Here is a 72,089-nt window from a genome sequence, read left to right on the forward strand (position 1 = left end):
ATTTCTTGGTTTTTAATAGAAAATGATTCTGAACTTGAGATTTTTAACAATAACACCTCATTAATAAGGGTAAAGAGGAAAAACTTTACGCTTTAGCACGCACATTCAAAATAAAGTTTTCCCAATAAATATCATTTTTTTTCCATTATTTCGTCGAGCTAGGGTCACAAGGGATCATACAGCTCCAATACTATATACATATACATAGATAGTTACATAGTCACAAGGGATCACACGGCTCCAATACTATATACATATACATGGATAGTTACATAGATAGTTATATTAAAAATTGTGTCTGAGGGTTAGATATTTAGAAATTTTTTTAGTCCTAGTTTAAATGTGGGAAGGGTAGTCGAGGAAACTAGTTCATTAGGGAGTGAATTCCATATGGGAATTGACTTTCGAAAAAACGAGTGCTTCATCGGGTCCTTACGGGAGGGCGGAAGAAACAGCTTAAAGTCGTGGCCGCGGGTGGTATACAAAGTAGGGGCATTTCTAAAATAAGGCTGACCGGGTGTCTGGAGTATGCGAAACAAGCTGACGAGGTCTAGATATGTACGTCGCGATGACAAAGACCCCCACCCCAAGGAGGAAAGCCTAGAGGAGCGAGGGAGCTGCCGTAGATGAGAAGGGATTTTCGAAGCACGAGCTTGGACGTTGTTAACTAATTGGATATCACGGGCTTGATAAGGGTTCCATAGTTGACTACCGAATTCCAATATAGGAAGGACATAACAGTTAAATAGGCGTGTCATTAAGGGATTCGAGATTTTGGGGAAATTAGCTTTGATCGTTGCTAATAGGCCATTGGCACGACTACAAGCTTTCTTGATGTGGCTATGAAAAGTTAAATTGTGGGAGATGTGCACTCCTAGATCGCGACACTCATTGACCCGCTGTATGTTTTGATTGTTAAGGAAGTAAGGGGATGGAAAATTGACGTCAATTTTTGAACGCTGAATGGACAAGACTAAAGGTTTTTGGCCATTGAAGGCCAGACCATTTATTTTTGACCAAGCTTCAAGGCGAATAAGGTCAGACTGCAATAGGTGCACATCATTGTAACAACGGATCACTCGATAAATTTTTAAATCGTCCGCAAAGAGGCACAGCTGGGAGACGAGGTTAGTAGGGAGATCATTGATATATATTGGGAACAATAGGGGCCCAAGTACGCTTCCTTGGGGGACACCGCTAGTGACTGGAAGGGGATCACTAAGACAGGCACCAACACGTACCGATTGGGTTCGATGGAGAAGATACGATTGAATCCAACGATAAATATTATTACAGATGCCTAAGGCCTGAAGCTTGGCCAAAAGACGCTGATGGGGTACCGTATCAAAAGCCTTAGCAATATCCAGATAAATAATGTCCACACTGTGACCATCATCAAAAGCCTGATACCATGTGTGAAGGGCACATAGGAGATTGGACTCAACTGATCGATTGTTTACGAAACCGTGTTGAAACGAACTTAGGTGGGGGGTAACAAACTCTAACAGGGGTACGCGGAGACACTTCTCTAAAACTTTGCAAATAGTTGAAGTAAGGCTAATCGGTCGATAAGTTGTCGCGTCACTTCGACTGCCCTTGCCCTTATAAATAGGGGTTACATGAGCGGTGCACCAATCCAAGGGGAGAATGCCTTCGGAAAGGGAGAGGCTAGAAAGAGCGTGAAGGGGGTGAGATAGGGACGAAGCACATGTTTTTGGAAGGCGATTTGGTATGTTATCCGGGCCAGAGGCACTTTTTGCATCAAGTGCGTGGAGTATATGGTAAATATCACGGCTAGTGGGAAGGAAGTCAGGCATGGTAGATGAGAGCTGTGACGGTAGGTCGGTAAGATCTTGATGGTTAGAATTAAAGTTGCTGACGAGGGTCTCATTGAGAAAGTTTGCCATTTCGTAATCCGAGTCTGTTTTCTGGTCATTGCGTAAGTGGATATTGAGACGTGACGGAAGCGAATGAATTTGATTGCGCACAAACCGGTAAAAAGCACGAGGGTTAGTTTTAACAGATTTGAGTTTACGCTGAAACGATTTGGCTGTAGCGGAACGGACACAATTTTTGACTAGTTGGGTTTGGGTTTTGTACTGAAGTTGTAAGGCGGAGTGACGACGCTGGTCCCCGGTATTAGCGGTATGACGTAACTTCTTCCAAAGACGTTCTTTTTTTCGGATCGCACGCTTGGTGGACAGAGAAAGCCATGGCTTGGTATTGCGTTTTGCCGAATGGTTAAATAAAGGTATACTTCGAGAGACGTAGTCAAAGAGAGTGGTTTTGAAGTATTACCAAGCTTCCTCAGTTGGTAATTGATGTAAGGCGGACCAGTCATGACCAGCTAGTAATAAGTTAAGTCACGTGTAGTCACCCTGGCTGTAGTCATAATCGAGGACATAGTTTTTTCGGGTAGGTGTAGTTACTGAAGGAAGGGGATAGATCGCATGTATCGTAGCGTGGTCACTGCCCCAACTGGCGTAAGGGAAGTAACTGTCGGTTTAACGTGAGACTTTGTTATGAAAAGGTCGAGAGTACTTGCTTTCGTTGATGCGCTCTGACTGTAACGAGTTGGAAAAGTTATATGTTGACAGAGGGCTGAAGAGTGAAGTAAATTAATAAAGTCGGCTTGATAACAGATGAGCCAGATGTAGTTGTCACGGTATCCCAACAAATTGTCGGCATATTAAAATCGCCAGTGATAATAGTTTCGCTATTACGGGTAGAAAGATTTTTGATATCGTTGAGGAGTTTATAAGAATCTTCTTTAGACGATTTCGGAGGACGATAGACGCATGCAAGGGTAATCCAAGATGATGATGAGTGTGGTTTAAGTTCGAGCCGTAATGATTCGGGATGGGTCACCGGGACGTTAGTGAAGTTTGTGAAATACAATATCTTCATGTATAAAAATCAATACCCCACCACCAGTGCGATCCTGACGATCACGACGCACGACAGTATATCCTGGCAGATTATAAACTGCATCACTATGGGTTGGGGTAGCCCAGGTTTCAGTAACGCAAATGCAGTCAGCAGTCCAGGAAGGAGAAAGGGCTATGAGATCGAGGCGTTTACCGTAGAGATGTTGGGCGTTAAAGAGCATCACAACAAGATTGGAGGGTGGGGGTGGGGTTGTATTTAGTTTTTTAGAGCTTGGAAAGGCGGGAGAGAATGTTGTTGGTGAGTGAGTGGTACGCTGACAGAGGCAGATAGGGATGGAGACAATTGAGGGCCAGGATTGGCGTAGGATGGTGCAATTACTGTAGGGACGTAAGGGACATGATCATTGGTCGTTTTGGGACGGGAGTGATTTCGAACAATTTGGCCTTGGCGAATCACGAGTTTGTTCACCGTTTGCGCGACGTTCATGAAGTTCGGCGACCAGTCGTCTGCGGGTAATGCGTTGAGATGCAGTACGATGTGGGGCGACAGGGTACTCGAAGGCATAGTGGTATCTCCACTCAGTGAGACCCTGAACAAAATATTGGCGTTGATTTACTAATTGAAATTCGAAACGTAGAGGCCGATTTTTTCCAGGTTGGTAGTGGCCAATCCGCGTGACACGAATGGAGTTACGTTGGTAGTAGTCAAAGTATAGATCTTGAAGAATAGTGGTCGAAAAATGGGCATCTTCATCCGAGTTATCGGAATCAGGGACTTGGAACACAATGGCATTAAGTTTACGCCACGAGATTTCAAGAGTCTCATCAGAGTGATTGTTAGAAAATTCACGATGGGCGCTTGTGGTAGTTGATGAGTTCTGATGGTGGCGGGCAGAATTGTGGTAGGATAGGGTTTGATTGCGCCTATTGTTGATAGGAACTGTAGTAGAAGAATCGCTGGCAGTGATATTGCCGTCCGGATGAAGGTTCAGTACAGTGTTCGACTTACTGGCTACTTGAGACCGCGGCTGCTGAGCGGGAGTGCTGTTAGTATTTGAGTCTTTGGCGCTTGTAGTGGGGGGACGGGAACTGGGGCCGATGGCACGGTTAGGCTTGACAGGGAGGATTTCAGTGACAGTATTTCATCGCTTTGAGCCTCTAGTGGTTGCGTAAGGATCGTCTGAAAATACTTCAGAGACTCAATGTCACACGTGAGTTGGTCAGATGGTTGAAGAATAGGGGGAACTTCGACCGAACCCTGCTTGCTGGTAGGGAGGCCAGATTGTAGTTGTTGGGAACGTTCTTCTATGTCCTGAAGCTTGGCCAAGGATGGTATAGTATTGCGAAGGTCGAGTAATTCTTTTTTTAGGACAGTAATGTCAGCAGTTATCCCAGGGAACGAGGCAAGAAGGGGTCTACAACCATCTTAGTGGAGGCAGCTTCTTGGGAAAGAGTTGATACCGCTTTGAAAATCTTGGGACCCAATGTAATACAGTTTGGGCAGAAAAAAACCAGGCTATCACAGGGATGTGCATTATGAAAGTCAAATAAGTCATCGGAGATGTTGACACACGAAGTGTGACACCAAGCTAGACAAGCTTCACATTGGAAGGCTTTGTGATCATCACTCACTAGTTGCGAGCAGGTTGGGCAATTATTGGTAATCTTCTTGGTATTGCGTTTAACAGTTTGAGTGGTGGGCTTGGGAATGGTTACGGAGACTTTGTCTTGGGTTTGAGATTGTGTTTGGCCCAGAGAGTCATCGAAGAGATTGATTGCTAATGAGTTTGTACTTATGGAGACTGAAGATGGTAGAGTGGAATCACTAGAAGTATCACATGTGAGGATTGACTGGGAAGCAACATCTGAAGGACAATCCTGTTGTTTCTTTGGTTCATGAATATAACAGGGTTTATCACAGGATAACTCATAAGTTGTGGGACTAGACGGAGTTGTGGTTGTACAATTGGCAGGAACATCAGAACCAAAGACTTCAATATTTGGGTTATTACTCGTAGTATGCAGGAACTTCGATTGATCTTCACAAAGTTTTTCAACTGTCGGGGAGAGCAGCTGAACGCGGGCTTTGAGCGATTGGATTTTAGTTAGGTCAGCGGGTGAGAGCCGTACGGCAGGCGGCGTGCGAAAAAGTAAGTGGGGCATCGCTAAGCCTTGGCGGGCAACAGTAGTATAACAGTAGTATAAAGTTTAAACGCTTAAAGATCACAGTGGTGCAATTTGGTTATTCCTTTAGTTTTGGATCACACTCGCGACATTAAATCACCCGAAAAAAACCGGCTTAATAAATGTTAATACAGTTATCCTTGATATCAAAGACGACGAGATAGAGAAGTTTGAAGGCCCAGAGTTCCGAGTTTAATATTATTTGTCTTATGAATAACAATAACATCTCGTGGTGATTTCTTGGAGGTTGATAATTAATTATATTTAAGTCGCAGAAACTATTTTAATCGATATTTTCATGACCTAAAAAACCCCACCAGGTCCTTCTTCCTAGCCACCAAATACCATGATAAAATATCTAAAAATACATGTAACCCAACCCAACAAATTGGACTATAACATGCTCAAAGGACATTACCGTATTACTAGTAGAACATGAGTTACGAACCCCCAAAATTGGGTCTAAGGTTAATCCCAAGGAGGGGAACATTTTGCTCAATTACTCGGTCCCTGTTTATTCGATCCCCTAGTTTTTAGTATGGTTGGATGGGGGACAAATAGGACTATAACATACTCAAAAGACATCCCCCTATCTCTACTAGAACCAGAGTTATGGGCCTCCAAAATTTAGTGTAATGCTATTCCAATGGAGGGGGTTCTTTGTTTACGTTTTGCTTAATTACTTGGCCCCTGTTTGTCGTAACCCTTAGTTTTCAGTATGGTTAGATGGGGGACAAATTGGACTATAACATACTCAAAGGACATCCCCGTATCTCTACTAGAACCAGAGTTACGAGCCATAAAAACTAAGCCTAACGTAAACCATTTGGAGCCTTTACCTTTTGAGTTCATTTCATTTTAATGCTATAATAATTGGACACCATAATTAATTAAAGAGGTACTTACCAGGCATTAAGCGCAGTGTTTCTTTAGTTTCTTCAAACTGTATCTTCAAGTGATCTTTCAGCGGAGAAAGCTGTTCAGCTCCTTGCCACGAACGTCTTTTGAGTTTGACTGAAGATAACAGTTTGAAATTGGATAACACGACTGGTTTTAAACGCTACAAGTACTTCCGAGGGGTTGTTTTCATCCATTATAGCAGCGGGTTACCCCTAATATTAAAATAAAATGTGTTAATTACATTTGAATAGGCCTATCTTCCGTTCTTCTCATTAAACAAACATTGCATTTACTTAAGCCTTGGCCCTTTTCCATAAACATTGCTTTTTCGATTACCTTTGGCCTTTACAACTGTATAAAATACGAAAGTTTCTTGCACGGAATCATGGTTTGAACACTTCTTAACCATTTTTAATTGCAATTAACGAAAGAACTTGGTTAAATTGAACTAAATACAAACGCAAAGTCGCAAACACGTACAGTAGTAGTGGAATAAATAGACCCGGACTGCCAGGCAGAGTTGCCAGATCAGTTTTGAAGATCCTGCCCAACCCAAGCGGAAATCAGCCCAAATTACCGCCCAAACAAAAATTTTGTTTTTGCAGAAAAGCGCCCAATTTCCGCCCAATACAGAAAGTCTTTTTAACAATAAGCCAGGTTATTAAATTACAATATAAACATATTTAATAGATGGCAATATCATAAACTTGTTTAGTTACAGTAGTTTCCCTGATACACTGTCCAGAGACTACGGTATTACCTTCGTTTTTATTTAACAAAAATATCTTAGCTTAAAAGTGTGTTAATTTTGTATTAGATTTTCGACTTTCCGACGAGTAGAATCCCTAAATTAACTTTGTAAACCTTCCAATGCTAAAAAGCGGCCGGCCGAACCCCTCCTCCACCGCGCTTACCGCCGGCCTAGAGTGGGGTGGGATGCGGCAGTAACCTTACCAGCCCAAAAAACCGCCTTCCGCCCAACCATTTTTTCCCGCTACATAGATCGAAAAGAAGCCCAATTTGGGCGGTAAACCGCCCATCTGGCAACTGTGTACATTGGAACGGGAAACGGCTAAATATAGCGCTTTACCTTACGAACCTCGCATTCGTAGTAATAACGACGTTTAAGCATACATACTCCGTGGTTTAAGCTAAAGAAGTTCGGTACTTCGGTTACGGTTTATGATTTAGGCGGAGGCTCCGATTTAGGTGATTATAATTATTTTTATGTTTTATTTTTAAGGATTTTATTCCCCCAAGTTTTATCGATAGTTCATTTACTAAACGGTGTCGACACTGAGTGTATGTTAGGTATAATAGAGTGCTGTCAGTTGTGACGTCAGATCCAAGGTTAAACGTCACGAGTCTGCCTTTAGCAATGGGCGGCCATGACAGTTACCGTTTTTTCTTTATGGGAAAACAGCATGGGTGACGTCACACCGGCGCTTCTGACAGCACTCTATAGTGAACCGTGTAAATCGAAGCTTTAACCACAGCCCACTCGATCACGCAAGTTGAACGCGTTATAGAAGCCCGCTCAATCGACCCTAAAAATGAGAATAACATAGGTTCGGTCTAAAATTCAAACCCGTCTGGTTTTAACATGGGCGTCTATGGGAGGGGACCAGTTTTTTCAATGTTTTTGACAATATTAGTGCATCTACTGGTTCAAATCTCATGAATTTTTAATGAGACGTGTATTGAAAGGTTTGATATTATCCTGTAAAATTTAAAGTTTTCAGCTATAATAGTTTTTTATAAAAAATAAAAATCATCACATAGTAGAGAAATTGAAGGATTTCTCTACTATCAATTTCTCTACTATGTGATGATTTTTATTTTTTATAAAAAAAACTATTATAGCTGAAGTCTTTAAATTTTACAGGATAATATCAAACCTTTCAATACACGTCTCATTAAAAATTCAAGAGATTTGAACCAGTAGATGCACTAATATTGTCAAAAACGTTGAAAAAACTGGTCCCCTCCCATAGACGCCCATGTTAAAACCAGACGGGTTTGAAAGTTTAGACCGAACCTATGTGACGCGCCGCATTCGCGAGTTAGATGTAAAAAAAATCGTTTGGACGGGCTTCTAGAGCGCGTTCAGCCAGCGTGCGTGATCAAGTGGGCTATGCTTTAATCAAGCGTCATGTGCCAAGGCTTAAAGGGATAGAATCAATGTTTTCCGACTAGTACAAGATGAGGGCAGTTTTAGGTAAAAAAATGTGCCTAAAATTATGTGTGCTAAAAAAAATCGAATTAAAACGTTTAAAATTAAGAAAAGTACGTTAGATATTTTGAAATTCAAACTACCGCGAAATACCGCCCAACTTGTTTTTCACACAGTGACGTTGCTAATGTCTCTTGATTCATTGGTTGTTTCGAAATAGGAGAATGTAGGGAGCTCTAGACCAAGGGGTGCTTATTTGCGAAAAAAAACGTCTCGCTGAAAGAAAAATTCTCTCTCCTCTCCGGGCAGTCGCGAGTGACGTAGCTGGATCCCAACAGCCTTTGGGAAGTACATTTTTGGGGGTATTACGCGGATTTCAAAAATGTCTGTCTTAGCAAAATGCGTGAAGTGGAATATTTTTCAATTGCATATTATAACGTATACATTTGCAAATTCTTAACACAGTAGACCTAAATGAATATATAACTTCTTAATTTTTGATTCTATAAATTCAGCTCTCAATAGTCCATTTATTTTTAAAAAGGTTTTAATCCATACAAAAATGAGGTAGAAATTTAGGAAATTGTGAAAGTTTATCACATACTTTAGCTTTAACATGTGTTGTAATTAGGACACTTTGTTTACAAATAAATTTATTGACTAGCCTGAAAACGCTAGTGTAATACTGTATCAACTGTAGAACCAAATTTATCACAAATGTATCTGAGAATTATAAATATTCTGTTTCTAGTTTTCTACATAGTGAGCTTTTCCATTTTCTTCTCCCGATATACCTTTTGTCCTTATTAATGAATTATCACAGTCAAGCACGGAGCACCGCAGTCCAGGCATTTTATTTCAGCTGTAACTTAAAATGAGATGCAGTCTGAACTTAGGCAGATTACAATTGAATTGATGTTCAATCTTAATTCTTAAATGGAAAGTTGGAGCTAAGCCTTGGCCGCTATAATTTATGAAATTTAGAGTTTAATAGTAATACCACTCATGTATTGCTTGAAATTAGCATAAAAGGGGTTTATTCTTACCTTATTTAAAACTTGAAAAACTTTCAAAGCTCGATATTTTTAATTTTAATTTTTAACCAACCGCCGCAGGACGCGGCAAGTCCCCGGCCAAACTTCGCACTCGTGACTGGGTTCCCGGCTTCCCGCGCTTAACTTTCCTCCTATTCGAGAGGATGCTCAAACGCGAAGTCTTGTTTCCTTTGGTTCCTCGGGATCCAACCACGTCATCAGAAGGGAAAAAACCAAAGTATTGCCCCCCCGTTTTTCGAGCCAGATTTTTCGTTTTAAAAAACGGCTTTATAAGCCAACCTTATAATACGAAGTTTCTATAAGAACCTTGGCTCTAGACCACTGTATAGTAGCTTTTCACCTTCACTGGAGAAGCCGCGCATTATTGAGAAGACCCTTGTAAACATAATTCTGATTTTTAATGTTTATTATCCTTTGTTCTCTTAACTCTCGGTTACGTTGAAGAGTAAGGATGATAGAGATTTATCAAAATTGTTACAGGTAATGTCCAAAACACCACTTTTTTGTGCTATTTTGGTAAAGGCTTAGCTTCCATGTATAATAATAATGGTGTGACTTTATTTTAGCCTAATGGCCCTAATCTAGGCTTTAACATATTTTTAATTGTAATTAAACATAGTAAAACTATTACTTTGAACACCAAATTTACAGCAAAACTATTTACCTTCCTTTTTAACTTTCAATTAATTAATTAAATTAATTAAAAATAGTTAAGTTATTAAAACTATCAATATCTATATTTTTTTGAAAACGTAATTTTTGGTTCTATCTGATTTAAAAAATGAAAGCTTTTCATTATTAATAAAAACTGTCTTTGCAGACAAAGACTTGAAAAAGTAAGAGATAAGTTTATAAATTAATTGCCTGAAGTATCAGATATTAAAATTAAAGACATGATTATAAAACATTTAATATTTGAAAAAAGTTCTTATCTTAGTTTTTTTCACCAAAATACCTTTAGTAGAATATTTCATTATGAAATATCTGCATCGTTTTAAAAACACATGTGCATTTTACTTTCCATTAAAAATGTACAGTTAGGTTTGACTATTCGGCTCTAAAAGGAGAATAAAATGTACTAAAAATCTTTGATAGCTGATAAAATAAATTTAGTATTGAGACAAAACAAAACGTGTTCGTTAACTTTAAGTTTTCGAAATACCAAACATGAACGTGTTGTATAGCTCTCAAAAGATCACGATCAAGGTACAGATCTTTTCGAATTTAATAACTATATCACAGTCAAACGGCCTATGTTATATTCCGCTTCGCAATATTTTCAATATTAAAATATCAAAAATTAAATTCATCAAGTTAAATTTTTCAGATATCCGAGTAATTGAACTTCTTAAAAGCAGTTATTAATAAATAAAAAAAACACTGGTATAAAGCTAGTATCCATAATCCCTTAAAATATTCTTGGAAATGCCATTTTTTCTAGAATTATTATTAAGAGCAAAATACTTGTTTAAATAATGTTGAAAAATATTTTCACCAAATTAAATTTTGGTGAAAAAATCTAAGATAAGAATTTTTTCAAATATAAAATGTTTTATAATCATGTCTTCAAAAGTCAAAATTTTAATATCTGTTACTTCAGGCAATTAATTTATAAACTTATCTCTTACTTTTTCAAGTCTTTGTCTGCAAAGACAGTTTTTATTAATATCTGGAACTTCAGTCTTAATATTAATTAAAGTTGTTTAGAACTAACGTTTTAAACCTTAGGAGAGAAAAGCAGGAGCTCCTTTTAAGGGTTTTGCGTGTCCATTGTTTAAAATTTCATCCTGACTGGTTGACATGACAATCAACGCCCAGTCCAACTCAAATAGCTTTCCCTTCGTTTCCACAGTGAAAAGTTACCCTTGATCGCTAACCTAGTTCAATTACCCTTAATCGCTAACCTAGTTCAATTACCCTTGATCGCTAACCTAGTTCAATTACCCTTGATCGCTAACCTAGTTCAATTACCCTTGATCGCTAACCTAGTTCAATTACCCTTGATCGCTAACCTAGTTCAATTACCCTTGATCGCTAACCTAGTTCAATTACCCTTGATCGCTAACCTAGTTCAATTACCCTTGATCGCTAACCTAGTTCAATTACCCTTGATCGCTAACCTAGTTCAATCACCCTTGATCGCTAACCTAGTTCAATCACCCTTGATCGCTAACCTAGTTCAATCACCCTTGATCGCTACCCTAGTTCAATCACCCTTGATCGCTACCCTAGTTCAATCACCCTTGATCGCTAACCTAGTTCAATTAACCTTGATCGCTAACCTAGTTCAATCACCCTTGATCGCTAACCTAGTTCAATCACCCTTGATCGCTAACCTAGTTCAATCACCCTTGATCGCTAACCTAGCTCAATCACCCTTGATCGCTAGCCTAGTTCAATCACCCTTGATCGCAAACCTAGTACAATCACCCTTGATCGCTAACCTAGTACAATCACCCTTGATCGCTAACCTAGTTCAATCACCCTTGATCGCTACCCTAGTTCAATCACCCTTGATCGCTAACCTAGTTCAATTAACCTTGATCGCTAACCTAGTTCAATCACCCTTGATCGCTAACCTAGTTCAATCACCCTTGATCGCTAACCTAGTTCAATCACCCTTGATCGCTAACCTAGCTCAATCACCCTTGATCGCTAGCCTAGTTCAATCACCCTTGATCGCAAACCTAGTACAATCACCCTTGATCGCTAACCTAGTTCAATTAACCTTGATCGCAAACCTAGTTCAATCACCCTTGATCGCTAACCTAGTTCAATCACCCTTGATCGCTAACCTAGTTCAATCAACCTTGATCGCGAACCTAGTTCAATCAACCTTGATCGCGAACCTAGTTCAATTAACCTTGATCGCGAACCTAGTTCAATTAACCTTGATCGCGAACCTAGTTCAATTAACCTTGATCGCGAACCTAGTTCAATTAACCTTGATCGCGAACCTTGTTCAATTGACCTTGATCACGAACCTAGTTCAATCACCCTTGATCGCTAACCTAGTTCAATTAACCTTGATTGCTAACCTAGTTCAATTAACCTTGATCGCTAACCTAGTTCAATCACCCTTGACCGCTAACCTAGTTCAATCACCCTTGATCACTAACCTAGTTCAATCACCCTTGATCGCTAACCTAGCTCAATCACCCTTGATCGCTAGCCTAGTTCAATCACCCTTGATCGCAAACCTAGTTCAATCCTCCCTCAAACCCTCCTTATACATTAAAGTCAGTATGAAGTCTTATCTAAGAGAGCAACCGCTCTCATAGAATTAGTCAAAAGATTGATTCTATAATTTTGTTTATAGGCCTAGTGCAAAAGCGGCGAAACTGGAAATTTGAATTTAATTCTGGATTTTTGATAACGCTTATGGGGAAATCATAAGAGTACCTTTTACGTCACGCAGCTATTATTCGGTGCCGCACGTACACTGACAGTAAGTATTAAAATTTAATGAAGAAGCATTCTAATGCAAAAAGGTTCTCTGATTTAATGAAATGTTCCATCAGACTATCAATATAATAGATGTTACCCTGGTATGAATATTCTAATGGAGCATTTTTCAACAACATATTTTGATATCACTGTAGCACTCCTAGAGTCCCCTTTGTATTATATTTGTTAATTGATAAAATTAAGACTCGCTTGTTATGTTAATGTTCGGCTGTGATTTTGATTCCTTACTTTGGTGGTGGTGGTGGTGGGTGGTGGTGCTGGTGGCACTCTTACGCAATTAGCCTAATTATTTTGGCGTAATTAATTTAGCTCTCGTTTATTTTTAGGCATAATAATATGGCCAGCGCTGTTTCCACACCTATTGTTGGAAGAAACCGTAAAGATAGACTGAGCCATGTAAGAATACAATCCCTGATGGAAAGCCCCAACTTAGGAGACACGACGTTAGCTGATGTTTCTCTGCAAGAGAATGATGATGAGAGCGAGGAATCAAAGCAAGCAATTAAGACTTTTAGATGATCAAGAAAAAAACCTTAATAGCCCTTCAACCCCTTCAGGAAGGTAAGATAGGCAATTTTTGTAAGTTAAAATGGTAACAATGATAACCGCTGTTTTTATTGTAGGAGGATAGCTCTAGGGACAGCCTTATCAGGTTTGTCTAATGAGGAACTGTCTGAGCATTACGCAGAGTGTGTCAGACCTCCACTGAAAATGTAAGTTATAATATATTTTTAAGCAATTACAAACTGTATGCTAAGATTTTAAACCAATGGCTGCCCAGGCCGATACCAGCTTTAACGCTTTCAAAGTGAGACTGTTTAATAAGGAATTAATTTCTTTTCCAGAAAATAACCAAGAAAAACGCCTTCCAGTTGCAATTGATCGACTACATGGCATATTTAATCCAAAAAAGTGGCAATAATATGAATTTCCAGGTAATTAATTGTAATAGATAGAGTAGTGGCATTCAATTTTAACTACCCATATTCTGCCATAATGTAGTCAAAGGCAGGGAGGGAGGTGCTATTATCCAGTCCTATTATATCCTGAGAACACTTACATAAATGTTTCCTTAGGTTGTAAGCTGCGCTTTGGATGCAAGTACAAAAATATACGGTTACCGCGTTGATGCGTTAGAAGCAGACACTCTTAAATTGGCCAGTTATTTGTGGAGAGCTCATGAAACAACTGAAATTTTTAATTTTTTAATTTTTTAATTTTTAAATTTTAATTTTTTTTTAAATTTTTATTTTTTTTAAATTTTAAATTGATGCATTAGAAGCAGATGCCCTTAAATTGGCGAGTTATTTGTGGGTATCTCTTGAAACAACTGAAATTTAATTTTAAATTAATTTTTTAAATTTTAAATTATTTTTTTAAATTTTGAATTATTTTTTTAAATTTTAAATTAATTTTTTAAATTTTGAATTAATTTTTTAAATTTTAAATTAATTTTATAAATTTTGAATTAATTTTTTAAATTTTAAATTAATTTTATAAATTTTGAATTAATTTTTTAAATTTTAAATTAATTTTATAAATTTTGAATTAATTTTTTAAATTTTAAACTAATTACAATTAAATGATAATTTACTTTAGCAACTTTTGCAGACTTTTTTCTCCGGACTCGTATACTAAACTAACAAAAAAATTCCAGTTTTAAATATATCATTGTTGAGCGAATTTCATTATTTTTATAATTTAACATTTTAATTTTCATGGAACTTTTTTATAATTTAACATTTTAATTTTCATGGAACTTTTTTATAATTTAACATTGTAATTTTCATGGAACTTTTTTATAATTTAACATTTTAATTTTCATGGAACTTTTTAGAAATAAAATTGGTCTCATTTACAAATGTAAAAATAACAAATATTTCATGTTCAAATAAAAATTCACTGATATTGATTTTAGAAATGAGTTTCTATTTATTGAAATAGAAATCGAATTGATCCGTGGGTCTGCAAAATTAATTTGTAGACCAATCGCGGTGATTGCATGGTTATAGGGTAGAAGGATCGTCTGCTCGATAGCCTAAAAATTTTGAATCGAGCAGTTTAGAAGTAATGAGGAGTAAATAAGAGTTTCAAATTAATTTCGCGCTTTAATAATTGACTAGAATACTAGTATGAATATGGAGAGTGATTTGCAAATTATCTCAACCCAATAAAAATAAGTGAGACAAAAAATGAGTTGACGACGATATTGAGGTAGCCTCAAGTTTAAAGTATCCTTGCATGGGGGGCAAAGAGGACCATAACGTACTAAAAGGAGATCCCCGTAGCTCCAATAGAACAAGAGTTACGAGCCTTTAAAGTTCAGTGTTAAAATCATATGTACAGGGTTCATACAACTTTTGGAAAACAAATTTCCCTGAGATTTCCAGGTTTTTCCCCACATACTTCCCTGAATTTTCCAGAGTTACGAGCCTCCAAAGTTTAGGGTAACGCTATTCCTATGAAGGGGGTTGTTTGTTCACGTTTTGCTTAATTACTCGGCCCCTGTTTGTCGTAGCCCTAAGTTTTTAGTATGGTTGGATGGGGGACAAATTGGACTATAACATACTCAAAGGACATCCCCGTATCTCTAGTAAATTGTAGCTAATTAGGCTTAACTATTAACCAAAATTTTGATTTAAGTTCACTAGATCGAGTCGCGTACAAAAAACTAAATCCAATTTTATAACGAATAAATAAATAAATAAAATGTGGAGAAATCGGAATCCTCGAATTCTTCGCGTAATCAATCACGTACGTCGAGAATGGACAATTTTGCCTCGATACGAGAGAGGGAAAATAAGAGTCGGGGAAAATAAGTTTTCCTTCTTCTAAATCTAATTTCGCGCGACACTCAGCTCAGACAGAACTCCTTCATTCTCTATCTTACTTAGACCACCACTTCGATTTCCTGCGATTTCTACGCTCCCATATCAAAGAATATAATACGACATCAATCAAAATCAAAGTTTACAAGTCCAAAATATAATTGCCAACCCCCGTCCCTCCTCCCTCCCTCCTTCTCCCGCCAAATCAACCAACTGGTCAGGGAGTTTTAACTCGAGCATTTAACAACGTTATAAGAATGTGGGTGCTCAAGAAACGTAACCGTACGTTTCCCGAATTCGTAATTTCAATAGCTCCCCGTATAAACCGTACGACACGACGTGACCAAAATTCAAAAATACTATACCCCGCCGTCCTAGCTAGAGTTAAATTGATTTAGAAAAATATTTCTTTTTGGGGGGAGACCCGAAAGAATAACTACACAGAAACTGCTACCCGTTAGCCGTGTATTAGTGGAAAAGCCTTGACATATCCCTGGCCCGATATTTTACCCGATCCAACAATTAAACCGATATTAAACCGATACCGATATTTTACCCGATCCTTCGATTAAACCCATACTAAACCGATACCGATAAATTAACCGATATCAATATTCAATAATAACAATAAATAAGAGAATTGATGCTAAAATATACAAGCACAAGCACCAGTACAAGCACTTAAACAAGCACAAGCACCAGTACAAGCACTTATACAAGCACAAGCACCAGTACAAGCACTTATACAAGAACAAGCACCAGTACAAGCCCTTATGCAAGCACAAGCACCAGTACAACCCTAATAACGTTTCTCCCCAAAAAGGGACAGATATTATACAAAAACGAGTTTTGCTTCGCAGTCCTTAAAAAACTGAATTTATACACAATCCTTGGTGACACTTTTTCAAACCCAAAAAAGGGGGGCCAGAAACTAGAAATTATTATATGTATTGCAATTTGAAATGAACTTTAATCGTTATGAGAAGTTTTCTTTTAATTGCGTAGTTCAAACATTTGTTATGATTAGAAATTTTACAACAAAAACGGGTATAAATGCGGCGTTTCGGACCAAAGAGCTAAATTGAGGACGATTATGACTCGAGTTCGAATTGAAGTTTCAAACTTATACAAGATGTAACAACACACTGAATGTATGATAAATGTCAGAAATACGACACTGCTTTTAAAGCCACAAATCAGAATGAGGGACCTCATTTTAGGAGTAGTAAAGCGACATTTTACTCGAAATAAGTGTTCTTATCTCTTCCACCTTGAAAAATTAAAATGCTAAAAGCTCATTTTGTATTTTTTCGCCTTAATTATTTGACATGGATAAGTTTTTACGGGAACAGATTCTATATAATTTCGTACGTGAAAATCTAAGCTCCCTTTATCTCGAAACGCGGCATTTATACCCGTGTTTGTTGTAAAATTTCTAATCATAACAAATGTTTGATCTAAGCAATTAAAAGCAAGTTTCTCATATCGATTAAACTTCATTTCAAATTGCAGTACATATAATAATTTCTAGTTTCTGGCCCTTTGTGGGTTTGAAAAAGTGTCGCGGATTGTGTATAAATGCAGTTTTTTAAGGACTGCGAAGCAAAACTCGTTTTTGTATAATAAAGAACTTTGGCTAATCAAATTGGTAGGCCAATTAGCTAGCTTAGTTGCCATTTTAACTCTTTCTTGTCCAACTAATTTATAGTTACAGATTTTAATTTTAATTTAATTTAAGTACAGATTAAAGCTAATTAAATTGGATTACCATTGAAAGATAATTAAACTGAATTACCAATTAAGACAATTAAACAAAATTACCGATTAAAAATCATTAAACTAGATTACCAATTTAAGATCATTAAACTAGATTTCCAATAAAAGATCGTTAAACAAGATTACAAATTAAGGGTTTTTAAACTAGATTACCAATTATAGATAATTAGACTAGACGACAAATTAAAGATAATTAAACTAGAATACTAGATTACCAATTAATGATATTTAAACTAGAATACTAGATTACCAATTAATGATATTTAAACTAGAATACTAGATTACCAATTAAAGAAATTTAAACTAGATTACCAATCAGAGAAATTTAAACTTGATTATCAATTAAAGAAATTTAAACTAGATTATCAATTAAAGAAATTTAAACTAGATTATCAATTAAAGAAATTTAAACTAGATTACCAATTAGAGAAATTTAAACTAGATTACAATTAGAGAAAATTAAACTAGATTACCAATTAAAGGTACTTAACCTAGATTACCAATCAATGGTAACTAAATTAGATTACCAAAACCATGATTTTTTTTATTATAGGTATTTTCTAATTAAGTTTCTTGAACTATTTCTTGGAACCTTTGAAAATATTTTTTATAAATACTTTATTTTAATCAAATGATTTTTTTTAAAAAATCGCTTGATTTAAATCAAACAACCCTGGTAAATAAATCTATATAAAGATTTCTTTTTGTGACCAGGTCAACGACTTCTGTTTGTGCATAAGTCAATGAAATTTGTTTGTGCACAATTCTATAACATCCGTTTGTTCACAAGTTTAAGACTTCTCTTAGTGCAGATGTCTGTGTAATCTGTGCACAAGTCTACGTTATCTGTTTGTGCACTGGCCTACGGAATCTGTTAATGCGCAGGTCTACAAATTACTATTGTGCAATGGGTCTTAAAATCTGTTTATGCACTCTACTGAATATTTTTGTGCAAATAGGTAAGAAATTTATTTGTGCACTGGTCCATGGAATCTTTTTGTGACAGGTCTATGCAATAGTTATGTTCTCCGGTCTGGGGAATCTGTTTGTGCACAAGTCATCAGATTATTTTTGTGCAAAGAGGTTAAGGAAGTGATAGATATTAGATCCTCATTAGAATTATGAGGATACACAGGGAAATGTTAAACGAATAAACCTTCACAAATGACCTTCGCAATATCTTGACAATTTGAACTACGTATTTCCGGTTTTTCTTACTGGTTGGTGGACCTGTGTTTAGATTAGAAAGTAAATTCGTCTGGGCTCGGAGAGGTTTATTTTGGTTTTCCCAACTTGTTTCCACAGCGTGTGCGTACAAAGCGTTTGCAATGAACATTAGCAATCTTATATATTATACCATATTTTAGCGAGAATCATTTTTATTAAATCAGTGTTTCTGGATTTCGGCCACACGGTAAAAAATAAAATTTTTTTGCGGAAACCTTTTGTTTTAAATCGGTGTTTCTGGCTTTCGCCCATTCGGAAAATTCGGTATCGTCGGCTCGTCTCCTTAGTCCGTCATTTTTGATCCCACCATATCATAAGTTTATAAGATATGTTCCATAAGTGTGTCACTCGTTAATGAGAGTTTGTCATGAAGTGACGTAGTCGAAACGTCATAGATTCTCGTAAAGCGACGCCTGGTGAGGCGCTGTCAAAGGCTTAGTACAGAATAAATAGGAGGATGGACTGCAAATACGAGTGTAGTCAATTCTCACGTCGTTCTTGAACTAGCTCTCATTAAGCCACTAGCATTACGAAGTATAGGTAGTGACATACTTATGGAACATATCTTATAAACTTATGCCATATTGATTGGGTGTCCCGTTGTAAATTGGAAACAAGCGGTTGACGATAGAAAAGGTATTTATGATTCTACTAAATTTTAATATCAGTACTAGATGTATCTATAGTGTTACATTTTATAACCGTCAATTAGTTCTTAAGAGCTATAATATTTGCTGACGGGTAAAGGCTTCTTGTAAATCTCAACCAAAATGCCCCATACGGCCTCGATTGTTAAATATGACATCTTGACCCTCCATGATTATCCATGAATAACTGATTAACCAAAATTCTGTGGATTATCTTGTCCAAACGCCGACCACTAATCATGGATGTAGGAGCTGTCATCCACTCCGTGATTCCTCATGCAGGACGGAGTTGAGAAAGACTCAGAGATTAGACATTGTTTGGGACTCTTATTAGAATGCTTCAATAAAGGGAGAGACAAGATGCGACAGAGGCAGTGGTGTTCGAATTAAGGTAGCTCCTAATGTGCGGCTGCCTAAGAACTGGTCAACGTTTCTTCGTCACCCACAAAACAAGACAGAACTTGTATTTATCGGACGCTACTATCACCAGTTTTACGATCCCAAATTGTAATTTTTATATCACGAGTGGAGACAGTGTGCGACACGTTGGAACAGGGAGTGAGATGAAGGGAAATATCGACCACGAAGAAGCTGACACCAAGATTGTTCTACACGTAATGCATGCTTTGGCAGAAGGGTCAAAAACGGTTCTTGTGAAAACTGTAGATTCGGACATTGTGACTATTTTAATTCAACACTACATCCATTTCGTCAACATTTCGGAAAATGCTACCATTGCTGTTTCTTTCGGAACTAAGAAGAACGCAAGACTGATTGACATAGGGCAATTAAGCAAGGCACTCGGATTACATCGAAGCATCGCCCTTCCACTTTGGGTAACTCTTACTGGGTGTGACTCCACGTCATCTTTTAGAGGTCGATCAAAGAGAACAGCTTAGAATTCCTGGAAAAAATGTCCAGAAACTGTAACGAAAGCCATGGAGGATTTAATGGAGCAACCATTTACAAAGCTTGAGCTTCGGTCAAGCCAATTCAAAGCTTTGGAGACCTTTTTCATTGAAGTATATGGAGGTTCAGAATTGTTTATCAACAAGCAACGCAAGGAGATCTTCTGCCACAAAAACCAAAATCCTGAAATGATGCCTCCTACTCAAGAGGCACTTCTATAGCACTGCCGACGGGAAACATATCAAGCCAGCATTTGGGCATCTGCTCTTAATTCAGAAATCAAGGCTCGATATCCGTGCGAGAATGGCTGGAAAAACAAGAGGATAGACTTCTTCCTGTTTGGATTACAATTCCGCAGGTCAGCGATGCCTGCCAAGAAATGGTGAAGTGCGGTTGTAAACAAAAATGTGAAAGAGGATGCAGCTGTAAAAAAGGGGGATTGAATTGTTCTCCACTTTGCAAATGTTCTTGTTAAGATGAAGTTGAAACGGACCATTTAAATTTTTATCCGTTGTGTTTTGTTTTTTTTTTTCAAATTGTTATAGTCCTACACCTACCTATGTAGTAAATCTTGTAATCATAAAATAAATCTATATGAATGTCTATTCAGAATAAAATGTAACCGTTGTTTTTTGCAAGTACCAGAACATAGGAATTAAAAATATGAAATAAGCAAAATGTAGGTTTTATTCCCACTTTTTCAGTTTTAAGCCTAATATCTTTAAACCGGCTTAGAAACTTTCGGTGTTGGAATTTTATTAAGACGCACAATTTATTTCTGAGCATTTGGAACCCAAGAGCGTTTAATTTGGACAAGCGGTTGCTGAGATATTTCAATAATTATATCGGAGGCAGTTTTCCAAGATGGCGGACTCTGAAAGTGGCCCCCCGTCTGAAAAAAATTTATTTAGTCTAAGGAACAACCCTCGATAATCAGCCAAACTTTTACAAGCATGGTAACTCCCAACATAGGATTCACACATACTATTGCGCTAAACTATAATAAAGAAAATTTTGTTGCTTAATATTATGGTATTATAATGCTTTCACATAGCAATTACATTTTTCGGACTGAATCGGGATTAGTAGAAAACAAGATCGGTAGAGAATTGTTATCATTTTCGTTTGTAGGTAAAACTAAACAATCTTGCATTGGCATGGATTCGTGAGTATTTGAAGAATAAAGAGTAGGATCTTGAAATTCAATTAGATTTCCTGAAGTAGGCGTTACGTTGACTATTTTTTGTGAAATTCTGGTGTTTCGTTGTTGCATCATCACAGTTTGGTTACATATTTTGGGTGTCATTTGTTTTCCCGTTGTCTTTGAACTTATTACAACGTTGGGCTTGTTTAAAGGTTCAAATGAATCGTGAGATGTAACTAGTAATGGACTAGCTCTTCCTTCATTAGGCAATGGATTGTTGGGAGATTGAATGTCGTGAGCTTGATTTGGCTCAGATGGATATGGGGAAGGGCCGTTACGTTGCTGCTGGTTGCATGAAGATGGATAAGGTGATCGAATGCTATTTACTTGGTTGAGTAGACATTGATATAGGGAAAGGATGTTACGTTTCTGCTGGTTACATGAAGGTGGGTAAGGTGATCGAATGGTATTTATTTGGTTGGGTAGACATTGATATGGGGAAGGGATGATACGTTGCTGCTGATTACATGAAGATGGGTAAGGTGAATGAATGGTATTTACTTGGTTGGGTAGACATTGATATGGGGAAGGGCTGTTACGTTCCTGCTGGTTGCATGAAGATGGCTAAGGTGACTGAATGGTATTTACTGGCTGGGTTGAGATTGAAGGGCTGTTACGTTGCTCTTGGTTGCTAGAAGATGGATAAGGTGATCTACTGGTAGTAACTTGGTATGGAAAAGAGCTGTTACGTTGCAAATGGTTGCATGACGATGGATAACGTGAGCGAATGGTATTTACTAGGTTGCCTGAAGAGGGATTTCATTGGGGATCGACTGGGTTGTACTGGGTTACTGGGTTGAAACAGGAGTAAGGTGTAAATCTTTTGGACTGCTTTGATAATGATGACACTAGGTCGTTTGGTTGGTCCATATGTAACGTATTTGATTGGTGCCTCCTTGGAAGGGTTTTTTATCATGTGAGAGACTTTTACATCGTCGCCTAATGTCACACTGTGAAGAATCGGTTGGCGTATTTGGCAGCACGAGTGAATTCGGCGAGTCTCTTGTTAACGATGCATTACAGTTGCCAGCTCTAGCACTATGGTCGCTAATGTTTCTATCACTTTTGTTCGTTGGATAAGTATGTTCCAAAATTAGTTTTTGCACTTCTAATTTGAAGTATTCTCTTGATTTGGGATCCATAGATTCCATCGAGAAGGCAACATGTTTTCCAAGCACAGAATTCTCTGTTTCTTTTTCATTTAGCACTTCTACTGCTACGTTTAAAAACTCTGTTCTCTTTTCTGTGAGTGAGTCAGATTTTTTCTTTTCGGAAGTCTCATGTTAGCTTCCGATTCATTTGCTTGATTTTTCGAAGGTCTAGAATCATCAATTTCAACATTTGTTTCAAATGTTGGCGAACCGGGTTTTTCCTAAGACAGAATTAAAGGCTGCATTAGATGATGAAAAGGCAAAATTATCTTAAAAATATTTCTTTCTTATAACTATTTCATCTACGTGAGTATCTATTTGACTGCTAGCCTAACTATTCTAATTCAAATTAGAATTGCAGGGACCCGGAGTTACACTGTCTTTAAGGAAAATACATTTTTCGTAATATTTCCAGCTTGATGTATACGATGCGCAAAAACCGTCGCATGAAGTTTGTTTCGTTGTTTTATTATATTCCTTACGAAAAGTATCTCTCAATCCCTTAAATCTCTTTTTATCTCGGAAACTGTAATTCATGGAATTAGTTTAATTTAAATTTAAATTTAAATAAACCTCCAAACACCATAACTATAACTTACCAGTAAAGGGGGAATCCATGGAACTGGCCAGTACCGATACACATGCTTCTCTTTTTGACGATTTAAAATAATCGGAATTCGATGGGCTCCAATGGAAATTACTTTCAGAATAATATTCAATGATCTGAATATCGTCTTCCGTAGAAAAGAGATTTCTTTGGACCAATCATTATCGCGTAAGTGCGCCTTCGAGTATGACACCAAAAACTAAACTAAATAATGTCCAGTTAAAGGAATCTCTAGGTAAATAGTGTAACCGCTTTTTCCTGGTTTCCCTGAACTAGCGGAAAACATAAAATACTAGGCTTCTCGTAATCTAACTGTGGGTTCAATTCAAGTCTAGGGTATGAATATAGGAGTAATAACTAGAACTGGTTTAAATGTCCAAACTAAATCAAATTTAATAGCATTCAAATACCTAACCAAGGCAGAAGGCCCTGGCTAACAAAAAATAAACAGTTAATTTTAATCCCCGTATTCTATTTACGTTAACCCATAAAATAATATTAACATGCACACTATATAGATATAAATAAAAGGAACCTCAAAATAATATTCGCATGCACACTAGTCCCCCAAATAATATTAACACTTTACGGTTCGAATTTAAAATTGTTTCAACAATACCCAAGCATTGGCTCTCTCTCTTTTCTTTCACGCGCACGAAGTGAACGCGCACAAATTTCGTAATGCGTAATGCGTTAACCCGAAGCAGTATTAGCTGACGGGAGACTGGACTGGTCAGTGGTTCTACAGAACTACTATGTCGCTGGACTCTTTCCTCCAAAACGGCTATGTCTCGAGGCTGAAGACCGATTTTGGTTTCTCGAAGTTGTAGTAAAGCGATTTTGGTTTCTCGAAGTTGAAGTAGAGCGATTTTGGTTTCTCGAAGTTCAAGTGGAGCGATTTTGGTTTCTCGAAGTTGAAGTAGAGCGATTTTGGTTTCTTGAAGTTGAAGTAGAGCGATTCTGGTTCCTCAAAGTTGACGAGTGGTTCTGGTTCCTCGAAGAAGTCGAGCGATTCTGATTCCTCGAAGTTTGGAGTTGACTACTTCTTGCATCTTAAAACAATTTCTTGTAATATGGCCTGTTTGTAAGCACATAGAGCAAAAGTTCTCATTTGGTAAAGTCAATTTCATTTTGCCATCAACAAACTGCATAGCAACGTTTAACTTTTCGAGACTTTGAGACCCGAGAGTGATAGCATGTTTGGTTTGTAAAGACACTAAGATGTTTTCTTTAATTTGTCTTGAATTTATGAAAATGCTTATGCCAGCAACAGCTGTCCCAAGGATGTCATCACCGTAGTCCTTAGTAGAATGTAATGGTAGATTTTGGTTTAAACCCTTCCAGAAATCCAACGAAATAATAGTTATCTTTGATTGAGGATTAATGACAGCGTCGCATCTTATTTCATTTATGTATACGTCAGTTTTTGTAATAATGCTAGGAAAAGGGAGAAATAAAAAATGTGATTTTACAGAAACAAAGGTTTTAATAGGGACTTAGCAGTTGTGCCTTAGCTGTTTTCAAGAGTAAGTAGAATTGCCAAGTCCCTCTTTTGAAATATTTCGCTTACTCGTTGGTTGTAGTGTCCATGTTTAAAATGTACGCGTCACCACATTAATGCTCTTAAAGTATATGTCCGCATATATTTAATTTGTTTATAATATCTGGCGTCTCATAACTTGTTCATTACAACTACTAATATTAAGTTATATCTGTAGATCATATTTTGTAACTAAACCAATACTAAACTTAAAGTTTTAATTTAAACTAGATAATGCTAAGCGTTCAAAGTTTTAATTTAAATTAGATAATACTAAGCGTTTTGATTTAAACAAAGCAAAACTTAAAATTAACACGAGAAACTCGACCATACCCGCACACTTCGAAAAAACCCAAATCAACTTATCAACTGCCTTTGTTTATTACAACGAGTCACTTTCTGACTGAAGTCGTTGCAGGGATGCCAGATTGAAAACCTTCAACCCGCCAAAATAAAACTGGAAAAGAGCCGGAATAAACCGCCAATCGTTTTTTCGAAAAGGAGCCCAAAAGCTAAGACCGAAAAATTAAACTAACAATTAATAGTGAATTTGAAATTAGTAAAAGCCCAATAACCGGGTAACCCTTTTGTTTTCCAGCCCATATTTTATAGAAGAAGCCCAATCGGTAGCTTTCCAGCCCAATATGGCGTCCCTGAGTTTGTCCCCTACAGCTGATTCAAAACTACGGGGCTTCAAAAGTATAAACACGTCAGTGACGTCGCATAACATAGCTGCCCTAGCAGGAGCCAAAATAATAAGAACCAATCAAAAGACAAGTTGTTTTAACCGTTCAAATTGTGACAATCACGTGAAGAAACTTCTAGAAAGAATAAGGTAGAACCGTAGAACGCAGAGATAATTCTGGCGCGAACGGCCGAGCCTCGAGGATAACTATTTTAAGTTTTGTAGTGCAATTTTAAGTGATTCTGATCGTAATAGAAAACATGTCGAAAATCTTTAAAAAGCCACTTTTGGAGATGGAAGTCATCGTAGGACCAAGTAACTTTATGCCCGAGGATATAAGGAGAATTATTCTTCTGAAACATTCAGAATCAACAGATCAAATAGTCAAATTATGCGCTTTTGCGTATGTTAATTCGGTTAACCCTTACGTTCTTGAAAAAGTCATTTGCCAAGTTGGTGGGGCCACGGCTTATACTGATTATAAATCGGCCATACATGCCTCGTATAACGCCTGGAATATGAGCAAGGATCTTCGTAGAAATCAACTTGCTTACTGCGTGAAGGCGGGATACGTGCTGAATCTAAATCATGAACAGTGAGTTTGGTTTATTTTAGTTACTTGCGGCATATTTTTTTAAACTATTATTCACCGTCTTTCTTTGTAATTATTTTTATATAGTCCACATAAAACTGGAATGTCTTTAACTCCGTCAAAAAACTATGCTTCCCCGTCAAAAAGCTACGCTTCTCCGTCCAAAAGCTACGCTTCTTCGTCCAAAAGCTACACTTCTCCGTCCAAAAGCTACACTTCTCCGTCCAAAAGCTACGCTTCTCCGTCAAAAAGCTACGTGTGCGATAAAAACTTTGTCCCCGAACACATTGAAGCGACCTGGTTGGTTCTTTTTAGTTACATTAAACATTAATAGTTTCTTATACTTTAATATATGTACAGGACCAGTTTTTGAAACGCCAAAAAAAAACAAACGTGTGTTGGAACCACTGAAGAGTTTGAAATTGATGAACTTTTATCACAACTGCAAGATAGCTTACTGAGCCCTCCTCCAACCAAACAAGTGGGGGTAAAAGAGGTTCCCATTATTAATTTGGAGAACAGTGAATCCGATTCTGAGAGAACCGCTGAAAATATTTGCTCGAAAACTGAGAAAACTGTTGAAAATATTTCCTTGGAATCTGAGAGAAATGTTCAAAATAATTCAAGAGAGATTCCACCTCATAATTTGGTTGAACCAAACAGTGACAATTTAAACATAACTTAAGTAACGTGAGGACCATAATTAATTTAAAAAGTAGATTCTATTAAAGAATGAAGAAGGGGAGGGTGTAATTTTTTCGTATTTCGAGGAAATATCTATGACAGCGGGATTTTTATATAAATTTTTAGTTTTTAGGTTTGTACTTGTAATTTATTTAAAAATTCTTCGTTTTTTTTGATAATTTTCATTTCCAAATCGAAAAATAGCCAGTGAGTCCATGAAAAAAAATTGAAGTTCAGTATGACGTTTGTCAACATTGGAAAAATAGTCATAAGTTTGAAGTGCATCGAAAAATTAGTATAGATATGAAAAACAAAAATTTAGAACCTAGTATGCCCTTCATTTTATGGTATTGGTATAGACCTTTTTATTTTTAATGTTGAAAAAATATTCATGTGTGACAATACGTTAAAAATATAGTAAGTTCAAAGTATGGACAGTTTTTCGCAATGGTATAGACCCTTTCTATTCTATTGAAAAATAGCCCTAGACTTAAGTTTGTACTGCAAATTAATTTGAAAATTCTTTATATCTTGATTAATTAATCAAAACGCGTCTTGGATTTAACCAAGACCTAAAAAGTATCGATAAGAACAAGGTTAATCACTTGACTGAATGCGCAGATATTGAAACTTTTTTTTTAATTAAAACTTACATGCTTAAGAAAGTATGTTCCATCACCCTATTCCATTGAATAAACTTACTTTACTGGTAGTAAATTTTTTCCCTCTCAATAATTTTAAAAATTTACTTATCTCGGGTTTTCGAGCACAATTCCATTCCCCGAAAACATTTTATAACTACATTTATTATCACTTTTAAGAGAGTACGTGTATGACATTGTGTCGTTAATAGGTTGCTAACATATCCCCGTTCATGCCCTGAACGCTCCATAGTGAAACCTTTTGTTAATTTTAGTGCAAATTTCAACAATGGCAGCACATTCAACATGGACGTTATGATTTTTACTCTTGGTTAAACTGACTTATGTTAATAGACCACTTCGACATGGAAAGACACTGGGGTAAAACTTTGCCTTCCATCTCGCTCGAGTGAGTCGAGTCGATGGAAAGATCATAAATAGAGCAGAGACGGCGAGGGGTGAACCCCCCTCCCATATGTCTCGATACTAAGGATTGACATCTCTTTTTTACGTAAAAAGGGTCTATAGCAACGGTACGAGAGACAATGGTCAAACGGTTCTGCCATGGCGTTTCTATGGTTCGCAAGCAGTAGGGGCGTGCATGATATTCGTAATTTTTTGATTTTCTTTGTTGTAATTGTTAACTTAAGCGCGGTCGTAGCCTGAAAATTATGACTTGGTTATTTTTAAAAATAGCCCGCGTTCACCGAGTCGCGTGATCTACGACGCTGTGGCTCGACTCTGCCACTTAGTCTGTATATCTTCAGGAATAAGGATAATGCATTAACGGTTTTTAAAGGAATATGGGATTTTTAAACTTGTCGCTGCGAATCTTCCTATAGTAAATGTTGTATTTCTAGTAGCCTCAGAGACTTCTGGTAGCACTCTTTATGCATTTGGTAGAACAGTTTTATAGAAATTGAAATGGTAGAAGATATTTATAAAATAAGATTTGTTCGAATATTTAAACTTCAATTTGGTCGAATTATTTCGTAGTTGTCCTATTTCAAGGCGAGGAATGCTCTCAAAAACAATTACTATTTGCTGACGAATACCTTAAAAAGTAATTCACACAGAATACTCGAGCAGCTTAACGCGTAATTGAGTGGGCTATTGCCTTGGTGACGAGGCCAGCGAAAGACAAGGCATGAGAATGGCACAAGGCGTACTTCAATCAAGGGGGGTATACAACTATACATCCTCCTTGTTCGTATCGGGCGCAGCAGAAGCTAAAGCAGACTACCCTAAATCGTTTTGTCATTGTTACGTGTAGTTACTAGTTATAAGGTATTTTTCCACACGAAAACTCTTAAAAGTGATAATAAATGTAGTTATAAAATGTTTTCGGGGAATGGAATTGTGCTCGAAAACCCGAGATAAGTAAATTTTTAAAATTATTGAGAGGGAAAAAATTTACTACCAGTAAAGTAAGTTTATTCAATGGAATAGGGTGATGGAACATACTTTCTTAAGCATGTAAGTTTTAATTAAAAAAAAAGTTTCAATATCTGCGCATTCAGTCAAGTGATTAACCTTGTTCTTATCGATACTTTTTAGGTCTTGGTTAAATCCAAGACGCGTTTTGATTAATATCTGTTACTTCGGTCTTAATTTTTATTAATTTTTCGTACATGTGGTGGTAAATTTATTTCAGTGCTCATTCCCGCTGCTGCAGAAAAGGAAATAGTTTGTGATTAAATAGACAGAGTTAGTAGCTAAGGGGACGTCACATCAATATTTTTAGTCTTAATTTAAGCTGATGAAATTCGTAGATATACGAGGGTGTGAAGTCATGACAAAGATTTTAGTTCGTCTATTTCTGATGAACCCAGACCAGAATATACCAGTTGCTTCCACGCTAATTTTGAACCCCATTTCCAATGTAATTGTGTCAATAAGATCTTATTTAGAACGGATATTTCTCTTAACCTTTACACAAGATTCAACATATAGAATACCATCTTTTGTGGTGCTTTAACTTTAACCTAATTTAAGAAAATAAAATGGTAAATTTTTTTGTTAAAAATGACATGATAAAATAAGACAACTAGCAATAATTTGGCAATATAATATTTTGTAGTATTTTGGAAAAGATGGCAATTTCATAATAATTTGATATACAATAACAGGAATACATTTAGCCATTCAGTTTTAATGCAAAGGGCCCCTCCTTTGGCGCGTCTTAAAAAGATTTTCTCTTCTGTATAGTGTGGTAGTTTGGCATATTTTATTTTTAGCTCTGTCCTTATGTACAATCTTAATAGGCCTTTCTATAAATTATTTCGCGGGAGGGTACGAACGCCCTTCGTCTCTGCTTTTTCCCCCGGCAACATACGGATTTTATGTAAAGGCCTATTGGATTTAGCCATTGGGATAGATGATAAATGATTAGCCAGCATACTAGGGGAGTCTGGCAATGGAACTGCGCTTAGATTTATCATTGAATATAGGAAATACCAGGACCAACAAATTATTTACTAGTATTTATGAAACTAATGGTAACTATTTTACCTTTGATAAATAAAGTCAAATGAGAGTTACAGTAGTTTATTGATGTCAAATAATAGTATTATTTATTTTATAAAATATAAATTGTAACTTTTAAAGGTTATGGCTGTTCAATAATTACTTTCAAATCATTAAAACAATAAATTGGTTTAAGAATATTTTGGTTAAACGCATGATTATTTTATTGGAATGTGCTAAAGATTTATTTTAAAAACACATTTGGATTGATAATTGCTACGTTTATTTATAGCACGCAATTTGGAATTGAATTTCCCTGGTTGTTATTTATTTATGGTATTCATTATAATTATTTTCCAGTAAATAAAAATTTTGTTTTTCACGTTCAAAGCTAATAGTTGCGTTTTTTTTAAGGGTTTCATTCATAGCTTTAGAAGGAAAATTATTTTTGACACCAGAAAGGCTATTGAGAATAATTAGTGATTGCGTCCTGGCTGGCAAAAAATAGACCTTAACAGGGAAAAGCTATGAATAACTATAATTAATTTTAACTGAATCTAAAATGTAAGTTTCACTATGAATACATGAGAGGGATTAAAAAAATGTTCAAAGACAGTCATACGTGAAGGTTGGACATAAAAAGTGTGAAAAGTTCAACATAAACGTTAGAGCACCAATAATCATTTTGTTAATCTCTCAAGTCACGTGAATAATTCAATGATGAAAAAATATTTATACACATTTAATCCTAGGACTGTAAAATTGAGAATATATAATAGCCAGAAAAATAGTAAGCATGGGTTTTAATGTTAAATTATTTTAGGTATAAAAAAGGGAAGGGGGAGTTTGTTAAAATACTGCTAATATACTTAAAGATGCTTTTTAAAAAGGGTAGTGATTTGTTGGTGTAGAATCTGCAGTTTAGCTCAGAGAGTTAATGAAGCGCCTTGTATTTCGTTAGTGACATCTTCAATCCAGTTGATTTATTTTTTTTCTATATTTAATACTATTGAACTAAGATGGCGTTAGTGGTTAATGTCATTAATCGGTAGCTTTTTACTAGCTCCATCGCGCGTGATTTTGTTTTGTTAGCGACATCTCCAGTCCATTTTATTTTTTTTTATATATTTTTTCCTTTTGAACTCAGATAGCATTACTGCTTAACGTCATTAATTGGCAGCTTTATTTTACTAATTCCATCGAGCTTGTTTTGTATGGTAAACGTCCGTAAAATAACGTTCATAAGGCGTTTCGATGGAGTCCAAGATGATTATGCGGTTAATCACAGTTGGGTTTTTTTGAGTTACGAGTGAAGTACTTGAGGTTTAATCGGGTGGTGAAGGAGGGGGGATTTGGGGTATTTCACCACCCGCGGACACGGGGTAGTCAGTTCCTGTAGGGTAGGCATGCTGACAAGTCCCTTATTCTCTCAAAACTTTGTCGCCCAGAAGCTTGGCTTACAGGAGTGCGCCCAAACTCCCAACATAGTAAAGTACATAATTTTAGTAACAAACCATTGCTGTTCTAAATTTTAATAACGTTGAAGCAACTTTTGTTCAAAAAAGTTTTTTTTTAGCGAATTCATATCTGTTATGAACTTCTATTGTGTTGATGAACTTGAAGGCAAGGCTTGCCAAGCCGTTATATAATTATGCAGGGAAACCAAATAATTGACATGTACATTGGCCTTGGTACAGCTTGACGTTCTATAGACACTCGCTCAACCAATACGAAGGTTATTTCTTTGATATCTTTGGTTTTTTTAATCCAAAGTCGCTCTCATTCTTTGAACACGCCAGTCTAAAGTGTCTGTTGTTTCGGCATAGAAGTTGAATATTTATATTTCTTGATCTGTCTATCGAAGCCTTGTGGTGTTGTTTTTTATAATGATGATGATCATATTTTTTAGTTGTGTAGTTTTAACCTTTTATAATACTGGTAAAGGCTATGATGAATTATCTTTTTGTTGAAGCTTAGCAGCTGGCACGTGTTGATACAATACGCTTATAATTGTACGAAAATAGTCTTTAAATTGCATGTTTCAAAGTTGAAAATATGCACTGCTTGTAGCATTTATGTCGAAATAATTTTGTTCTTCGTTATATTAGTTATGTAAAGGGGCGGAGGGGGAGGAGGCGAAAGAAAACTTTACTATTTACTGGCTATTATATGTTCATTTAAAAATAGATTTTGAGGGTCAATTTTTTAAAATTTTGTTAGGCAACTCTTAGCTTTAAGTTTGGAAACAGTGCTGCTAGAACATGAGAATTATTGTTTTGCGCGCGGGTTACCAAAGGGACAATGAAAAGGTTATTAAATTTTGAAGAAAAAAAAGCTATTCGAGAAGTTTTGCAAATTCTACCCCTGTTGGTTTTACTCAATGGCACCCGTCACTCAGACTACTCCAGCTGGTGAGAAACACATAGAGAATATGCAAAACTTCCTGGAATATTAATTGTAAAAAAAAATGGTTTAGTTATTTTATTTACAAGGGTAATGTAATATATATATATATATATATTGGTAAACGCAATTGGGGAAATAATTCTCAAACTTTATAAAAACAAATTCTCCAACAATAGTAGGGTATTAGTTAGTGGGACAAATTAATTAGTTTATATGGCCATTAAATAGTTTAAAAATGGATTTTTGTAAGTGGTATTAGATTGGGTCGGGTACACATTATTGATAAGTTATACAAAGAAAAGGTTATATTAATAAATAATATTTAAACACAAAATCTTCGCTACAGGGGGTTTAAATTAAAACAGTATAATATTAGATTAAATTAATTTAGTTTATAAAATCTCGTGGATTATTTTGAACGGTTTGAAATTGTTAATGCAAAAAATTTATGGGCGTCTTAATGTAAAAAAATATAGCGCGCTTAAAAGAGAAAAAAATGGAAGATGCGAAACTGATATTTAGAAAACTCTTCGAATATATTAAGTTTAATCAATATTTATTTAAAATTTGGATACGAGTGTCTAAATCTCAGTTCTAAAAATCTGTTCAATGTTAACAAATAATATGAGTTTGTCTCAATAGTATCACCAGCTTATTAAAGAATTATATTTAATGACGTAGCATTACCAACAGGGGCTACGTTTTTAACTTGTTTTTACATAAAATACCATTGGGGCAAGACTAATACAGAGTATTAAAAACCCTTCACTAGAAAATTTACAAATTAATGCAAGAATCATCGCCCTTTTTCATAACAATAGCATGGCCCTACAATCCTCCCTCCTCTCCCATTCACGGTTATTATAGTCTGGGCAACATCAAAATTAATCTCAAACCATTGTAAACCTTACACATGCTCTAGGATTAACAATCTTACCCAAGCATAAATTACTTTAAAGGGAATATGAAACTATTAGTATATCTTTGACAGATATGATGCTCCTTTCTGGTACGAATATTTAAATTTTAAGCTTTACCCGGGGTAAATTTGATATGGATTCTTCAATCACGTTAGATCCTTTAATGTATCTGGACTCTTTCCAAGAGCAGAACAGTGACGTCAGTCAAGTTACTGACGAATCTCTCCCTTTTTCTGAGCATTGCATCACTGACCTCGTACCAGCCGTTGTCTTTTCTCACAAAGTTCACATAATGTCCCTCGGCCAACGATTGACCTTTGTGAATAATCACCCCTTTAGTTTTAAAAAGCATCTTGCTCAAAGTGACATTTTGATTTTCAAAACTTGATATTTTGGTCGAAATCTTAACGGGACGACCATCTTTGTAATCGCCACGGAGAAGACACAAAAATACGTACTTCCCGCTGGATATCAATACATCACGCTCTTGTATTTTTGGGTTGTTACAAAATACGCATGGCACCTCTGTTAATCTCATCCTTTTTTCTAGAGATTTCCAATCAATTTTATCTCGGTTTTCTAGTGGAAGATTGAAAATGTTGCTTTCAACAATATTTTCCGAATTTTGTTCAACTTGACATTTGGGGCATTTGGTAACATTTCGCGACTTTGACCAAAAAAGATCTTTTAGAGCCTTAGAGTAATCGCCTTCCATTTCTTGGCTTAGTGTCGTCAAGAGTACCATCAAAAATTCACTGGCGTCTTGTTGAACGTTTTGCGTAAAATGATTTCCGACAGCCATTCTCAGTTCCAACCCTTTACGACTGAAACTTCCTTGAGAACTCTCGATGTCGTTTATTGTGTCATGGAGGCAACGTAAAACTGGTTTTTCAACGAATGATCCATTGTAAGATTTAACCAATTCCCTTAATTCCGGCACTAATAAGAGTAGTTGCAAAACGCTATTAGAATAGCACGTTACTTGATCATCGTTAGCTAAACCTTTCAAGGGAAAACTATCCAAACTCTGTTGGGCTTTCCTTTTCTTCTTCGGTGTTTCTTCACATCTCACTTCCTCGCCTTCTAAAAGGCTTTTAGATAGTGTAGGCGCACTTCTTTTCCCACCTCTACTTTCTTTCGACTCCGTTATTTCCAAAAGAGGCAGATCTGGCCTATATTTTTTGCGAAGCCTGTTATATTCCATTATGGCTCGTCCATCCGCCTTAATTTTAGTCGGATCGAACTGTAATAGATGGAGTCCGGCTAAGGACGTCACTCTCGATAAAGCGACGTACGCCATGCCCGTTCCAAATAAATTCGGACCCAAATCCATAATGGCGCATTTTAAACTCATGCCTTGGCTTTTGTGTATCGTAATTGCGTATGCCAGGATGACGGGAAACTGGGAGCGCTTAACGTAAATGTTTGTCATGAGCAAAAATTTGACGCAAATTTTCTCAACTAAAAAGTCAGTGTTAGCGTTGTCGTTGTCGTTGTCGTTATTCGGTTCGCGATCTACTCTGAGAAAAATACCAACAACGTTTCCTTGTTCGTCCTTCTTGAATCCAGTTACGAAACCCATCGTACCATTTACAACGCCTTTTTCAAAACTGATATTCCTTCTGACCATTATACGGCAGCCAACGCAAAGAATTAACTCGCTCTCCAAACCGCCCGTTTTGGACGTTAATTTATTAAGTATATTAAATTTATTGTTAACTGGCCTAGGCTTAGAAAAATGGAAGGATTGAGAGGTGCCACATTTAACGGCAACGTTACTCTAAACGTAAATAATTACGGTCGAGGTGGACGCGGTGGGCGTCGCGGACGCGGTGGAAGAAATCCGCGCTCGAGAAATGCGGGAAAACCGTATGAAAGGCGATGCTACGAGTGTAGGGAGCCGGGCCATTTAGCTCGTGATTGCACTAATATTAAAGGTAGAAAAAAGATCATCAGGTTGTTCTAGTTAGTCGGTTGTATAGTAGTGGCCAATTTTTCAATAATTGTTTTCCATACAAAGATTTTATTTGTATAAAGAGGCATACCTAGAGTTAATAAGGAAGGGCATCGTTTAGGACAAACTTTTTTACAGTGGAAGCCAAGAAATTAGGCACTTTATAAATAGGGTGATAGGACTAAAGTACATATTAGCGATTTAGGTCGTAAATGTAACTTGTACGACATTAAATCACAAGGAAAACCCCATAAATAGGTTATTATTAGAGTGCTTTATGAATGACCCCTTTCAGTATTTATTGAGGAGAAATATAATTTAGTGGTTATTACTAAAACACTCCAGTTATAAAGCTTGTTTAGGGTGGCCCTTGGGAAAAACATCGTAGAATATTTTAAAATCAAAACCGCCCTTAGAATTTGCTATACTTCGTTCCTACCACCCGATTTGGAACAGTGATTAAAGCACCGCAAAAGTCACGTAATGCACCTTGTTCCCTTTCGCCGGAAGTTAGGCTTAGTTCGGGATTCATGGGGGTGAGTAAAGGGAAGAAATTCGTCTGTCGTCTGCTGCTTAAGCCAAAAATATGTACTGTAGCGGACGACAGACCAATTTCTTCCCGTTACTCACCCCCATGAATCCCGAGCTAAGCCTAACTTCCGGCGAAAGGGAATATGGTGGATTCCCCTACAAGTTGAGTTTCCTTACGAACTCCAGTTTTGGCTTGGCGAAAGCAGAACCATTTGTAGGCTGGAATTATGCTGTTATAAATACCGCCAAGCAAAATCCGGTGTTCGAAAGGAAAGTCAACTTATAGGGGAACCACTTGACTTGTGTTTTGATGTAACTTTTAATTTATACTGAAAAGGATCCCTAAAAAAATCTTATCTTCAATCTTTTACCATGGATAAAGAATGCGCGTGAGGTTGAAATTTGTTTTCACGCTATAGGATAGGCAACTCCCTATCTCGGACGACAGCTTATTCCGTATAAACTCTGTTACAACATCGGTTGTCAGCACGCGCAAACCTAGGTCTCTATGCAACGTAGCTTTGTACGTGCAGACAAGAGCCAAAACATTTTAGGAGATAGACGTAGGTTTGCGCGTGCTGTCAACCGATGTTGTAACAGAGTTTATACGGAATAAGCTGTCGTCCGAGATAGGGAGTTGCCTATCCTATAGCGTGAAAACAAATTTACTCACGCCCTTTTTTGTCCGTGCTTTTACTGTCATATTTATAAATTTGCCATTAAAATTTCCAATCTCCATTCTGGTGCGCTTTTCAAGACTAAAAAATCGTAAATTTCACCAGATTTCACTTTCTTAAAGCAGAGTGCGGCTCAAGTGGATCCCTACAAGGTGATTTTCCTTACAAACTCCAGTTTTGGTTTGATAAAAGCAGGAGGGATTTGTGGGAGGGATTTCTCAGTGTACTTATAAATCTCGCATACTATCCTTCGTTAACCTATACTCGCAGTTTAGGAGAGAGTCACTTCGAAGGGAATCCACTGAAGCCGCGCTATGCTATAAAATAGGATATCTGAATAATGTTTGAAATTGAATAACAAATTAGATGAACTTGAATCGCTATAGGCAACTTACAAGCTGATAGAGCAACTAAATTCTTTAGAGAAAATTAATAATATTGATCTTTCTTACTTAAATTCTGTGACAAAAGGGCGTAAAGCGGAGAAAAAAGCCCCCGAGGGCGAAAAAGAGAAAGCGCCTGAGGGCGAAATAGGAAACGCGCCTGAAGGCGGCGAAAAGGAGGAGACACAACTGAAAGAGGTTGTTGTGGAAAAGATGGACACCCTTTCAGTGTAATTGTAAGTATTATTAAAAATAACCTGTATTGAATTGGGACACCGCAAAAGTAAAATTACCTTCAATTAACTTAAACATTAATTATTCTGAATCAGTGAAATTTCAAAATTTAAAGTAAGACTCAAGGAATATTTTGATTTAACCATGAAGGGCTCTCTATTGGTATTACCCCAAGTTCATAAAGTATGTTCCATAAGTTTGTCACTGGTTACTTAAAGCTTGTCATTAAGTGACCTAGATCATAGATTCTAAATCCCAGTCCTGGACTCCTGGTGAGGCGCTTTCAAAGGCTTAGTAATGCAGACTAATAAATAGGACGATGAAATTTCTACAAAATTGACCGAGTGTATTTAGTTCTCGTTTGACGTTCTCGAAGTAGCTCGAGCTGTCTTTAGCATTACGAAGTATCTCATACTTATGGAGCATATCTTATTAACTTATGGTATTATCAAAGGCTTATAGTTGAAAACCAAAAGTATACTTTTATCATAGTTCCCAGCCCTTGTCTATAGCACCATGTGAAATGAGAAGCAAACGACCCACCTCAACCAATAAATAAATTTTTTGAGGTCAAAGATTTATAATATATGTAAGCTATAAGTACTCAATGTTAGCGATCCAAACTATAACATCGTCCACTTTATTGACGTTGTTAAGTTATGACACTTGCTACGGTTGTTAAGGGAAACAAAAACACACTTTTGTAAGCGTTATGGCGGTTTTCTCATATTACACGATGCTAACAAGATTCAGTGAATGATACTTTTTGTTTTCCTATGAACTTTTGATATTATACAGGTCAACTGCTTTCTTGTGTTCCAACTTATAATACAATCCTATGGTTTTTAGGTACCATCATCATTTATCATCAAAAATTAAATTTATTATAAGCATTCATCATTCATTAAAAATATAAACCATTAATCATCCAAAATTTTTAAACATAATTATTTCACTAACATTTGTTCACATAAATTTACTAATTAAAAATTATTTAAAATTAAACAGTTATTGAAATTTATTAATAATTATTCAATTAAATAAATTGTATTACTATTTTATGTTTTAAATTTAACAAATAAAATTACTTCCAGAATAAAACGTGTTTTTAATGATTTACAAAGCTGTGGAGCCTAACAATCCTGATTTTACAACTCTTTATTTTTTAACACAATAAATCATATCAGTACTTTTTCAAAACAGTTAACCTAGGGCAAAGGTTATATTGTATTATAAATAGCCAGTGGGATTGATTTTAGCTATATCGCAATTAGAGCTCGACATTTTCTATCCATTATCCACAAATCAGTGGATAACCAATTATTTATAAATAAAGTTGTGGATATAATACGATTTAACACGCAAGATCTGTGGATAATTTTCAATTATGGATTAAGATAAAGTGACGTTGACAATGGAGAGATAAAGTCGAGCTCTAATCGCTGTTTTATGCCTATTCAATTTTAATTCTTTAGCTCTGGCTTCATCAATTTTTATAATTATTCCACTAAATCAGATGTTGTATATTAACACAAATCATTTATACTAACATAAATGGGTGATTAATGTAATTACTGTTATGAAAAATATCTATTAAATAATAATGAATTTCTTCATCAACTTACGTTAATCATTTCGTTCCTAACATAATTAATTTTTCTTAGAGTGATATAAGAAAATATCTGGGGGTAGCACAACTAGATGCTCCCATAGTCGAGGGCCTAAGTTGAAAGTTAGGGAAATAATTTTTCACACTCGATAAATTTACAAGTGGGGACCTTCACCGTCATTTAAACAGACAAGTGGGGTCTTTTAAACACACATTTTCTAATTTCAGGTATATTTTAATTTTATAGTTTTAATATTGATTATTATAATGAAATTTAGGTAATCGGACCTTTTAAAGGCTTAACACTTAAGTTTTGAGCTGATTTCAGGTTTACAAGTGGGGACCTAAACAGTCTTCCAACCTTATATCTGGGGACATTTGTGTATAAATTATTATGTTTTATATTAGTGTCAAAGCCTATATGGTTCAATCAAGTATTTCAATTTCATTTTTCACACTCGATAAATTTACAAGTGGGGACCTTCACAGTCATTTCAACATACAAGTGGGGTCTTTTAAACACACATTTTCTAATTTCAGGTATATTTTAATTTTATAGTTTTAATATTGATTATTATAATGAAATTTAGGTAATAAGACCTTTTAAAGGCTTAACACTTAAGTTTTGAGCTGATTTCAGGTTTACAAGTGGGGACCTAAACAGTCTTCCAACCTTATATCTGGGGACATTTGTGTATAAATTATTATGTTTTATATTAGTGTCAAAGCCTATATGGTTCAATCAAGTATTTCAATTTCATTTTTCACACTCGATAAATTTACAAGTGGGGACCTTCACAGTCATTTCAACATACAAGTGGGGTCTTTTAAACACACATTTTCTAATTTCAGGTATATTTTAATTTTATAGTTTTAATATTGATTATTATAATGAAATTTAGGTAATAAGAACTTTTAAAGGCTTAACACTTAAGTTTTGAGCTGATTTCAGGTTTACAAGTGGGGATCTAAACAGTCTTCCAACCTTATATCTGGGGACATTTGTGTATAAATTATTATGTTTTAAATTAGTGTCAAAGCCTATATGGTTCAATCAAGTATTTCAATTTCATTTTTCACACTCGATAAATTTACAAATGGGGACCTTCACCGTCATTTCAACAGACAAGTGGGGTCTTTTAAACACACATTTTCTAATTTCATGTATATTTTAATTTTATAGTTTAAATATTGATTATTATAATGAAATTTAGGTAATCGGACCTTTTAAAGGCTTAACACTTAAGTTTTGAGCTGATTTCAGGTTTACAAGTGGGGACCTAAACAGTCTTCCAACCTTATATCTGGGGACATTTGTGTATAAATTATTAGATTTTGTACTAGTGTCGAAGCCTATATGGTTCAATCAAGTATTTCAATTTCATTTTTCACACTCGATAAATTTACAAGTGGGGACCTTCACAGTCATTTCAACATACAAGTGGGGTCTTTAAAACACACATGTTCTAATTTCATGTATATTTTAATTTTATAGTTTAAATATTGATTATTATAATGAAATTTAGGTAATCGGACCTTTTAAAGGCTTAACACTTAAGTTTTGAGCTGATTTCAGGTTTACAAGTGGGGACCTAAACAGTCTTCCAACCTTATATCTGGGGACATTTGTGTATAAATTATTAGGTTTTAAATTAGTGTCAAAGCCTATATGGTTCAATCAAGTATTTCAATTTCATTTTTCACACTCGATAAATTTACAAGTGGGGACCTTCACCGTCATTTCAACAGACAAGTGGGGTCTTTGAAACACACATTTTCTAATTTCATGTATATTTTAATTTTATATTTTAAATATTGATTATTATATTGAAATTTAAGTAATCAGTCCTATTTCTAGCTTAACACTTAAGTTTTCAGCTGATTTCAGGTTTACAAGTGGGGACCTAAACAGTCTTCCAACGTTATATCTGGGGACATTTGTGTATAAATTATTAGGTTTTAAATTAGTGTCAAAGCCTATATGGTTCCATCAGTTATTTCAATTTCATTTTTCACACTCGATAAATTTACAAGTGGGGACCTTCACAGTCATTTCAACAGACAAGTGGGGTCTTTTAAACACTCATTTTCTAATTTCATGTATATTTTAATTTTATAGTGTAAATATTGATTATCAGAATGAAATTTAAGTAATCAGTCCTATTTCTGGCTGAACACTTAAGTTTTGAGCTAATTTCAGGTTTACAAGTGGGGACCTAAACAGTCTTCCAACCTTATATCTGGGGACATTTGTGTATAAATTATTAGATTTTGCACTAGTGTCGAAGCCTATATGGTTCCATCAGGTATTTCAATTTCATTTTTCACACTCGATAAATTTTCAAGTGGGGACCTTCACCGTCATTTCAACAGACAAGTGGGGTCTTTTAAACACACATTTTCTAATTTCATGTATATTTTAATTTTATATTTTAAATATTGATTATTATATTGAAGTTTAAGTAATCAGTCCTATTTCAAGCTTAACACTTAAGTTTTGAGCTGATTTCAGGTTTACAAGTGGGGACCTAAACAGTCTTCCAACCTTATATCTGGGGACATTTGTGTATAAATTATTATGTTTTATATTAGTGTCAAAGCCTATATGGTTCAATCAAGTATTTCAATTTCATTTTTCACACTCGATAAATTTACAAGTGGGGACCTTCACAGTCATTTCAACATACAAGTGGGGTCTTTAAAACACACATTTTCTAATTTCATGTATATTTTAATTTTATAGTTTAAATATTGATTATCAGAATGAAATTTAAGTAATCAGTCCTATTTCTAGCTTAACACTCAAGTTTTGAGCTAATTTCAGGATTACAAGTGGGGACCTAAACAGTCTTCCAACCTTATATCTGGGGACATTTGTGTATAAATTATTAGATTTTGTACTAGTGTCGAAGCCTATATGGTTCCATCAGGTATTTCAATTTCATTTTTCACACTCGATAAATTTACAAGTGGGGACCTTCACCGTCATTTCAACAGACAAGTGGGGTCTTTTAAACACACATTTTCTAATTTCAGGTATATTTTAATTATATAGTTTTAATATTGATTATTATAATGAAATTTAGGTAATAAGACCTTTTAAAGGCTTAACACTTAAGTTTTCAGCTGATTTCAGGTTTACAAGTGGGGACCTAAACAGTCTTCCAACCTTATATCTGAGGACATTTGTGTATAAATTATTATGTTTTAAATTAGTGTCAAAGCCTATATGGTTCAATCAAGTATTTCAATTTCATTTTTCACACTCGATAAATTTACAAGTGGGGACCTTCACCGTCATTTCAACAGACAAGTGGGGTCTTTTAAACACACATTTTCTAATTTCATGTATATTTTAATTTTATAGTTTAAATATTGATTATTATAATGAAATTTAGGTAATCGGACCTTTTAAAGGCTTAACACTTAAGTTTTGAGCTGATTTCAGGTTTACAAGTGGGGACCTAAACCGTCTTCCAACCTTATATCTGGGGACATTTGTGTCTGAACTATTAGATTTTGAATTAGTGTCAAAGACTATATGGTTCCGTCAAGTATTTCAATTTCATTTTTCACACTCGATAAATTTACAAGTGGGGACCTTCACCGTCATTTCAACAGACAAGTGGGGTCTTTTAAACACACATTTTCTAATTTCATGTATATTTTAATTTTAGAGTTTAAATATTGATTATTATAATGAAATTTAGGTAATCGGACCTTTGAAAGGGTTAACACTTAAGTTTTGAGCTAATTTCAGGTTTACAAGTGGGGACCTAAACCGTCTTCCTACCTTATATCTGGGGACATTTGTGTATAAATTAAGAGATTTTGAATTAGTTTCAAAGCCTATATGATTCCATCAAGTATTTCATTTTTCACACCCGATACATTTACAAGTGGGGACCTTCACTGTCATTTCAACTGACAAGTGGGGTCTTTTAAACACACATTTTCAAATTTCATGTATATTATAATTTTATAGTTAAAATATTGATTATCAGAATGAAATTTATGTAATCAGTCCTATTTCTAGCTTAACTTTTAAGTTTTGAGCCAATTTCAGGTTTACAAGTGGGGACCTAAACCATCTTCCTACCATATATCTGGGGACATTTGTGTATAAATTTTTAGATTTTGAATTATTGTCAAAGCCTATATGGTTACATCAAGTATTTCAAGATAATTTTTCACACTCGATAAATTTACAAGTGGGGACCTTGGCTGTCATTTCAACAGACAAGTGGGGTCTTTTATACACACATTTTCTAAATACATGTATATTATACTTTTGTAATTAAAATGTAGATTATTATGATGAAATTTTAGAAATAGGATTTTTACGGTTCCTTCAAATATTTGAAGATATTTTTTTAAACTAGATAATTTTACAAGTGGGGACCTTCGCTGTCATTTCAACGGACAAGTGGGGTCGTTAATATACATGTTTTCAAAATTCATTTTAATTCACTTTTTTTAATTAAAATATTGATAATTATGATGAAATTTACATTATATGTAACGTTAGTCCCATTTTAAAATGTGGGGAACTTGGCCATCTTTTTAATGTACATCTGGGGACATACAGTTTTTTAAATCGAGTTATTGTTTTAAACGAAGTTAATTTAATGACGCCTAAAGAATTAGGAAAAGTAGTTTTCGTACGTCAAGTGTAATTAAATTATGAAAAAATCACCGTTCGGTCTGTGAGATACAAGATTTTATATTGTTATCGCTGAATAATGTATATTTTGTATTTCTAAAGTAGCGACATCTATCTGTGCTTATTTTAATGAAAACCCATTTTTGAGCCCCCACATGTACGCCGAAGAGACCATATGGTCCTCATTTCGTACAACTGGGTACCCGGGTGTGTGAAAACCTCTGGCGACATCTCTCGGATATGTGTTAATTTCCATGGTCCCCACTTGTAATGTGAAAAGACCAAGTACCTTACAAGTGGGGACTTTTTTAAAAAAATTAATTTGGGCTCTAATTAGTCTAATTATATCATTTATCTAATTACTTACATGTGAGGACTTTAAAATGTCCCCACATGTAAGTCGGGTCCCCACTATGTGGGTGAAAAGATTGTCAGAATCCCCACATGTCAATCGTATACAGACGCACACAGACACGTCGAAATTAGAACCTCTCCGTGACATACGTCACTCGGAGAGGTAAAAAACAAAGAAGTAAAACCAAAAGAATTCAAACCGTTTGAGAACGGACCAAAAACAGCTTCTGCATCAGCCCTAACAAAAAGCGTAAACAAACAGAAAAATCAAGGAAATTTTAGAAATTTACGAAATCAGGGAAATTTTGGTCAAGGAAATTTTAGAAATAAGGATAATTTTAGAATGCAAACCAATGGTTTCAGCCAGTTTCAAAACATAGGTTCATTTTATTGTATATTTTGTGAAAACGATGGTCACACTTTTACTAATTGCCAAAAATACAGTTTAGAGGATAAAAGAAGGTTAATTATTGAACAAGAACGATGCTTTATTTGCATAAAAAGGGGTCATATGGCTAGCGAATGCAATTCTAGGTATCAAACATGCAAACGTTGCGATGGTGGTCACAATGCAGCAATTTGTAATCAAAACAAGTCTAACAAACGAAACGTTGGCGGGAATGAAATTAAAAATGATCAGGCACAAAACGGAGTAAACACAATGAGCATAACGTCATCTCAGGTAGAATTAGGTTCAGTTCTGTTGCAAACTTCAAAAACTACAGCTCAAAACCCCCAGAACCCAGAAAACAATTAGGCGTACGAATTCATCTAGATAATGGGTCACAAGCTACATTTATTAGGGAAGAAGTTTCAAAGAAATTAGACTTACCGAGGTAGGGTAAGAAACAATAACAGTATACAATTTTGCAAATAAAAATCAAAGCTCTGAGATCAGAAAGGTAGTGAGAGTAGTCTAACAAAGTCAAGTAGATCCAGATAAAAGTGTAGAAATTCAGGCAACAGTTCTACCGTATTTATTTGAAGCCGTGGCTGCTAATGAATTCCAACAAATTGAGGAATTAATGAGCGAAAAGGGTCCAAAACTATGTGATCCTCCTAGCCAGGCTAAAATAGGCGAAACCAATATTGAAATTTTGATAGGAGTGGACCACTATTGGCAAAAGCGGATAGAATAACAGAAAGTCTGGCTCTCAACCTCTGAGCAGCTCCACGTAAAATTAGAAGCCCCCATAGTTCTATTTTTAGTGCGACCCCCTTTAAGCCCCGAGTTACAAACGGCGATTGACTCTAGGTACATGCGTGATCTGGTTGGAGAAAATAGTTCCTTTAGTCTTGCCAATCTACTTGACTATATGGTCTTCAGAATTTTGAGTGGTGTGTGTTTGCTGCTGCGCGTGGAATGGTGGAATTGTTACGAGCCTGTCGAGCCAGCTAAGTAAGTTTTTAATTTTAAATATGTTTTAAACTGTTTTATGTAAACATTTGGTCGTAACGACCTCAGTATTAATTCTCTAGTCAAGTTAGTTAACGCAGACGTGTTTATTGACAAATAACATTATGCTAGGGTGCACTTGTTGCTCTTGTTGACCAAGGCTTAGGTGATGTTTCTCACTTTTTAAGTTTTTTAAAGGTTATCATTATCAACGAAACATTCTGTCATAAGTCAAGTAAGAAGCTCATGGTCTAGTCAAGTTAATCATCAATAATAATGGGAAATACGGATAGCAAAGTTATAATGAATGTGATACTGGACAAATATGAAAAGGATCATTTCTTTAAATTGGACGTGTCAGGAAAAAGGAAAGGGGCCTTGGAGTATTTGCATAGGAATGGGAGTTTAGAAGAAATTATAGAAGATATGGAAGCACAATATAATCTTCTCAAGTCAAAGCACGAAGATGATGTGGCGGGTTATTCGCAGTTTTTATTTTCCTGGAACAACTGGGTTTATAATTTGGTGTTGGCCGAAGGTGCTCCACGTCCTGTTATTGTTTGTAACGCTATTTTTGAATCTGAACTGTCAAATGTGATACATTGGATTGCTTGGACGCTTTTGGACTGTAAGGCCGAAGCTCTTCGAGAGGGGGAAATTGTAGCAAATGAATTGGAAAAAGTGTCTGAAAGACGCCAACACGATTATCCATTAAATATTTCCAAGGCTGATAGCGTTAAGTACAAATTGCGTCATTTTAAAACAGACCGACTTTATACAATGAATAGACTAGTTGGAGGAGCCATGGGAGAAATCTGGGGCGTTAATAAGCGTGGAATGCAAGTTTTTCAAAAAATAAAGAAAGGAAAGAAACCTCTCACCCAGAAGCAAAGAGACAAAGCACACGTGAACTACAAAATTAGCCTTTCTCTACGTAATTGCGATCTGTTAAAAACAGATATTCCACCGGCCCTTGATGAAATAAACCAGGGAGGTTTGTTTGTTGCTGATGCGACAATAATTCCATATGTCAATAAAATTGTAAAGCTAGTTGTTGATGAATTTAGAAGATGGTCGTACGGAATTAATCCTCACAAATCCATTAGTAAGTATTACATATTTTAATTTCAAACATTCATGTTATTTTAATTTACGTTAAATTAAATTACTGTAGAAGAAACTGTGGCAGTCGTCAAAAACAATCCGACTTTAAAAGGTATATTTCATGGTATTGTGGAGAAAATACCTCGAATTAAACAAGAAGGATTCACAAGTGAAGAACTTGAAGCATATCGCCTCATTTTTGAGAGAAAAATCGTGCATGGTAAACTTGCTGATTTGATTAGAGGGCAAATTAGGAAAAGAAATGAGAGGAAAGGTAATAGAGGTGTAGGGGGCCAAACTTTAAGGTGTGTTTTATATGGACAAAAAGGAAAAAGAGGAAGAAAGACAATTCAAAATAAATCACACGCACAAAAGAGAAAATCAAATACAAACAACGGCACAACCACCAAAGAAAATCGAAGAAAAAAGAAAGGCCCAACCACCATGTTGAAAGGAATTACTCCAATACCTCCCTTGAGTAAGAAGTCAAAGGTATTAGCCACAGCAGTTAAGAAAGACATCCAGGCTGAAAGTGGTCCAAACATTTGTAGCGTTGACAATACAAGCCCCCAACCATGTACGTCACAAGTATCGAGACGGGGAAGAATAATTAAAAGAAGAATTTTTGACGATTTTAATTACTCTTAAAAACTGTGATAACTTTTTAGTTAACTAGAAAACTTTGGTTATTATTTTAATTTCACTTAGATATTTTTGTTTTGTTATTTTAATTACCATTAGAAAATGTGATAACTAGTTCCTAAAGCTTAAGAACTTGGATTATTTTAAATACACTTAAAAACAGTGATAACTATTTTTACCTTTATGTAATTGAAAGATGTGATACCTTTTTTGTTTTAAATTTTAAAACAATTAGTAATTGTGATAGCTCATGAAGTGCACGCAATTAACGTGTTAGGCCAAAGTTCTTAGATTATTATCTATGTCTCAGATAATGTGTTTGCGATTAAAAACCAATCGTTATTTAAACTGTTACGCTTAATTTTATTGCTTTGTATTACAAGGTTTTATTTTATCTAGGAGATCTAATCCCACTTTACGATAGGATGATTCAGCATTTTGGGAACTTTTCGTAATATTTTTCACCATTATTGCGCGTCTGCTGCTATGAACATTTAAGCCAGTAAGTTTCGAAGCTGCGATATATTTCATTTGACTGAATAATGTTTCGACCGCAGATCCATTTATTCTCACAGGGTAGATACACCTTGTTGGATGTCTAGTTGTAAAGTCTTTAACATAGTCAATGAAACCATAAATGGAAACCCTAAGGAGCTCCCATGTCTGCCATGCTAAAAAGTGTCGGTTGTTTGTCATTTTCTCATTTGCCAATATTTTTTCTGAAGCCCAAGTTTCGAAGTATTTTAAGCCTTTTAACATTGACTTGATTGGATCAGAATCATCTCCACTTACAGGCCTTTTGGATAGTAGACCCTCTTCAAAAATATGTTGACATGCCTTCAAATAATCGTAACAAGCCATGACAGACGGTGCATCTATTGGTTGCTTTTCATACAATGGGTTGGCACAGTTAAAGAGTTCTCCTAGAAGAGGATTTTGTTGCATGATTCGTGCTGGAGTGACAATTAGTCCAAGAGTCTCGATCAATGTGAGATTTCAGCAGACCCTTAACTTGGACCATCTCATCCGAATCTCTTCTGTCATCTTCCCTCTTTTTTACATCTTTAATTTGTAACCATCCAAAGCGAATCCCACCAATAGTAAAATCCCTTGTACCTTTATCCTGTGAATGTTCTAGTGCATTTATGATGTTCTTGAGCTGATGGCTAGGGCAAACTATCCAGTAGATCCAGGCCCCTTTAACGTAGGGATTGCGAAATCTTGTTTCAAATCTAAAATCCAGAGACCCATCTTGTTTAAGGGAATGGGAAGTTGACTTTGTTTTGCCAAGACTTTGTCTCATTGCAGTCATGTTGCAACTTCCTCCATCACAGACGAGAGCACCAACTTCTAGACCGACACTATGAAACGCAAATACAGTCCTCAGCATCGAACTTGTAATTGCTGCGTGAGATGTGGGTTTAGCAAACATAAAGTAAGGCCCAATGATATCAAACTTGGTACTGGTACATCGCCACAAATACTGGAGTACGTACTCTGCTTCAAGGATTTCTGAAGCTGTTTTATACTTATACAAGTCTTCCAGGGAAGCAAATTCGGTAGGGTTCATTTGGCATCCAACAAACTCGCCATTCCGCGAATTCCACATCATCTTTCCAAGTATTTTGACTTCATCAAAAATTAACGCTCCTTCTTTCACAGGATTTTGTAGTTGTGGGTTATCTTTAATAAACTGATCAAATCTGTCTGATTCCGTTTTGAGATGTTCTAGGTCAATTCCAGGTTTACTTGGGATTTTACGTAGCTTTGCTTGTAAAGTGTGTACACTTGGTAACTTTAACACGTCAAAGGCAGAAAGTGCGTCATAAGCTGCAGGTGATCTCGAATAAACACTTAGTGCAATTCTATATGTTAAGGCTGACCATCTGTTGCCGTTAGAGCCATTAACACATTTGTCTTGATCCTTTAGAAAATCATTTTGCAAACAAGGTTTACTGTTCATCTCCCACGCTTTTCTTAATGCCCGACTTAACACTTTATTTTTCTTAGATACGCTATCAAATATTTTCTCTAATTCTTCTCGATCTTTTAGGTTAATCTCTTGAACAACTTCTCGCATTTTCTTATCTTGGTCTTCACTTAGTTGCAGGCTTGTTTCTTTGATCTTTTCTTCTAGTTGTCTTATCTTTCTGTTTAGAAATGATCGATTGCTTTTATTTTGACGAAGTCTGTTGCGCCTTGATTTTGGTGTTAAAACACCGATTCTACATGAGGAATTATGTAACTGTCTCTTTTGCTTCCTCGTTGGAGTTAATGACGCCTTTTTCTTTTGGGCATGAGTCAGATACCTTTTAAATTTGGATACATTAATTACTTCTTGAATTTGTAGGTTAATTTTGAAAAATTACCAGTTCAGAGCTCGACATTTGCGACATTGATAAAGCTTGTTCTGAATTTTATCTTTACTGGCATTAACTGGAGGTACAAACCATACGAAACATTCCTTGGATTGATAACGTTCGAAAGGGGCAGTAAATTTGACAAGATTCTTTGTAGTTTCCAGCCCTTCACATTCATTCTGATATAAAAGATTTAAGCATTATAATTTAGATACGTTATTTTAATATTAATAATAAATTGGTATTTACTAACTTTAGATATTCCTGAGCAGAACACCTTGTTTTCATTTAAAAGGTTCAATTTAACTGAAATAATATCCGTTTTCAATGTTGCAGTGGCAAAATCAAAATATTCAAATTCTTCAGCAGATTCAAAAGAGTCAAAATTGTCCCTTTTCCCGTTGAATCAAATAACATCCTGATTGGTGTATCATAATAAGAAGAAACACCAATTAATCCATTATTTTTAGAAATTTCTAGTTGTTCCAAAAGACCATTTTGATTTGTCAAATGTTTTATGGAAAGTGATCCTAAAATATAAACAAAATATGGGTATAGCTTTGGTATAGGCAACCCTTAATTCTGCAAAGGTAAACAAGAAAAAAAGCTTACCTAGATTTGAAGTTTCAAGGTGAGGAAGCAGCTTTATCAACGGTGATGATGGAGTATTAAATGGTCGAGCTACTAAAGTGTCTTTAACGATTAAATTTGCAACTGATGTCTCTGATAGTTCCTCTTCGGGTTTATTATCGCTCTGATTAAAATCTGAAGCCAAGGTATGGGTTTCACTATCGCAAATACATAGTTTACGTTTCTTGGAATTTAAATCCATATCCCCATCTTCGCGTTTCCGTTTTTGGGCATTTAACTTAGCAAAAGAGTTAATTTCATCCCATTTCCACGCTGGAATTATGAATCCAAATATTTCCGTTTGAGTTTCCACAGTAACATTACGTGACCCGTTATCTAAAACCTTTTCCAAATCTGTTTGAACTTCCTTCGTTAAATTTAACGGTTTTAAACTTTCCAACGACGTCGATGTTTGGCCAAGGCTGGTTTGAATACCAACAGTGTGCTGAACCTTTGCATAGGCATTATATTGAGTGGTTTTGTTTTTTGGCATCAAATCTTGTTGTTGTTGTGATCTTTTACGCGGCATTGTTAAAACCAATTTACCAAGAGCGAAAAATTAATAGGTTAAAATGAACTAGCACTCTAGCACGACACGGAGACCGCCATTTTCCAAGTAGTTTTTTTTTTTTTAGAAATAAGCAGAAAGCTTTTTTTTATTTCAAAGATTCCCGGTAGACGCGCTAGTGTCGCCCGGGTCTATTTTCGATAGATTTAATACGCCCCATTACGTAAACAAACTGCTTCGTGATTGGCTACCTTCTCTAAGGGGGTAAGTGTGTGGTAAGACGCTTCTCGACTTAGGTGGAAACCGTTGTAAAAGGCTGAAACTACTGTGAGAGCCAGACTTTCTGTTATTCTATCCGCTTTTGCTATGAGTTACTCAGGCTCCATAGGCGTAATGTATCCAGAGATTTCTTCTCATTTCGCCAGCGCGGGAAAAAATCCGAATGTTGCGCTCGCTCTTGTCGAAAAAAAATCCCGCTCGTCGGCTGCTTTTTCACCAAGGGAGTGTTTTAGTCGTGAATGTTTATTTTTTAACAATTTAACATTAAATCGTGGCGTTTGTGTCAGTACTGAGACAAAAAAATGCAAGAACTCAATGCAATTTGCCGATATTGATAAAGAATGCTAAAGATAAGAGTTGTTGTTGTGACTTGAAACCAGAAAATTATACAACTGAGATAAATCCAATCCATTGATCTCTTAACTGTTTTCTTAACCGAGGCTACTGAGCGAAATATTCGGCTGCTTAAATAGCTCCGATATCATTGGCTAGCTTCCACTACACGCGCTTCCGGGGAAAAACCGGAAAGAAGAGTAAATAAGATTTTCGTTCACGTGGCGGCCGCAGAGCGTCGCATATAATTGGGAACCCGGCGGCGCGGGAGAAAACGCTGGAGTATAAAAATGAATTGCCTGGGTAACTTATAGGGAGCTAACATATTATTAACTCATGATACTATATAATTGGACGAATGAGTTTCACTATTCCAGAACTAATTTATTCCCAAATAACGTTTCTCCCCAAAAAGGGAAAGATATTATAGAAAAACGAGTTTTGCTTCGCAGTCCTTAAAAAACTGCATTTATACACAATCCGCGGCACTTTTTCAAACCCACAAAGGGTCAGAAACTAGAAATTATTATATGTATTGCAATTTGAAATGAAGTTTAATGGATATGACAAATTTGGTTTTAATTGCGTAGATCAAACATTTGTTATGATTAGAAATTTTACAACAAAAACGGGTATAAATGCGGCGTTTCGGAACAAAGCTAAATCAAGGACTATTATGACTCGAGTTCGAATTGAAGTTTAAAACTTATACAAGATGTAACAACACACATATGAACACCTTTTCTGAATGTATGATAAATGTCTGAAATACGACACTGCTTTTAAAACCACAAATCAGAATGAGGGACCTCATTTTAGGAGTAGTAAAGCAGGAGTAGTAAAGCGAAATTTTACTCGAAATAAGTGTTCTTATCTCTTCCACCCTGAAAAACTAAAATGTTAAAAGCTCATTTTCTATTTTTTCGCCCTAATTATTTGACAGGGATAAGTTTTTAGGGGAACAGATTCTATATAATTTCATACGTGAAAATCTAAGCTCCCTTTATCTCGAAACGCCGCATTTATACCTGTTTTTGTTGTAAAATTTCTAATCATAACAAATGTTTGAACTACGCAATTAAAACCAAATTTCTCATATCGATTAAACTTAATTTCAAATTGCAATATATAAAATAATTTCTAATTTCTGGCCCTTTGTGGGTTTGAAAAAGTGTCGCGGATTGTGTATAAATGCAGTTCTTTAAGGACTGCGAAGCAAAACTCGTTTTTGTATATTTATAATTTATTCCGTTTAAATGAGGTATGTGAAATGTCAATTTTCTTTTTCATATTACAAAATGAATAAATTTCTATAAGACTTTTTACTTTGGATCTACTGTTATTATAACCCAATTGATGTTTTAAAACGAAAATTAGACACTTTCCAAAAAACGTGGCACTAACACTTTAAGTCCAAATGCAACATATCCTACTATAGTGTAGAGTTGATGCTAATTTGTTAACATTAATTACACGAGATGATTTTATACATGAATATATATATATAGGGAAACCAAAAGGGAAGCATAGATGCTCTCAATGCAACTATTCGACAAACCACAAAGGACATTTTAAAGAACATATTATGAGGCACACGGCCCGGGTGAGAAACCGTATCAATGTGCACAGTGTGATTATGCAAGTGCGCGGAAATGTACTTTGATTGCGCATGAACGACTCCATACCGGCGTTATATCCTATAAATGTGGCCAATTATTATTAAAACTATTAATTATTTCAGTTATTATTATTATGGTATCTATTTGTTATTTATGGAATTTTAATATTTTATCCTTAATTAATTCAACTTAAATCATTTTAATGTCTAATGAATTAATGAAGTATGACATTTTATTATTTAAAACTTCAATTATTTCAGTTCATCCATGATTTATTACTATTGAAGCTATTTGTTGTTTTATGAGATTTTAACCTTTATTAATTCAATTTAAATAATTTTAATGTTTAATTAATAACTTTCAATTTTATTATTTAAAACTATTAATTATTTTGGTTCATCCATGATTTAGTATAACGTCAAACGTCATAACGCTCGCTGATCCCGTAGGAAACACTTGGATGCAAAAATTCTAATTCTCCCTAATTTTGGATTTAGGTAAATATACAATAAATTTCAATAATCTAAAATCCCCAAAAACTGCGTGATCCGCGAGCGTTTCACTCTTACGTTTCACTCTTACTTTTGACCCCTTTTTCTTGTTCTCTGCTAATATGTTCTTTAGCTACTAAGTTTTTGTATAGTAATTCATAAATTTGACCCTTTGCCCTGTTAGTTCTATTAATCATAAGCGACATTGAAACATGCCTGTTAATACTAGACGTGACAAAAATAACTCTACTTCAGACCAATTGGTAGATTCTGGTAGCGAAGGCGATAATCCTAACCCAATTTTAAATGAGCTAAAACGGCTCTCGCGGAAAATAGATGATATGAATAAGAACCTCACTGATACTAAAAACAAAGTTGAGGCCATTGATGTAAAACAATCTAATATTGAAGCTAAGCTTACGTTAATGCAAGCAAGTATAGAAGAAATTACCCCCCTCCAATCAAGAGTTGATGATATTGAGGAGGAACTGACTAATGTGGATAAGCGAGCGAGGGACGCGTCGGAAAAAAATAGACTAAAAATTGAGAATTTAGAAATAAGCTTAAGACGAAACAATCTGTTGATAAGAGGATTACCCGATAATGAAACGGAATCTCGTAATGGCTTGGCTATCGCTGTGGACGACATATTTGCAAATAAATTGGGATATAATGTGACAGTTAACCCTAGTCAAGTTCAAAGATTGGGAGGATTTACGCAAAGGAGAACTAGAGGAGTACTATTTCGCGCGGATACATATGATCAGAAACTAAACCTACTTAAAAATAATATGAAACTTAGAGGAACGTCAATCTTTATTGAACACGACTATACTCAAAGTCAATTGCATGCCAGATATCAATTAAGACAATACGCTAAGTCCCAAGGTAACGCTAAGTACAAATATATCTCAACTAATGTAATAACAATAAATGGGAAACTCTTTAAATTGGATTTTGAAACACAAAAAATTGTACAAACGGACCACTAATTTAACTCAGAATATTCTAATAAATCTTTATAAATTATCCCTAAAATGTTAAATTTAATACTATCTAATATACGTAGCGCTAGCGCCAACTTCCCTCACCTTTTTAGTACTATGTCCCTCCGTACAGTTCCTATTGATATTTATGCACTGACTGAGACTTGGTTCTGTGATACTAACAATGACTGTTATCCCAATTACACTTATGCTGGTATGGGTCGGTCAAATAGAACAGGTGGTGGTATTGGCTTTTACGTCTCAGATAACCTTAGCTTCGAACCTGTGCACAAAGCATGTATCTTCAACTTAGACTGCGAAGCATTTACTATTAGGATAGTGGAAACGTATATCTGTGTTCTCTATCGCCCCTTTGGATCGATCCCAGAGTTTTTCAATTGCCTAGAGCAAATAATTAGCAATATGGGGCCCCCTCAAGTAAAAAAATAATAATAGGAGATTTTAATATCAATTACAACGAGTCTAATAATAGCAATATAATGCATCTTTTAGATGTTACCCTCAGTTACGGTCTTTTACAAAAAATTCATCAACCAACCAGGGTCACAGATACATCATCTACAATCATTGATCACTGCTACACTTCACTTCCCTTCTCTGCTATCGTTCGCGACGACTTAGATATCACAGATCATTATCCAATAGAGATCTCTATCGAATTTCCATAGATAATAAAGAACACAATAAGAATACGAAATTATTCTGAAGTCAATCTGAAGACCTTCAGTAAAAGCATGGAATTGTACAATTGGGAGGGATTACTATACCCTAATGACATAGATGAAGCCTACAGAATATTTTCCAATGCTCTTCTTAACATATTTCATAGCTCGTTCCCTTACATTGACGTAATTGATAGTGACTCCCATTCTTGGATTACAAAAGACCTCAAAAATGAAATCAAAGTAAAAAATAAATTAAGATCAAAAATGAAACGCCACCCGACTTTAGCTAATATTCAATCCTATAAAACTCAACGCAATCGATGTAACAATAAGTCTAGGAACAATAGAATAAGCTCTTATAGAAAACAAATAGGTCTTCACATTAACACCTCAAACACTTGGCGCTTAATAAATAAACTACTAGGGAAATCCAAAAAAGAACAGATACTTCCTGACAATCCTAACATTACCCCTGATGACTTATATAACGTTTTCAACCCCTCCTACATACCACCGCCTAAGGACGGTAACTGGTTTAACCCCCTTATTAACTCAATGGCGTTACTACCGGTTGACAAAAAGGAAATCGCGGAAATAATAGACAAATTAAAAAATAATTCGGCACCAGGGTTCGATGAGCTTACTCCCAAAATCATAAAGCTAAATGCCAAATACTTAATTGGCCCACTACAAAAATTAATTAATCTATCATTCGACACTGCTAAATATCCCAGCGCCTTAAAAAAATCCATAATAATTCCTATCTACAAAAAGGGTGATAAAAATGAACCTACAAATTATCGACCAATATCCATTCTTTCTATATTAGCAAAAATATTTGACAAAGCTTTCTACTCAAGGCTACTGAGTTTTAGAAATAAATACAAGCTACTCCCCGACAAACAATTCGGCTTTAGGGAGGGGTGTAGTGTTGATTCGGCCCTATCATCGGTATATAAGAAAATACTAAATTGGCTAGATAGTAATAACTACGTGATTGGAGTCTTTTTGGATTTGAAAAAAGCATTTCACTTTATTCCACATGAGAGACTACTACATAAATTAAACTTATTAGGGCTAAGAGGAAACGTCCTTGGATGGATAAAATCGTATCTAACAGAGAGATACAGCCAAACGAAATTAAATAACGTACTATCTAGTCCTAGTATCGTCAATAGGGGCGTCCCACAAGGCTCTATATTGTCACCATTACTGTTCAATCTATATATTAATGACCTAACCCTAACTGACGATTTAGACTCCACCACACTATACGCCGATGATACCTCGATCCTTATGGGCGACCCTAATCTAGCAACTTTAGAAATTAAAATTAATAGGAAGTTAGATAAAATACAAAAATGGTTAACTGATAACTCATTAGAATTAAACACTAACAAAACCGTCTACATGACCTTCGCAAATAAAAACAAATCCCGTAGCTATAACTGCACCATAAAGATTGACACTACTATATTAAAAGAAGTAGAGCATTACAAATATTTAGGACTTATGTTTGATTCAAAATTGAACTGGTCTAAGCATGTTAACAACATTGCTAGGAAGATAAGCTACCATGTGAACCTAATATCTAAATGTAGACAAATATTTAACAAGAAAGTACTACTCCAACTCTATTACTCCCTTGTATACTCGCAAATCCATTACTGTGCTTTTATCTGGACCAATACTACAGAACACAACCTCCAACGTATATATATAATTCAAAAACGGGTCATACGAATTATAGCAAACAAGCCATTTAGAGAACACACTCTCCCTTTATTTCAAAATTTTAAAATATTAAACATCTATCAAATAAAAACCTACTGTTCCTTGCTATTCATATTTAAATCACTAACGAGAAATTCTTACAACCCATTTGAATACAGTAAACTGTCCCGATATTTTACTAGGAACAATCATATTCTAGATGTCTCTCCCGCTCGTACGTCCCTCAAACTAAATTCAGTTTTTAGCCACGGAACAAAATTGTTTAATACCCTAAATCCTCCGGCATCTTTAAGCCTTAATCAACTTAAAAAATTATCAAAAGAGTTTGCTATGAGCAATTAATCCATTGAATATGATCTCATAATTAGAAACTTGTAAACTTGTTAGGAAAAGGCAACTTTTTAAACTAATTCATTGAATCTGGTCACATAACTGTTAACTAATTTATTATAACTGATCAGGTAATTTTAACTAACTCGTTGTAATTAATCAGGCAAATTTTAAACTAATCTACTGTAACTTATTAGACAATTTTTAACTAATTTATTGTAGCTAATCGAGCAATCTTTACTAGATTGTCTATGGCTAAATAGACAAATATAACAAATTTTCTAACTTACAAGCAAATTTATACCTCTTGCTAAATTGCTATAGAAAAACTTAATAGGGGCTAACATCTAAGTTAATATGAGTAACGTGGCCTAAAAGACGCCTCTGCGACTTGGCCTCACCTAATTGTATCCCACTGTGTTTTAAAGGACAAATAAATTAAAGTTATTATTATTGCTTCGGTCGTGTGGCACTGATGTGCTTGGAGGGAAATCCTCCGTCCCCTCGAGCCTCCTGCTACCTTAATCCTTCCCTGTCACCAACCACCTTCTGACTGGGTTCGCCGCTGACGGTGTCCAGCTTCTGTCACCTGCTCAAGGTGCGTTTTTCGGGGCCTCTGGCCGATCCCGTGTGCCCTGACGGCGTTTCCGCAGGTTCAATTTGGAATATGATGAGCCCCAGCTAGGTGCTGCGCCCAATCGTGCAATTATTGTGAAAAAATCTTCAAGCTGACGAGATGAATATGAACGAACTGTTAGAAATATTTCTTAAATCTAATTTTTAACAACACGAGAATGTATAAACCCCCATATTAAATTATATACCCTAATCAACATGTTGAGAATTACAGCTTTGAATAACTTTTCTTTCTTTCAGAATTTAGGGTAATAATTTTCGAGTGGCCATTTTTAAAGATGGCGTCGATAATATAGACTTGGAGATGGCTCTTTTTTGGTGTTTATTACGTTAATGAAAATCATGTACTCAATATAGGAATTTGGAAAAGATTTATATGTTTGAAATATATTTAGTATTTCCAGCAGTCATTTTCCAAAATGGTGCCCAAACTATCAGTAGCACGTCTTCAATGTTCAATAATGATGTTTAGACGGTCTTCAACATAATTTTTACCAATTTTCATAATTTATGAATAATATACTGTATCTAAATGACATTCTTGACGGCCATTTTCCAACATGGCGGCCAAACTATCTGATGAATGGCTTGAATATTTTACTATGCGGTTTACACAGCTCTGATTATAATATCTGTCAATTTTCCAACAACATGGTGAAATATACTGTACTTAGCATTCACTGCGGCCATTTTCCAATATGGCGACCAAACTATCAAACACAGAGCTGAAAATTTTTTCTATCATGCTCATGTGGTTTCATTCATAATGTGTACCAATTTTCATAATTTTTGAAGAAGAATGTGGAATACATTGTAGCTGGCATTCCCGGCGGCCATTTTCCAAGATGGCGGCGAAAGCTCGCGCTCTACAGCAGGGGACTTTTAGTATATTTTTTGATGGGTCGAAAATAACACATGTACCAATTTTCATCTTTATGTTCAAATGTTCTAGGTCAAACCCTAAAAGTCCTGGGCTATTAGTTGAAACTTGCCTAATTGTGTCATTTTGGTCTCGGGACAAATGGGTCTCGGGAGATTTGGGTCTCGGGACAATTGGGTCTCGAGACAAATGGGTCTCAGGACAAATGGGTTTCGGGACAAATGGGTCTCGGGAGAATTGGGTCTCGGGACAATTGGGTCTCGGGAAAAGTGGGTCTCGAGATAATTGGGTCTCGGGACAAATGGGTCTCGGGACCTAACCCAACCCAACCTTGTTTGGAGGTAAGAAGATCATTTATATGAGTATTAAAGGCCCGCCTCTTACCACAAACAATTTATTAGCAATAATAGAAATATTGTGAAAAAGGTGTCAGAAATTAATAGGAGAATATTTTGGAAAAGGTGGCAGCTAATTAATTGGAGAATATTTTGGAAAAGGCGGCAGCTAACTATTAGGAGAGTATTTTGGAAAAGGTGGCAGCTAATAAGTGGGAGAATGCTTTGGAAAAGGTGGCAGCTAATTAATAGGAGAATATTTTGGAAAAGGTGACAACGAATTATCAGAACCATTGTTTTGGAAAAGGTGGCAACGAATTATCAGAACCATTGTTTTGGAAAAGGTGGCAACGAATAATCAGAACCATTGTTTTGGAAAAGGTGGCAACGAATTATTGGAACCATTGCTTCGGAAAAGGAGTCAACTAATTCGGTGACTAAATAATCGCTTTGGTCCCATTGAACCGAATTCCCATTCGACAGAACGGCTTTTTTTGCGGTGTCCCATTCGACCGAACGTAGCCAAAGGTGCGATTTTATTATAGTCCCATTGGACCGAAATTCTATTGAACTGGAAGAAGACATACTGTGTGGTTTTGCATTAAATATATTTTTAATTTCACAACTTATTATTGTTAAAATAAATGTGAGTTGAAAATGTATTACTGCACTTATTTTAACAGCGTTTTAATTACGGCGAACCTTACCTACCCTAGCCTAACCTAACCTAACCTAACCTAACCTAACCTAACCTAACCAAACCTAACCAAACCTAACCTAACCTAACCTAACCTAACCTAACCTAACCTAACCTAACCTAACCTAACCTAACCTAACCTAACCTAACCAAACCTAACCAAACCTAACCTAACCTAACCTAACCTAACCTAACCTAACCTAACCCAAACTTGTTTGGAGGTAAAAATATTATTTATATGAGTATTAAAAGCCCGCCTCTTACCACGAACAATTTATTAGCAATAATAGAAAAATTTTGGAAAAGATGTCAGATTATTGATTGGAGAATATTTTGGAAAAGGTGGCAGCTAATTAATAGGAGAATATTTTGGAAAATGTGGCAGCTAATTAAAAGGAGAATGTTTTGGAAAAGTTTGCAGCTAAATAATAGGAGAATATTTTGGAAAATGTGGCAGCTAATTAATAGGAGAATGTTTTGGAAAATGTGGCAGCTAATTAGTAGGAGAATGTTTTGGAAAAGGTTGCAGCTAAATTAATAAGAGAATATTTTGGAAAAGGTGTCAGCTAATTAATAGGAAAATCTTTTCGAAAAGGTGGCAGCTAATTAAAGGGAGAATGTTTTGGAAAAGGTGAAAGCTAATTAAAAGGAGCATATTTTGGAAAAGGTGTCAACGAACTATCGGAACCAAACCTAACCTTACCTTACCTTACCTTACCTAACCTAACCTAACCTAACCTAACCTAACCTAACCTAACCTAACCTAACCCACCCGAAACCAAAATATTATAATTTTAATTTAAAACTTAAAGACATTGATGGAACTACCGTTAAGACTGTACTTCATTTTAAGCACAATTTGTTTATTAATTCTATATATCTCTTGCCTTGAAAGGAATGAAAGTGAGCGTTTTAATTAGTATCATGAAATATTTACTTTTAATATTATTAACATACCTTTCGGAGATTCGAACCAACAACCTATCACTTCTTAGTCCAACACCGTTTCCACTACACCACCGAATTGCTGACGGCTACAGTGTTTCAAGTTATATTGATGTATTTTTAGGGGCATATTCGGACGATTGGGATTTCGGTCCATCGGGAATATAGCCATTGGGCTGGAAATCTAAAATCATTGCGGGATTTTCGGTCGAATGGGATTTCGGTCCATTGGGAATTCGGTTGAAAGGAACGATACCAAATAATCACGAGACCAAACCGTCCCGGGACCAAATAATCACGATACCAAATAATCACGAGACCAAACCGTCCCGGGACCAAATAATCACGATACCAAATAATCACGATACCAATTAGTCCCGAGACCAAACAGTCCCGAAACCAAATAGTCCCGAGACCGAGACCAAACAGTCCCGAGACCGAGACCAAACAGTCCCAAGACCAAATAGTCCCGAGACCAAATAGTCCCGAGACCTAACAGTCCCGAGACCAAATAGTCCCGTGACCAAATAATCACGATACCAAATAGTCCCGAGACCAAATCGGTGATACCAATTAGTCCCGCGACCAAATCGGCCAGACCAAAATGGCTAGACCAATTCGGCGAGACCAGACTGTCCTGTTCCGTCTTTCTCTTCATCCGTCATTTTGATGGCTAGAGTCAACTGATACACTCTTTCGTGATTTTTCCTTGTTGTCAACTTCAGCCTGTGGTTTTCCATTTGTTTTTTTTTTTCATATTTTTCGAAGCATTTCTAATGTCTCACCACTCAATCTAATCAAAGAACTTAAACTTTCCTTTAGAACGGAAAAATTATCTGGCTTGAGTTCGGGCTGCTCTAATTGGCATTCTTGTGAAAACCTATATATTTATTAATCAAAACGTCTTGGATTTAACCAAGACCTAAAAAGTATCGATAAGAAGAGAGTTAAGCAAGTGACTGAAAGCCCAGATATTAAAAGTTTTTTTTTAAATTAAGACTTACATGCTTAAGATGCTGTTCGGACAGTGGGACAAAGGACGATCTTCCTCGTAGAGCTTAACATGGCGGGTGGGTAAAAAAGGAGAGGGCGTCAGCCGTCGGACAGCCCCTTTAAGAAACTAATGTTCCATCACCCTATTCCATTGAATAAACTTAATTTACTGGTAGTCAATTTATTCCCTCTCAATAATTTGAAAAATTTACTTATCTCGGGTTTTCGAGCACAATTCCATTCCCCGTTTACATTTTATAACTACATTTATCATTTTTAGGAGAGTACGTGTATGACTTTGTGTCGTTAATAGGTTGCTAACATATCCCCGTTCATGGTCTGAACGATTTATAGTGAAACCTTTTTTTTTAGTGCAATTTCAAGAATGGCAGCAGATTCAATAGCGACGTTATGATATTAAAATGTTTTCGGGGAATGGAATTGTGCTCGAAAACCCGAGATAAGTAAATTTTTCAAATTATTGAGAGGGAAAAAATTTACTACCAGTAAAATAAGTTTATTCAATGGAATAGGGTGATGGAACATTACTTTCTTAAACATGTAAGTTTTAATTAAAAAAAAGTTTCAATATCTGCGCATTCAGTCAAGTGATTAACCTTGTTCTTATCGATACTTTTTAGGTCTTGGTTAAATCCAAGACGCGTTTTGATTAATATCTGTTACTTCAGTCTTAATTTTTATTAATTTTGCGTACATGCGGTGGTGATGAATTTATTTCAGTGCTCATTCCCGCTAGCTGCAGAAAAGAACATAGTTTGTCATTCAATAGACTGAGAGTCAGTAGCTAAGGGGACGTCACATCAATATTTTTAGTCTTAATTTGAGCTGATGAAATTCGTAGATATATACGAGGGTGTGATGTCATGACAAAGATTTTAGTTCGACTATTTCTGATAATCCCAGACCAGAATATACCAGTTGCTTTCACGCTAATTTTGAACCCCATTTCCAATGTCATTGTGTCAAAAAGATCTTATTCAGAACGGATATTTCTCTTAACCTTTACACGAGATTCAACATATAGATTACCATCTTTTGTGATTAACTTTAACCTAATTTAAGAAACTAAAATAGTAATTTTTTGTTAAAAATGGCATTAAATAAGACAACTAGCAATAATTTGGCAATATTTCGGAGGAAAAGAAATACAGTTTTGTAGTATTTTGGAAAAGCTGGCAATATCATAATAATTATATAATATAAATATAACGCGTCTTAAAAAGATTTTCTATTCCGTACAGTGTGGTAGTTTGGCATATTTTATTTTTCGCTCTGTCCTTAAGTACAATTTTAATTGGATTTAGCCATTGGGATAGATGATAAATGATTAGCCAGCGTACTAGGGGAGTCTGGCAATGGAACTGTGCTTAGATTTTTCATTGAATATAGGAAATAATAGGATCAACAATTTGTTAGTAGGGTCAGTGTGCCTAACTTTGGACAGCTGCAACTTTAGACACTTTTATTATAAAAATCATATTTTATTACTGGATGCATCAAATTGATAATGAAATAGCTTATTTTAAAGCTTAGAATGTGAGGAATTTAGAAAAAAATACTTCAAAGTCGTAGAACAACATCCGACTACGTTACGAGCCAAATTAGCCCACTCCCCAAACTCGTCCATTTAAATTACGGCCAAATTTGACGGGGGTCAACCCTTTGGTCCCGGGAAATAAGGTTTGACGAAAATTAGAGAAATCATACCTGAACAAACTAGAAACCATTTGAAAGAGCAACTTTTTGGCTTCATAATCCGTATTTTAAACACTGTCTTACGCGGGAAATTCGACGAAATATTCAGCTTTAAAAACACCTGGGCAAATTTCTAACTTTGGACACTTTCATGCTGGCCGATTTCTCCGTTTGTTAACACTAATTAACTCGCGATATTAGCCTTTGCAATAGGCCTAGTAGATGTAGGACTGGGCTTAAAAAGAAACGTTTTATTCCCCCCTATAGGCCTAAAAGGAATGAAGTATAGGTAGGTCTAAATAGGCCTAGGCCCTATAGGGGCCTATACCTAAAAACCTACATAAGTAGCCCCATATTTAATAAAGTTTGTTTTAAAGAAATTTCTGATTTTTTATATATTTTAGGCATAGGCCTACGTCTAGGTCGGCCTAAGCCTATAGGCCTAGGCCTATTTTTACTTTTGAAATTGTGATTCGCCTAATGCGTCCCCAAGTCACCCTTTTTTCGCTGTCCAAAGTTAGGAAGGGGTGTCCAAAGTTAGGAAGGGGGCGTCCAAAGTTACATAGAAGTGTCCAAAGTTGAGCACGAATTCGGCCTTTGGGGAACTCTACTTTGTGAAAAATGTATTCCATTTAAAAAGTTGAAAACTTGTGAGAATGTGTCTTAAGAATGCTTCTCTCCATTGCTTTTTTAAATGTGAGTCTAACATATAAGCAACGGAAGTTATTCAAGGTTATGCAAAAAGTGTCCACAGTTATGCATACTGACCCTAGTATTTATGAAACTAATGGTAACTATTTTACCTTTGATAAATAAAGTCAAATGAGAGTTACAGTAGTTTATTGATGTCAAATAATAGTATTATTTATTTTATAAAATATAAATTGTAATTTTTTAAGGTTATAGCTGTTCAATAATTACTTTCAAATCATTAAATCAATAAATTGCTTTAAGAATATTTTGGTTAAACCTTTTTTTTCAAAGTTAAAACACGCATGATTATTATTTTATTGGAATGTGCTAAAGATTTATTTTAAAAACACATTTGGTTTGATAATTGCTACGTTTATTTATAGCATGCAATTTGGAATTATATTTCCCTGGTTGTTATTTATTTATGGTATTCATTATAATTATTTTCCAGTAAATAAAAATGTTGTTTTTCACATTTAAAGCTAATAGTTGCGTATTTTTTAAAGGGTTTCATTCATAACTTTATAAGGAAAATTATTTTGGACACCAGAAAGGCTTTTGAGAATAATTAGTCATTGCGTCCTAACTGGCAAAAAATAGACCTTAACAGGGAAAAGCTATGAATAACTATAATTAATTTTAACTGAATCTAAAATGTAAGTTTCACTATGAATACATGAGAGGGATTAAAAAAATGTTCAAAGACAGTCATACGTGAAGGTTGGATTTAAAAAGTGTGAAAAGTTCAACATTAACGTTAGAGCACCAATAATCATTTTGTTAATCTCTCAAGTGAATAATTCAATAATAAAAAATATACACATTTAATCCTAGGACTGTAAAATTGAGAATATATAATAGCCAGAAAAATAGTAAGCATGGGTTTTAATGTTAAATTATTTTAGGTATAAAAAAGGGAAGGGGGAGTTTGTTAAAATACTGCTAATATACTTAAAGATGCTTTTTAAAAAGGGTAGTGATTTGTTGGTGTAGAATCTGCAGTTTAGCTCAGAGAGTTAATGAAGCGCCTTGTATTTCGTTAGTGACATCTTCAATCCAGTTGATTTATTTTTTTTCTATATTTAATACTATTGAACTAAGATGGCGTTAGTGGTTAATGTCGTTAATTGGTAGCTTTTTTTACTGGTTCCATCGCGCTTGGTTTTGTTTTATTGATGTAGAGTCTGCAGTTTAGTTCACAGTTAATGAGGAGCCTTGTGTTTCACTATTAAACTAAGATGGCGTTAGTGGTTAATGTCAATAATCGGTAGGTTTTTTACTAGCTCCATCGCGCGTGATTTTGTTTTGTTAATGTAGAATCTGCAATTTAGTTCAGAGAGTTAATCATGTGCCTTGTGTTTGGTAGCGACATCTCCAGTCCATTTTATTTTTTTTATATTTATTACGTTTGAACTCAGATAGCATTACTGCTTAACGTCATTAATTGGCAGCTTTATTTTACTAATTCCATCGAGCTTGTTTTGTTTGGCAAACGTCCGTAAAATAACGTTCATAAGGCGTTTCGATGGAAATTTAAATTGAACTCCAAGGTTAATCACAGTTGGGTTTTTTAGAGTTACGAGTGAAGTACTTGAGGTTTAATCGGGTAGTGAAGGAGGGGGTATTTGGGGTATTTCACCACCCGCGGACACGGGGTAGTCAGTTCCTGTAGGGTAGGCATGCTGACAAGTCCCTTATTCCCTCAAAACTTTGTCGCCCAGAAGCTTGGCTTACAGGAGTGCGCCCAAACTCCCAACATAGTGAAGTACATAATTTTAGTAACAAACCATTGCTGTTCTAAATTTTAATAACGTTGAAGCAACTTTTGTTCAAAAAAGTTTTTTTTTTGCGAATTCATATCTATTATGAACTTCTATTGTGTTGATGAACTTGAAGGCAAGGCTTGCCAAGCCGTTATATAAATGCAGGGAAATCAAATAATTGACATGTATTATTTGGCCTTGGTACACGTTGACGTTCTATAGACACTCGCTCAACCAATACGAAGGTTATTTCTTTGATATCTTTGCTTTTTTTTAATCCAAAGTCGCTCTCATTCTTTGAACACGCCAGTCTAAAGTGTCTGTTGTTTCGGCATAGAAGTTGAATATTTTATTTCTTGATCTGTCTATCGAAGTCTTGTGGTGTTGTTTTTTATAATGATGATGATCATATTTTTTAGCTGTGTAGTTTTAACCTTTTATAATGGCTATGATGAATTATCTTTCTGTTGAAGCTTAGCAGCTGGCACGTGTTGATACAATACGCTTGTAGTTGTATGAAAATAGTCTTTAAATTGCATGTTTCAAACTTGAAAATATGCACTGCTTGTAGCATTTATGTCGAAATAATTTTGTTCTTCGTTATATTAGTTATGTAAAGGGGCGGAGGGGGAAGAGGCGAAAGAAAACTTTACCATTTACTGGCTATTATATGTTCATTTAAAAATAAATTTTGAGGGTCATTTTTTTAAATTTTGTCAGGCAACTCTTAGCTTTAAGTTTGGAAACAGTGCTGCTAGAGCATGAGTATTATTGTTTTGCGCGTGGGTTACCAAAGGGACAATTAAAAGGTTATTAAATTTTGAAGAAAAAAACCTATTCCAGAAGTTTTGCAAATTCTACCCCTGTTGGTTTTACTCAATGGCACCCGTCACTCAGACTACTCCAGCTGGTGAGAAACACATAGAGAATATGCAAAACTTCCTGAAATATTAATTGTAAACAAGTCTGGAAAACCAAAATATTACCTCTCCGTGTCGAGAAGATTATATAACCTTAAGTATCCAATGAAAACGTCGACCTTTTGCCCTCATCCTTTCCCGCGCTTTGCGCTTCCGCATTTCATCCTTACTCTCAACATTATCTTCCTCCATTTTACATATAAAAATCAAATACTCACAAAAAGAAGTGGCAAAAACCTGCTGGCTCTTTACAACCACTTAATTTGACTTAATATCCAATTTCCAACAACAATAATATACCGGTAGTTTAATTGACAACCTACTAGCATCGAAATTCTCATAAGGAATGGCTCCCGCGGATAAAAAACGGCAATTTTCAACTAGGTGGGCGTTATCTCATAAGATTTGAAAAATATCATTTGTCTTTTTTACCAATGCCTAACCGTTTGGATTTTTTAAAGCAGTCTTAGCACCAAAAAATATTTTTGAATGAGGATAAAAAAGGTCTGTCCTCTCGTAATTTTTTAAGCTTTTATCATGATTACTCTATACAACAGTAACAAGGAGTATAAACGCATTAGTGGAAGCAGTATTTTTTTCCCAAAACAATGTCGCTTATGTTTATGCAATGAATGAAATATATCACAATGCACGGGCCTTGATAGATATAGGAGGCAATGAAGGAAATATATCGCATGCACGGGCCTTGGTAGATATAGGAGGCAATGATAATCTCTCTCTTTGCACGAGAGGTTTATCTTTAATATTTAAATAAATATAATTATTTTTAATTATTTTAATCTTCAATAATTAACATTAATAATAGTTAAATCGTTTAGAATAAAGTTATACTTATTATCTTCTCAAACTTTGCTAATATTGACGTTTAAAGTGAAGGGTACCCCTCTTCCCGCTTTCTTCAAATTTTGGGGTATATATACGATTCGTTTCCATTATAATAGTAAGGAAAAACCGCAAATGCGAAAACCTTTGGTAGCGATCCTACCTTAGGGAGGCTAGACGTTTCTCGTAACCCTAGCTGATCGCCGCGTATATCCTAAAACCAAACGATGATAATGGAGTAGAAGCCAATGATACAGATTGGTGTCTATGTGGAATAGACGGAAGACCAGTGGATGGTGGTGTTAGAAGGCAGTGTAAGTGCAGACGGGTGTCAATGTGGGATTGACAAAGAACAGAAGATGGTGGTGATTAGAAGCCAGTATGTACAGACTGGTGTCCACGTGGAATGGACGAAGACCAGAAGATGGTGGTGATTAGCAGCCAGTAAGAACAGACTAGTGTCCGTGTGGTATGGACAAAGACCAGAAGATTGGTGGTGTGAGAACTCAAGTAGAGGAGCCATTTCCGTGACTGTGAAAGCAGTTCGGAAATGGCGAACACGTTTGCTCCGATACGCAAACTGCGAACGCGGTCACGTGGGTGTAACAACGGACAGACAGACACACACACAGACAGACAGACACACACACAGACAGACAGACAGACACACAGACAGACACGGCCGTTACAGAACCTCTCCTGGACTACGTCACACGGAGAGGTAAAAAATGGTTTAGTTATTTTATTTACAAGGGTAATGTAATATATATATATATTGGTAAACGCAATTGGGGAAATAATTCTCAAACTTTATAAAAACAAATTCTCCAACAATAGTAGGATATTAGTTAGTGGGACAAATTAATTAGTTCATATGGCCATTAAATAGTTTTAAAAATGGATTTTTGTAAGTGGTATTAGATTGGGTCGGGTACACATTATTGATAAGTTATACAAAGAAAAGGTTATATTAATAGATAATATTTAAACATAAAAGCTTTGCTAATCTTTGATATTGTAACAGGATAATATTAGATTAGATTAATTTAATTTAATGTTTTTGAATAGTTTTAAATTGTTAATGTAAAAAAGTTATGGGCGTCTTAATTTAAAAAAAAAAGCGCGCTTAAAAGAGAAAAAAATGGAAGATGCGAAACTGATATTTAGAAAACTCTTTGAATATATTAATTTTAATCAGTATTTATTTAAAATTTGGATACGAGTGTCTAAATCTCAGTTCAAAAAATCTGTTCAATGTTAACTAATAGGATGAGTTTGTCTCAATAGTTTCACCAGCTTATTAAAGAATTATATTTAATCACATAGCATTACCAACAGGGGTTACGTTTTTAGCGTGTTTTTTACATAAAACACCATTGGGGCAAGACTAATACAGAATACTAAAAACCCTTCACTAGAAAATTCTAAAATGAATGCAAGAATCATCGCCTTTTTTCGTAACAATAGCATGGCCCTACAATCCTCCCTCCTCTCCCTTTCACGGTTATTATAGTAGGCAACATCAAAATTACTCCAGAACCATCGTTAACCTTAAACTTCCTCTAGGATTAACAATCTTACCCAGTCATAAATTACTTTAAAGGGAATATGAAACTATTAGTATATCTTTGACAGATATGATGCTCCTTTCTGGTACGAATATTGAAATTTTGGACTTTACGCGGGGTAAATTTGATATGGATTCTTCAAGCACGTTAGATTCCCTTTAATGTGTCTGGACCCTTTCCAAGAGCAGAACAGTGACGTCAGTCAAGTTACTGACGAATCTCTCCCTTTTTCTGATCATTACATCACTGACCTCGTACCAGCCGTTGTCTTTTCTCACAAAGTTCACATAATGTCCCTCGGCCAACGATTCACCTTTATGAATAATCACCCCTTTAGTTTTAAAAAGCATCTTACTCACAGTGACATTTTGATTTTCAAAACTTGATATTTTGGTCGAAATCTTAATTGGTCGACCATCTTTGTAATCGCCACGGAGAAGACACAAAAATACGTACTTTCCGCTGGATATCAATACATCACGCTCTTGTATTTTTGGGGTGTTACAAAATACGCATGGTACCTCTGTTAATCTCATCCTTTTTTCTAGAGATTTCCAATCAATTTTATCTCGGTTTTCTAGTGGAAGATTGAAAATGTTGCTTTCAACAATATTCTCCGAATTTTGTTCAACTTGACATTTGGGGCATTTGGTAACGTTTCGCGACTTTGACCAAAAAAGATCTTTTAGAGCCTTAGAGTAATCGGCTTCCATTTCTTGGCTTAGTGTCGTCAAAAGGACCATCAAAAATTCACTTGCGTCTTGTTGATCGTTTTGCGTAAAATGATTTCCGACAGCCATTCTCAGTTCCAACCCTTTACGACTGAAACTTCCCTGAGAACTCTCGATGTCGTTTATCGTGTTATGAAGGCACCGTAAAACTGGTTTATCAACGAATGATCCATTGTAAGATTTAACCAATTCTCTTAATTCTGGCACTAATAAGAGTAGTTGCAAAACGCTATTAGAATAGCACGTTACTTGATCATCGTTAGCTAAACCTTTCAAGGGAAAACTATCCAAACTCTGTTGGGCTTTCCTTTTCTTCTTCGGTGTTTCTTCACATCTCACTTCCTCGCCTTCTAAAAGGCTTTTAGATAGTGTAGGCGCACTTCTTTTCCCACCTTTACTTTCTTTCGACTCCGTTATTTCCAAAAGAGGCAGATCTGGCCTATAATTTTTGCGAAGCCTGTTATATTCCATTATGGCTCGTCCATCCGCCTTAATTTTAGTCGGATCGAACTGTAATAGATGGAGTCCGGCTAAGGACGTCACTCTCGATAAAGCGACGTACGCCATGCCCGTTCCAAATAAATTCGGACCCAAATCCATAATGGCGCATTTTAAACTCATTCCTTGGCTTTTGTGTATCGTGATAGCGTACGCCAGGATGACGGGAAACTGCGAGCGCTTAACGTAAATGTTTGTCATGAGCAAAAATTTGACGCAAATTTTCTCGACTAAAAAGTCAGTGTTAGCGTCGTCGTTATTCGGTTCGCGATCTACTCTGAGAAAAATGCCAACAACGTTTCCTTGTTCGTCCTTCTTGAATCCAGTTACGAAACCCATCGTACCATTTACAACGCCTTTTTCAAAACTAATATTCCTTCTGACCATTATACGGCAGCCAACGCAAAGAATTAACTCGCTCTCCAAACCGCCCGTTTTGGACGGTTCGGTTTTTAGACTTTGAAGTCTCCTCAAAATGTTTTTATTCATTTTTTTCCCATAGTCAGCGAGTCTATCCTGGCAAGGAATGACTTCAACTTTCTCGCCGTTTTTTCGCAGCATTTCGCCGTTGAATTTTTCGCACATGGCTAATTTAGGCATCAAACAAATTAGGTGAAACCCTTCATTGGACAGTTTAATGAAAAGGTCCATAGCCACCTCGATGTTTTTTCCTCGAGCAACCAATCTACTTTCTAAGGTTGCAACATCAGCTTTAGAAATATTTCCAATTCTAACTCTGCTTAAATTGTCGCCGTAACTTTGGTCGTTGGCTTGTCTAACATTTTGCGTTAGTTCATCGTATTTAAAAAAACTTCCAAAGATCACTTCCTCCGATGCAATTGAATCTAAGTCTGGCTTCTTCGGAAGTGATTTTGATGAACGCGGGATTTCCTTGAACCGGAGGCAATTGGAAAAAGTCACCCAAAACAAGGATAAATACAACTCCACCAAATGGTTGGTTCATTTCCCAAAATTCGTTCAGCCTCAAGTGAACGTGAGTCAATAATTAACAGTTTTAAATTTCCCAAAGTTTCTTTCATAATGCTCATATTGTCAGAACTTAGGGAATGGTATTCGGCAATACGCCCATGATCTACCGGCAACATTAGTAATCTGTGTAATGTTACGCCATTAACATTCAACGCTGCCAAACCCGTTGGCGCGGCAATTGCCACGCTAGCAGGATTTTGAAAGCGTCGCCTTACTGCGTTGGCGAGAGTGTCGATAAGAAACGATTTGCCAGTGCCACCAGGTCCCGACACAAAAAGGCACTTGTTTCCAGATTTTTCTCCCTCTAGGGAGAAGTGATCCATGATGTGATCATATATTCGCCTTTGATCCGAGTTTAATAACGCCACATTGTCATCATCAGTCTCGAAATTGATTTCCATGGCAGCTTCCACATCAGCCATCGCGTGTTCAGTTTCGATAACAATTTCTTTCCCTTGTAGGGCATTTTCATCGTCCTCACTTTCAGTCTCCGAGACTATGGTTTCTGGCTCTTTCGCCTTTTTAGAAGCCTTCCGTTTCTTTTTAACTTCTTTGGAAACCGACAGCTTCTCGTGATATTCTCTCATGTCTTTTAACACCGAAAGCGAGTTTTCGAAAGCATCGGCGTATGTTTCAAAATCGCCCAATAGCTCAGTTTCGTCACGCCACGGTTTGAAGAGGATGAGTAGAGCGTGACAATACTGTTCTTTCTCCTCTATCGGGTCGTGAATAAAGTGCTCTATTATGTACGGTTTAATTCTCTTTCTCATGAAACCCAGATTGTTTTTCAACTGGATTACATTCGCATTTTTCTCGACACCCTCAGAGCGCATCGCATAATCGTAAAACTGACCAAATTCCCGCAAACTTAGATTTTCCAAGCTGTCAGGACGATTCGGATATTTGTCGTCGACGAACCCTTTTTGGCAAGTGTCCTTGCTTTCGGGGTCAGTTTCCCTCAAACGAGCGAGTTCCTTGAAACCTTTCAAAATTCTCGATCGGTTTTCTTTCAAGTTAGTGTTTATAAATTTAGTGCTGTCATACTTGTTGTAAAGGTCTTGGCCCAGCATCATATCGAGAGCTACATAAATTCCTATTTGCTTGCACGTCAAAGATTTCAATCTATATGCAAATAATTTTTTGGACAAACTTTCGTTGCCCAACTCGGCAAAAGTTTGGTCCATGTCAGCCCGGTCTCCCTTTGTCACGTAAGCCGTGACATAGTTTGCCACTATTTCCGATTTGTCAGCGACAAATTGCAAATCCATGTTGGCTTTGGAAGCCAAAAGTAGCGTGGGATTGTAATCATTGATTTAAACTTCGTGCTGTTTTCTCGGCAAGTCGTACAGTCGTTTCTGCACCTTTTTCATTTTACGGTGACGAGTAACTGATCTAACAGAATTCATAGTAGCAATGTTTGTTACGTT

The 72,089-nt window shown here is 35.9% G+C and overlaps 3 protein-coding genes across 3 annotated transcripts; 2 read left to right on the plus strand and 1 right to left on the minus strand.

Annotated features, from left to right (window-relative positions):
• Positions 1–34,651: 34,651 nt before the first annotated feature.
• Positions 34,652–37,780, plus strand: LOC149655984 (uncharacterized). Its single transcript, XM_089844952.1, has 2 exons — positions 34,652–34,888; positions 36,585–37,780. Exons 1-2 carry the CDS (start codon positions 34,690–34,692, stop codon positions 36,728–36,730), a joined length of 345 nt encoding a protein of 114 aa, XP_089701078.1. The 5' UTR covers positions 34,652–34,689; the 3' UTR covers positions 36,731–37,780.
• Positions 37,781–44,486: 6,706 nt separating this feature from the next.
• LOC149655985 (uncharacterized) lies at positions 44,487–45,794 on the plus strand. The gene is made up of 3 exons (XM_089845026.1): positions 44,487–44,755; positions 44,951–44,987; positions 45,046–45,794. The coding sequence occupies exons 1-3, from the start codon at positions 44,616–44,618 to the stop codon at positions 45,079–45,081; spliced, it is 213 nt and encodes a 70-aa protein (XP_089701152.1). The 5' UTR covers positions 44,487–44,615; the 3' UTR covers positions 45,082–45,794.
• A 3,388-nt stretch (positions 45,795–49,182) lies between these two features.
• LOC149655986 (uncharacterized) lies at positions 49,183–50,110 on the minus strand. The gene is made up of 2 exons (XM_089844961.1): positions 49,471–50,110; positions 49,183–49,388 (listed from the first exon to the last, which is right to left on the minus strand). Exons 1-2 carry the CDS (start codon positions 50,015–50,017, stop codon positions 49,183–49,185), a joined length of 753 nt encoding a protein of 250 aa, XP_089701087.1. The 5' UTR covers positions 50,018–50,110.
• Between the last annotated feature and the right edge of the window lie 21,979 nt (positions 50,111–72,089).

This window comes from Phalangium opilio, unplaced genomic scaffold (genome assembly GCF_054372755.1).
Source record: "Phalangium opilio isolate 3A_F unplaced genomic scaffold, DU_Popi_V2 ptg000078l_1, whole genome shotgun sequence".
In the NCBI taxonomy this organism is placed as follows: domain Eukaryota; kingdom Metazoa; phylum Arthropoda; class Arachnida; order Opiliones; family Phalangiidae; genus Phalangium; species Phalangium opilio.

Coding starts and splice junctions, on each gene's coding strand:
- LOC149655985 (XM_089845026.1), top strand. CDS start 44,616: ATGCGTGATCTGGTTGGAGAAAATAGTTCCTTTAGTCTTGCCAATCTA. Junction 44,756..44,950: donor GAGCCTGTCGAGCCAGCTAA/GTAAGTTTTTAA, acceptor AGTTTTTTAAAG/GTTATCATTATCAACGAAAC. Junction 44,988..45,045: donor AACATTCTGTCATAAGTCAA/GTAAGAAGCTCA, acceptor AAATACGGATAG/CAAAGTTATAATGAATGTGA.
- LOC149655984 (XM_089844952.1), top strand. CDS start 34,690: ATGGAAGGATTGAGAGGTGCCACATTTAACGGCAACGTTACTCTAAAC. Junction 34,889..36,584: donor TGATTGCACTAATATTAAAG/GTAGAAAAAAGA, acceptor CTGTGACAAAAG/GGCGTAAAGCGGAGAAAAAA.
- LOC149655986 (XM_089844961.1), bottom strand. CDS start 50,017: ATGCCGCGTAAAAGATCACAACAACAACAAGATTTGATGCCAAAAAAC. Junction 49,389..49,470: donor CCTTGAAACTTCAAATCTAG/GTAAGCTTTTTT, acceptor TTTATATTTTAG/GATCACTTTCCATAAAACAT.